The sequence below is a fragment of the Setaria italica genome, chromosome V (genome assembly GCF_000263155.2).
Source record: "Setaria italica strain Yugu1 chromosome V, Setaria_italica_v2.0, whole genome shotgun sequence".
Lineage (NCBI taxonomy): Eukaryota > Viridiplantae > Streptophyta > Magnoliopsida > Poales > Poaceae > Setaria > Setaria italica.
In genome coordinates this window covers 29,701,797-29,768,868 of record NC_028454.1, presented here as the reverse complement: position 1 = coordinate 29,768,868, position 67,072 = coordinate 29,701,797, and the positions used below count along the sequence as shown (strand labels likewise).

Sequence of the window (67,072 nt, the reverse complement as noted above, 5' to 3'; positions counted from 1 at the left end):
TTTTGTAATTAAACTATATTTAATACTCCTAATTAGTATCCAAACATCCGATGTGACAGGTACTAAAGTTTAGCATGGTGTTCCCAAACACCCCCCATAGTATATCAGCTCCCAGGATTAGTATGATACACGCACTAACCACAAAATGATATTAGGAGGAGTACTTCGAACGATACACCTTAGTATCGAACGGAGTTTGAGCTGGCTCAAAATATTAGATCTTAGGTGTATTTCCCTCCATGTGAGGACCAACGAGTAGCAGCGGAACATTTTTTTTCTTTATCTAAAAAAAGATCGTTGATAATAATTTGAAACCAAAACTACATGAATGCAATTTACAATTGTTTATCTCGTGAACATATTTGGTTTACACTGCTAGCAAAAGAATGCGGTAATTCTTTGGTTTGGACTATATCTCGACCAAGAGGTTAACAGCAAAGCATATATCTCCTACCATTTATTTCCACCTCAATGTTTAGATACACAAAACTCCCCTAATACTCATACAAGTTTTTGTACTGTGACATACTCATCGACGAAGACCGAAGTTCGAGACGATCAGATCTTCTTGACTATAATTGGCGCACCATGCTGAGGATGCAGCGTAATGACAGTGTACGGTGCATGCGTGTAAGAAGGTGACAATTGGAACTCAAAGCGCTGAAGGATCATGCTCAGGGCCATCTTGGCCTCAAGCAGCGCAAAGTTCTGGCCGATGCAGATCCTTGGCCCCCACCCGAATGGGAAGAACGCCGGCTGGTCGTCCTTAGTCGCCTTTGAGATTCCCTCAGCGAATCTCTCCGGCTTGAACTCATGAGCGTCCGTCCCCCACACATCGGGGTTGTGGTGAACTACGATTATTGGAAGCTCGAGGATCACCCCTGCAGGGTATGTGATGCCTCCAATCTGCATGTCTTTGAACGTTCTTCGGTTTAGCGTGACTGCCGGCGGGTACAACCTGAGCACCTCATATAGTATCATCGTCACCTGGATAACAAAGAGAACCATCGTTAGCAGTTGATGTGTAAAGGTTTTGAGGCAAACTTGCACGAATTTTATGCTAATTTATTATTTTTCACCACACATACCGTTTTGAGTCGACTCAGGCTGTCCAAATTGGGCTTGTCGTCCTTGCCGAACACCCTGAGGATCTCCTCCCTCGCTCTGTCTTGCCACTCGGGGTGCATGCCAAGGATGACGAGAGTCCACGTGAGCAGCACCGACGTGGTTTCCATCCCCGCGAAGTAGAAGAGCTTGCACTCCTCAATCATGTCCTCCGTGCTCATCCTCAGGCTGCCTTTCCCGCTATCCATGTTGGACTGCAGCAACAGGCCGAGCAAGTCGTTGCCGCTGGCTTCACCGTTCTCGATTGCGCGCTCCCTCTTCTCGATCATGCCTCTTAGAATCCCTTCGATCTCCCCGTTGATCTCCTTCATCCTCCGGTTGTTCTGTGTCGGCAAGAACCTGCAGCAGAGGCTATATAGCTAAGCAATGGTACGGTGCTTATCAGCTTATGTTTCTTCAAAGGATCAGAAGGTGCTTACAGGAAGCCTGGGATGTACATATACTGGAAGGCCTTGATTATTCGCTCTGCTTGCTCTGCCTGAAGCTGGAAGATCCTCCGCCCTTCCATGAAGCTGCTGCCGAACGCCGTGCGGGAGATCACGTCTCCGGTGAGGTTCTGAAACTCCGGCCAGATATCCACTTCGTATGACCCGTCAGAACCAGCGAGTTTATTCTCCCAGCGATCTATCAGCTCGGTGCAGCACGTCGAGAAAGCCGGCAGCATGCGCTGAAAACTAACTTCAGTAAGCGCGCATCTATATGCTTGAGGCTGTTCAAAACTGAAAGTGAATGCCTGTAGAGTTGCAGCAGGACTATTTTGATACCTTGAGCTTTTCGAGATGGAATGCAGGGTTCAGGATCCTTCTGTGTTTTGCCCATTTCTCGCCGTCATGACTCGCAAGCCCAAGCGCTAGCAACTTCCCCAGACGCTTGTTAGTGAACTTCTCGAAGTGACCAAACTTGTTTGATAGGATGTCTCGGACTAACTCTGCCTCCGTGATGATCACCCTGGGGATTGGGCCAAACCAGGTGATGCAAACGTTGCCTGCAGTTAAGCATTTGTGCAGTTAAAGCTACGATTCAGTTCAAACGAATTGATACGGTTTCTTATGGTTTAACATACTATATCAAGGTTCAAATTCTGAACTCATGCTGGCATTTTCTAAAAATTATTTCAGAAATAAATGTGACTGTTGATATCAAGATCCCGCATATACAATTTTTTCGGATGTGCTAATATATAAGGGTAGTTTTATATACGTGCATTCATGGGTATGAATGTGTACACCTAAGATCTGCATTTGTACTGTGTTCAGAGTTCAGAATTTCGGCCAAAAACCGGCGATTTTCAATCCTACCAGTCATGACCGGTAATGTTTCGGATGGAATTCATTCGAGTTTTCAATTTTAGTCAACTTTTGGTACAATTACAAAAATTTCGGCCGAAAACCGGCCTACCGGTCTTACTGGCGCCCTCCGAGTTTTTTTTTGAGAAAACGAAAGCTGGAACACTGTGTTTTAGAAAAAGAAAAGCAATTCGATCTTTGAATAGAAACTTTCAATTGCGTAAGGAATAATTGAGAAATTTAGGGAAATTAGCATGACGGCTGCTGCCTGAACTTGTTTAATAACTGAAGGAGATAGTGACGGACAGTTGTGGAGCTCTGGAGAAAAAGGAAAGTTGCTATCTGGTGGTCAATAATTCGCAGCACTAGCCAAGCAACGTCAACCACAATAATCACATCGGAAGCCAAACTTATTCAACGAATTCTTATATGCAACTAGGTTCGTCTCAAAGATTTTATGCTAGTACTGATTATTGAACAACTGATGGACGTGAACAAACGAGAAGATTATGGGAGACTCTCGACATACCGTGCTCCTTGACAGTGTCGAAGAGATGCGGCATGATGCGGGGAACAACGTCATGGCACTGCGGCATGGGCCTGGACCGCGCCTCATCGTTGAGCCGGGCGTTCTCCTGGAGGTCGCCCGCCGGGAAGCGGTACTCAGTGCCGCTGAGCCCCTGCGCCCGGAGCGCCCGGTCGAGCCGCCGCGGCCGCAGCCAGTATCTCTCGGCGGCCCGGTAGGCCCCCCACACGACGAGCAGGGCGAGGAGCCCCTGGAGAAGGCTCCACGGCGATGGCGAAGCTGCTGCAGCTGCTACGACGATGTCGTCCATCCTTTCCTTTCCGGGGATATGCGTCCTTCGGGCTGCGGCAACCACAAGTCCGATCCACAACTTCATAGTGAGGAAGATGACCAGCGAGCGCGGTATAAGTAGCGGCAGGCCGTACCTGGAACTCCTATCGTCCCGGGCCGAGTCGGCGGCCGGTGATTGGCGCGCTGCGTTGGCATCACATATTTTTCCTAGCTTTTTTCTTAATCTGTAGACTGCAGTTGATGTCTAAGTTTTCTTGGCGGCCACGGTTGGTTTGTGGAATAAGGTGCACCACAATAAAACACCAGCTGAAAAAGCGACTTGCTGAGTGCATTGCATCTGCAAAGTGTGGCGCAAGGTCGCCGAGAAGACCAACAAGGCCAATCGCTTTAATTAAGATGTTGAGTACTCCCTCCGTTTCTAAAATGTAGGTTGTTTAGCTTTTCTAGATACATAGATTTTGCTATGCATCTAAATATAGAGTTATGTCTATATACGTAGCAAAATCTACATATTTAGAAAAGCCAAAACGACCTACATTTTGGAATGGAGGGAGTATATATGTTTAGTTCAAGCTGCTTTTTTATTTATGAAACTCTACTTGTATATGAAGAAATGAAAAAAGAAATTTAATTAGAGGAACACTACGGGAAACAGTAAAGTTGCCGAGTGTTTTCTATTCGCCGAGTGCTTTATCTCGGGCACTCGGCAAACGAGGTGTTTGCCGAGTGTCAATCCGAAAACACTCGGCAAAAATCCTATTTACCGAGTGTCAAAAAAAAACACTCGGCAAACTCCCAACCGATGCTCGGCAAACAATTGACACTCGGCAACTCTTAACCACGTGACCGGCACGTGCGGCATCTGTTAAGGGGGTGTGCCGGACGTTAGTCCTTTGCCGAGTGTCCGTTGCAGACACTCGGCAAAGTTACACGTTTGTCGAGTGCCGCCATCGACACTCGGCAAAGACTGAATAGTTGCCGAGTATTTTTTGAAACACTCGGCAAACATGAATAGTTGCCGAGTGTTTTTTGCGACACTCGACAAAACCAAAACAATTTTTCCCTCCTCCACCCTCCACACTTTTTGTACTCCCCACGTATGACATTTGGCACTGCATGTTAGAAAGTGGTCTATTTCTTGACCTGTTTGCTATATTTAATGAATTAATTTTTTTTAGAGTAATTTGTTGATTTAAGTCAAATTTGAACTGCAAGTGATTGGAATAATGGAATAATATGAGTGGAAAAATCATATTCATGTTAATGAGTCCGAATTGAGGTCTCATCTGGGAAATGAAAAGAAATTTCGAACATTTTGTTAAGAAAACACGACCACGAACGTGTGGCCGAATGATTTTTTAATTCTCAAAAATACAAACGAAGTTTGAAAATCATGAGATTTGCCAAGATGCCATGATTTCATATGTGGAGGCTGTGGTAAAAAATTGAGAAGGTTTCGCACAAATTTTGACATATGATACTTAGAAATCGAAGCATCTCCGGAGAGGATTCTTAGAAGTTGGAAGGATCTGGTAAGATTTTGAGTCAAATTAATACTTGAATTTGGCATTGAGTTCAAAAAATTTTTTATAGGCCATAGACAACATAGATTGGTTCATGTCAAATTTTGGGAATTTTTCGGATCCGTTTGATAATTTTATTTATTAATTGCAATTATATAAATTTAATAGATATAAATTTAATATGAGCTATAAATCCATGAAATAATGGAATAATATTAGTAGAAAAATAAAATAGGCATTTTTTAGTGATTTTGACTAGGTTTTTGCAAAGTTTAGGGACAAAAAATTACTAAAACATATTAGTGAAAGTTTACACATGAAATATAAGCGTACTTTGCCGAGTGTCGCATGGAGGCACTCGGCAAAGCAGTGCTTTGCCGAGTGTCAAGTGTTCAACACTCCGCAAACATTTCCATGGGCCCACTCCCCAGGCGAAGGTACCGTTCGAAAATCCGAAAAAAAAGACCTTTGCCGAGTGCCGCATCGAGGCTTCCGGCTTATGCTATGTTTGGGCAAAAATATTATAATCAAGAGGAATTTTTTTAGATCCTAAACTATTTCACTACTACATGCTGTACGAAGAGTTTACAACGTTTGACTGTTATTTTAGAAAATTACAGCTATTATATTCAATAGTAGGTTGCACTAAGCTACAACTTTCCCACTGAGCCTATGGCGCCAGTCTCAGTTGCATGAATGCTTGGAAAACGGGAAGCTTCACATGAGACCAAAGCTGCTAGGTGGGTCCACAACGTGTGTAACAAGTGGCGTCCCAGTGATCAGAAAGATAGTTGTAGTTTTGTACAACATGATAGTAATAGTGGGCCAAATATGTTTGCAATTATATTTTGAATGTTGGAGTATGTGTTGGGTGTCCAAATGGCTAGCAGCTAGGTAGACATGGCACGTTATCTTGACTGATTCATGCGTGGATCACGTGGTGACACCGAACTCGGAACAACCTGTATATAAGTATGTTGAGTTCAGATGGTGCAGTTGCAGTTGCAGGCGCTGCCACTGGAATTTTTTTACTGCAACAGTTTACAGTATATATGCACTTGATGCTCAGCTCGACAAAGATGGACAGCCCTCACAAAGAAAAAAAAAGGAAAGAAGTAGATGGCCGGACAGTGAGCAGTATCTGGATAATGCACGTGACACAACGAGCCAGAGCTCGTGCGTTTCATTAGCGGGCTTTGCTACAGTACTCCGATCACCTCCTAGGAGGAGGTATGAGCTTGAAACAAATCACAACTGTCAATTTTTATAATAAATGAAACCTTGAAATAATTAAAAAAAATAAAATAAAAATTAGATACAACCTAGGAGGAACTATAGGTTTTTCATTAAGAAGAAGAAAATAGGCACCAAAATTCGAATGAGGGAACTCGAACCTGAGTGGTTAGGGTGCACAAACCAATTAAGCTAGGCTCCTCAAGAAAAAAATTAGAAAAAATTTCATGGTAATCATGCATCTCCTCCTCGCGCACAGAGAGAAACAAACGCCGGGCATTTCAGATCGTGGCAATCAAGCAGCTCCTCAAGCACGGAGAAACAAAACACAGTATGCAGTTTCATCTAGAGAATAGATTATGAAGTTTTATCTAGAGTAGTAAGTAATTTGTATCTGTCACGATGCGTGGTGTTTGGTTCGAGAACGATAGGGTGCTTTCAACTACGGAATGGGCGATTACACTCTTTGTTTGGTTCAACTATGGTAACACCATCAGATAATGTGTTTTCTGATTACGAAGGGGAAAGGGTGGTAACAAGCTTGTATAGTGATGGGATTTGATTACAATGTTAATAACCAATTATTGACTGGTACAAACAAACATTGTAATCCAATTGCGTTACATTTTGCCCAACCAAACACCACCCTAATATCACATTGCCTCACGTTTTTAGAAAAAAGAAAGATGTCACGTTGTCACGTCATCTCACGTCTTGGGGAAAACAAAATGTCACGTTGCATCATGGAAAACATGTTACTATGTCACTTTCTCCTGGGGAAAAGAAGATATTTTGATTAATTCTTCATTAGCACCACAAATATTCTTTTTAGAAAATAAAAAAATATCCAAGCTCTGCGATCCGATAACATATATGTAATTATATATAACAAAACAAGTATCCGAAAATGGTGCTGCAGTAGAAACCGGATACAGGAACTGTGTTCCATCACTACGGGAACAGTAAAGTTGCCGAGTATTTTCTATTCGCCGAGTGCTTTCTCGAGCACTTGGCAAACGCTTGCCGAGTGTCAATCCGAAAACACTCGGCAAACATTATACACTCGGCAAAAATCCCACCCGACACTCGGCAAACAACTGACACTCGGCAACTCTTAGCGTCCGTTAGGGGGGTGTGCCGGACGTTAGTCCTTTGCCGGCAAAGTTACACGTTTGCCGAGTGCCGCCGTCGACACTCGGCAAAGACTGAATAGTTGCCGAGTGTTTTAAACACTCGGCAAACATGAATAGTTGCCGAGTGTTTTTTGCGACACTCGGCAAAACAAAACAGTTTTTCCCTCCTCCACCCTCCACACTTTTTGTACTCCCACGTATGACATTTGGCACTGCATGTTAGAAAGTGGTCTATTTCTTGACCTGTTTGCTATATTTAATGAATTAATTTCATTTAGAGTAATTTGTTGATTTAAGTCAAATTTGAACTGCAAGTGATTGGAATAATGGAATAATATGAGTGGAAAAATCATATTCATGTTAATGAGTCTGAATTGAGGTCTCATCCGGGAAATGAAAAGAAATTTCGAACATTTTGTTAAGAAAACACGACCACGAACGTGTGGCCGAATGATTTTTTAATTCTCAAAAATACAAACGAAGTTTGAAAATCACGAGATTTGCCAAGATGCCATGATTTCATATGTGGAGGCTGTGGTAAAAAATTGAGAAGGTTTCGCACAAATTTTGACATATGATACTTAGAAATCGAAGCATCTTCGGAGAGGATTTGTAGAAGTTGGAAGGATCCGGTAAAATTTTGAGTCAAATTAATACTTGAATTTGGCATTGAGTTCAAATTTTTTTTATAGGCCATAGACAATATAGATTGGTTCATGTCAAATTTTGAGAATTTTTCGGATCCATTTGATAATTTTATTTATTAATTGCAATTATATAAATTTAATAGATATAAATTTAATATGAGCTATAAATCCATGAAATAATGGAATAATATTAGTAGAAAAATAAAATAGGCATTGTTTAGTGATTTTTAGGTTTTTGCAAAGTTTACGGACAAAAAATTACTAAAACATATTAGTGAAGGTTTACACGCGTACTTTGTGCTTTGCCGAGTGTCAAGTGTTCAACACTCGGCGAACATTTCCACAGGCCCACTCCGTAGGCGAAGGTACGGTTTGAAAATTTGAAAAAAAAAAAGGCCTTTGCCGAGTGCCGCATCGAGGCTTCCGGTTTATGCTATGTTCGGGCAAAAATATTATAATCAAGAGGAATTTTTTTAGATCCTAAACTATTTCTTTTCAAATACAATAGCTTTTAAAAATGATAGCTCATGCGGGAGCACGGGTTGATGGACTAGTTCTTCTAAGAGACAATTCCCTATTTGACACCAGAAAAACTACTAGTTCTTTTCTTGGCTCTCAAAAAATTTTAATTCCCTATTTGACACAGAGTTCAACTATCGTTCCTTTTATGACACTTTGTTGGATGGGAGATCCACGAGACCCACGTGGTAACTTCATTGATCTCAAAATCTATTGCCATAGCCCACAAATCTTTTAGAGGTTCTAATGGATGGGAGATGCGGTTTGAGTGAGTGAGTGCATAGGTGTAAGTGTGCGCGCGCATGTGTAAGCTTCTATATTTGTGTTTCATGGAGTATAATAAAATTAGAATTTCAATTCGATTTAATATTAGGGAACATTCTATCTTATTAGGGGAATAGAGAAATTTAGGGAGACGAGCTTGATCACTTCTCTCGAGACTTGTCACTAAAACCAAGGACACAGAGACAAGTCGCTTATGGAGCCCTGAAGAAGGATTGAAGTCGCCAATAATTCACATCAGTAGTCAAGCGACGTCAACCTCAATGTTAACGTCGGAAGCAAACAGCTTATTTCACGAAGTCGACAGATATATTTCCGGCAGTACTGAACAATTGATGGACGTGGACAGATGAAAGGTTACGGGGGACTTTCGATATGATCGTACCGTGCTCCTTGACGGTGTTGATGAGAGCAGTGGCAGGCCGCACCGTGAACCTCCGATCCTATCGGCCGGCACGGGTCGAGTCGCCGGCTGGCGATTGGCGCGCTCCGTTGGCATCACATGTTTTCCCTAGTTTTCCTTTAGCCGATGGTTGGTGTGTGTCTATTTTCTTGTCGGCCACGCTTGGTTTGTGGAATAACATGCGCCGTACAAAAAATGCCAGCTGAAGCAAGAGCTGCTGATTGCATCTCTACCAAGTGTGGCGCAAGTTCGCCGAGAAGACCAACAAGGCTAATCGCGTTAATTAAGATGTTCCCCCTAAGAGAGGACACAACGTTTGTTGCTATCGTTTGTTTCTCTAGAGAATGTGGATATAATAGACAGGGTGCATTTGAACAATCTACAAACTTACGTTTGCAGGTACGTATGCCTGTTGTTTTATCTCTAGTGTGTTGCTTGGCTCAAGAAATGTGTTGAAATAATGGGCCTAGCCCATAGTAATTTCAGAATTCCAAATAAATCTCAAAGATCCATATGGACAAGAGGTGTAGTGCTGCAAGTCTTTAGTCCCACATTGCTAGTGAAGGAGAGGGATGACCAACTTAAATATGGAAGTTGTCTCCACTCCTCCAAGCTATGTGTGTGGGAGAGAAGGAGAGCTCCACACGTGCTCGCTCGCCACGCCTTGCCCACGCCTCATTGGGCTGAGGCTGGGCCGGGCGAAGGGCGCGGGCGTGCGGCACTTGCGTGAATGGTCCGCCAAAACCCAGCCCCTCGCCTTGCGGGGCGTGGCTTCCTTTTGCTGTTTTATTTTTTGGTTACTTGGTCCTTAAGTCAGCGAGATATATGGAATCCTAATCGGTTTAGATCACGATTGCGACGTGAGAATTGTGAGCTCTCCTATATATGCAACCTACGGTCTCTACTGAAAACAGATCTATTCGAGCTAGGGTTTTTGCCTCCTCTCGCTGCTACGCCGCCACCGTAGTCTACTCCATCCCGATTGTCGGCGTGCACCGGCGATTGGGAGAGCAGGTCTCCGGAACCGTCGTCTTCAGCGATCCTGCACCGGGAGAGGGCGAATGAGGTTTTTGGGAAGCGCTCTGCATGACTGCTTGATCGCTTCCTCCGCTTCGTCAAGTTCTTCGTCAACTCCTTCACCACGGCTCGTCTACCTCTTCGTCACTCGGGCGTCACTCGCCGTCACGAACAACGTCAGGCTGCTGATCGTCGTCGCCTCCTGTACCTGGTAGTCGTCCAGGAGCCGATCTTCATCAAGAAAGAAACTTACGATTTCTTATCTCAGATTATGTCTTCCATACTAGCTATAATGATCTGTTGCAGTCTGATAGCACTGGATAGTATGGTAGAATATGTGATTCTATTTGCAATGATAGATTTGTATAGATCTTGCGTAGACATGTCTAGTTTAATCTGCTATCTATTCATCATATTCATGATTTATTTCTGGATTAAATTAAAACTAAAAGTGCTTATATATCCAACAAAATGTATATGGATGGTGATTAACAACAACACTCTGAGCCTATATAGCTGAACAAGGGAATACCCAAATTCATATAGGACACAAAAACCTTTGCCCAAGCTTGGGCCCTAGCACTTTCGGGCGGGCTTGGGCTTGGGCTTGGCTTCACCTGATTAGAAGTTTTTGGCCAACATTGTATTAGGCACCTTTTCATCAGAGATCATAAGATTGTACATCTGTTTTTGGCTTCCAAAACTTGCAGCATTCGAGATTCTAGAACACTACTACAGTGAACCTATCTAGTGACAGCTCATAAAACCATATTTGGTCTTGGAAAATCAAAAATGATGTTGACAGCCAGTTTATAACTAACAACTGGCTCTGATATATGTGGGACTCAAAAATTGGCCCTAGAAAACGGTTGTTGCTGATGGTTCCCAATTCCAACAATGAATGGAGGCTGATTTGTACTGACAACTCGTGAGTAGATTGGAATGTACATAGGTTGTTTCTTCTATAGTTGGTTCACCAAGGTAACCGATGGTAGACCTCTCCCCTATGTCGTTCTTATAATTTTCTTACTATTAGCTTCCAATGAACCCTTGTTTGTCATAGAGATGTGTATCCCCTTGCACTGCATTACTATGGAAATTTTCTTACTAAAAATTTTCTTCCTATGGAAATTAATATTAAGGAAACTAGGTAGCCATACAAAATGGGGAAGATGGGTGAGCCCAAACCCGAAAAGGCGAAGCACCGCACGCCGGCAGTCCCCGTCGAGCATGACGCGGAGGTTGATGGGGGAGACGGCGCACATCCCGCCCTCGTCGACCACCATGGAGCAGAAGACTTCCGGTACGGAGGGGAAGACGATGGAGCCGAAGGATGGGAAGAATGCCGATACCGAGGGGGAGAAGTAGAGGACAGTGGAAGAGGAAGGGGACGACGAGGAGGACTTTGAGGATGCGCTCTTCGACGAGCAACTGCGGGAACAGGAGCGCGCCTTCACCGCAGGACGGTATGACCAGGTAACACAACATTCCTCACTCTTATCTGGTGCTTCCTCTTCTCCCTCAGTGGATTGCGTGCAAGCTGCCTGACGTTTTGCGGGTGTGGCTGGGCCACGAGTTAGAGGGCACATGGGGGAGAGGCTGTGAAAGAAACCAGGACCTTGTTGCTAGACCTCGTCGACGGAGACTAACGCTGGCACCAAGACCCTCACATTTAGTAAAGCTAGATAAGATCCTGGATGTAGGAGTTGAGGAGGAATAAGATGAGCCAGAGGTTGTGTCTGACAGAAGAAGAACGGGAAGCGTGAGTTTTGCCAATTTGAAAGAACAGAGTTACAGAAGGTCACCAGACCCGCTGCTTGGGCTAAGAAAGATAGGGAATGGATCCCGCTTCTGGCCATTAGCAGATAAGGAAAGCTCGGAGGATGAGCTTGAGGGTGACATTTCTGTTGAAAATGGAGATAAGAAATCCCATTTAACCATAGAGGGGTGTGAGATATCAATGGTGCATAGAGAAACACTCCCAAGTAGTAGGAAAATGGAGATGGGCTACAAATTCACAATATCACATAAGTCTAAAGAGAAGGACAATAGTAAAATAAGGACTACTGAGAGGAAGATCAAACCATGAAAAGGACCGTTGCTAAAAAGAGATCAATCACTGAAACTGTCACTATGGGACATGTTGGTGAAAGATCTCAGGGCATCTATTGTACCAAAATAAAACATGCGTCTGGAGTCATTCTTGGATGATGAATCGAAAGCCTTGGCAATTGGCGAAGCTTCTGTTGAAGGTAGCCCAATAGCAAAGGAAGCAAGGGATTTTGAATTTCAAAATGAACAGACATTTAAGCTTCAAGGACCAATAACCTGGGTTGGACATACTGGTTTTGTCCATGTGGGAGCTCATTCTGTTTTCCAATGCATTGATAGCTTGGGACATCTTCTTAAAAATGGAGGGAAACCCAAGGGTCAGGGGGGTTATGGATGTCCCAAAATACAAGGTGGCGCTTCGAGTGAAGGGAGAATGGGAAGGCAGGAAGGCAGGGGAAATAAAGATGCCGTCACCTAGCGTCTGCCCAATTCCTAGAACAACTTTTCATCTAGTGAAAGGAAGAGGGAGAAGGGAGAACTTGCAGAAGGGGACGACAAGATGACAAGTGGATACATTGCAAGAGGAGCAGCAAGAATCAGGGGAGGACATGGCGGTCGTACATTTCGTGAACGCCCACTGGATGGGGGGGGCACGAGAAGGATGTGGTGGTGGAGGACACATGGGAGGTGGACAGAGAGTGGAGAAGGTGATCAAGAGTAGTGGTGGGAAGGAGGAAGAAGATCTTGGAAGAGGCTTCACATCAAGAACACAGAACTATACTCGGAGGGATAGAGATTGGCAGCGCCCAGGTTATGGAGATTGGAGAGGTGCGCTGATGCAAGGTGGTTCAAGGGACTTCATGAGGGGCCGTGGTGGAGGGTGTAGATGGCAAGAATGACCATAGGGACCTACTGTACAGAAGGAAGATGGCAGGGGAAAGATGGGAGTAAGATTTGATCAAGAAGCCCATACAAAGGAGAAGCTGACAACAAATGACAGTGAATAAAAGAGCAGGACTGGAGATAGGGAGGAGATGAATATAACTATGACTGAAGAAGAGGGAGAGGAAGAAAAGAAAGAGGAGGATGCAATGATGGGGATCAAATGCTCAAGGTGCACAAAGAAGGGTCATGTGACAGCAAGATGTACCAATGTAGTGTACTGTGTCATCTATGACAGTAATGATCAAGTCAATCACAGATGCCTAGTGCTCAAGCAGCCAAGACTAGTATCTCATGCAGTGGGATATACAGTCCATGAGTTGGGATTTTACCATATACCACACCCACTTTTGCCTAGGGCAAAGAAGGAATCCAAGATGGCTTTGATAAGAGTTGGAGAAGGACAACTAACAAAAGAGCAGGTTGTCAACCAAGTTCAAAGACTTCACCCTGGAAAATGGAAGTGGGAGTCAGAGGATCATGAAGATAACACTTTCATCACCGAGTTTCCTTCAAGGATTGAACTACAAAGAGCTATTGCTTTTGGGGGGTGCAGATGTGAAGGAGGAAGGAATGTAGACAGGGATCAGACTTCAGTTTGAAACTTGGCATGAAAGGAGGAAGGGTTTTTACTTCCTAAGGTGTGGGTGAGAGTTTTTGGAATGAGGAAATCTCTAAGAGAGTACATGAACTTATCGGTTGTAGGGTCAATGTTAGGCTCTACACAGATAGTAGATATGGAAATGATAAGGGAGAATGATTTTGGGAGGATAAATGTGGCAGTTCTCAACCCTTTACTCTTCCCCTCATATTTGGATGTGGTAATTGGGGATCATTACTTTGAACTAGATTTTGAAGTAGAAAAGATGGGGACTAATGAGAAAGGAGAGAAGGTCGTTTTTGAGTGGAAGGGGGATGCAGAAGGAGAAGGGGATGATGAAGCAAGTGAAGAGGATCCCATGCAGGAGGATCTGGAGACAGATAGGGAAACAAAAAGAAGAAAGAACAACAGAGAGGATAGTGAGAAAGAAAGCAAAGAAAGCAAAAATGAAGGAAGTCAGTAGACAGATCAAGAGATGAATAACTTGGACTCACTAAAGAAGAAGGTGCAGAACATGAGTGAGGATGAGTTCAGGATGTTTCTCAATGAAAAAGGCTAATGAGATAATGGATAAAGTGGTGGATAGGACACTGGATGACATGGTAGCCACTATTATGGAAGAGGAGAATGAGAATATGAGAACAGCCAGTAATGGGGAGGAGAAAGGTGGAGGAAATGAAGTTTAGTGTGGCGGATCCACCTTGGATTAGCTTGATTAAACATGGTTAAGTCACCTAACACGCGATACACATGCCTTAGCCAAGTTAACACGAAGTGCCGTCGGATTTCATCCGATTTAACCACTTGAACAGGACCGAGTTAGCAAACTCACACGAAGGTGAGCGGTTCCAGAGAATACAACAAGTCCACTGAGTTAAACCAATTGACCATTTTAGTTCAACAACAAACAACATCAGAGTTTTACAAGGTTCAAACGAAACAGACAGAAGACAAAACGAGCGGAAGCTACTTCGTCGGGGTCGGACGTCCTTGGTGAGGCCTGCCAAGACGTCAGTGATCCCTCTCCTCGCCGTCCGAGGAGGGATCCCACTCAACTGTCCAACCCGGAGGGAGTTGGGGCGGCCAAGTGCCAACAGAAGAAGGGTCAGGAGCAGCAACTTCACCTAAAAAAGAAGAGCCACAACAAGGCTGAGCTACTAAGCTCAACAAGACTTAACCGACCAGGAGTAACTACTCCACCACTTCTAGACATGCAAGGCTCTTTGGCTGAGGGGTTTGTTTGCCAAGAAGCACTAAGTAGATCCTTATTTTCAAGTTTTAGCTCAGATTCTAGGTTCATTAACCAGTCTAAGTGGGCACTTACTCTAAGCAAACATAGAACCAACCAAGGGTGTATATATATCATCAAGACCATGTCATCATCATATTCCTTTATTACTCAGTGTAGCATAGTGATCAAGCAGTCTCAAATTGTGAGAGGCAGACGAATCGATTCGAGTTCTTTAACCATGCATGGTGAACCTAACCTCACGACATCCGCGCACCACCGAGGGTCGCTTCCTGTGTCGGCCTTCCCCATCAATTCCCTAACCCGTGTCGGGCCCATTTCCTTTGGTGCAATGTTCCACAGACCCAGCCTCTGCCGTTCTGTGACCACACTTGCCACCACGTGCGGCCGCAGGGGAACTCCGTTCCAAGGACAATGGGGCGACCGCTCACGTCTAGGTTCAATCCGGTACTCGGCTTCCTCATCCCATAATAAGTATGAGGTTAGTACTTTCAAACACTTGATCACGAACACCACCACTGTCGGGCCTTAACAAGTTCCATAGACAGACGGGGCGATCAGCCGACCACCAAAGAGTTAACCAAAACCCTGCCCCGTGCATCATCCTTATAGTTGTAACAGAAAGGAAACAACCAATTCCTACAACTCGCGAGTGACAGGAAATCACTCGGCTTTTACCGCTTCCTATTTAAGCATGACAACTACTCGGTCCAACAGCTAGTGTTCAGATCAGGGAACTAAGTCATGCATCTACGGTTTTTCAAGCAACTCCTATACGTAAATGCACAAACAAGATGAAGAAGACATGCGCAAGTTTGGGAAAAACTGGGTTCATGCTCCGGGGCTTGCCTTCAAACGAGGAGGAAGGGAAGGGGTCTTCTGCGGGGGCGGCTTCGGCTTCTGGAAGCGAGAGCTCTGCCGCAACTTCGTCCTCTGGCGCCGGGAGTAACTCATAGAAGCCGTCGGCGAGATGCAACGCTACACGAAATGCAATGCAGGGGGTCAGCATTTAGACGGTTATTTCAACAGCAACACTTGCAAGTTCTAGCTCAGAAACTTTGTAGCATAGCTACGGAAAGAGTGAGGAAGTTCACTTGAGTTGGAGAAGAACAAGGCAAAAGGGTCGGATGGGAAGAAGCTTATGATCTGACCCTTAGACTAGAGGAATAGATGTGCTGGGGGTCCTCAGACTTAATGCCGAGAAGTTCCCGTTTTTACACATATACCCTCGGGTTAAGGAAAAAGATACAGCCGAGCCCTCGGGCGAGGCGGAGAAAGGGTTGGCGAAACAGATAGGGTCGGGCGAGACGGAACAGGGGTCGGGCGGATAGGAGGGGTCGGACGAGGCGGAAAAAGAGTCGGCAGCTTACCTTCGTCTTACAGGTGAAGCTTGGGGGTCGGAAAAGAGCAGCCCTGGGGCGAAGGAACTGGAGCACTAAGGCTTGGGCAGGCGACGATGTCCGGCGTTGCTCCGGCGGCGACGGGGCTTCTTGTGGACTACAGGCAAGCTCTTGCGCAGCGCGGAGGAGCAAGCGGCTGGGCGGATTGGAAGGGCGGGCGTGAAGCGGAGAGGAGAGTTCCGCAGGGACTTAGGCTGTAGCGCTTTGAGCACAAGCAGAGGAACGGCAGCAAGGCAGCGATGGCGAAGGGGACTCCGGCGGAGCTCTGGCATTCCCTTTTATAGCTGCGCGGAAGAGAGAGGGTTGGAGCGGCGCGAAGACCGGGAAGAAGCGATCAAGTGCTCTGCCAGGGCGGAGATTGAGCAGCGGGGCGGTGGAGCAGGACTTCGGGGATGACACCATCAGCCATTGGGCACCAGAGATGGGTCGGCGCAGGCGCGGTTTTGCCGGTGGTTGAGATTTGGCGGAGGCGGGCGTTGTCGTGCGGTGGATCTGATGGAAGTGACCGGGGGAACGACGCTAGAAGCGAGGGCGCACAGGTGAGAAGACAGGCGGGCTGCGGTCGCGCGGGCGAGCGCGAAGCAACAGACTGTCGGGCGCATCTCTGACAAGGCAGGAAAGGAGTTGTCGCGGCCGTGGTCTGGGTTGGCGGAGGGGGAATCACCGCATAGCGTATCTGGGGTGGCGCGACGGTGGAGATGCGGCAGAAAAGACGGGAGGCGTCGGGCTCTGCAGTCGGGGTCCGGCGAGGTGGTGATGAGCGCGAGCCGCGAGGTACTGCAGAAAGGGTAGCAGAGGAGCTTCCACTGCGATTGGGGAAAGGGGCGCGAGAATCCATCCGGTCGTGGCCGGCGACGAGGCGGAGCGGCGGGTGTCGGAGAAGTTGAGCCACGCGGCGGAGAAGCTCTGAGGCGGGCATGCTACTCGAGTGCGTCTGTCGCGGGAGATCTGGGAGAAAGATTTTGTGGGTCCACCGGTCAGTCTCGGTTGGTCCACTGCTCAGATTGAGAGAGATACTGTGGGAAGACTTAAAAGGATCCGGCGGTATGGGTTTGGGGTCGGCAGGGTCGGAACGGGAAACCAGCGGAGAGGGGTCGGATCTCAGGGGTCGGGACTGGACTGGGGGTTGAGCACTTCAACTCGGGGAGCTGAGGTAGGGGGATGGGGGACTCGCATTAAGATTAACTCAAGAGATTTGGGGTCGGTCGTCACATTTAGAAGGTGGCTGCAATTTCTGAGATGCTGATCACACAAACTAGGGCTAGTCCAAGGTTGCCTCACTCAGGGGATGAAAACATTTTATCAAAGACAGAGAACATGGCAGCTAGAAAGAATCTGTAACATACTGAAGGTAACCTTTGTACTAACTGTTGCCTTTCTATTCCTATTTCTGTGGCTGTTTGCAATATTAAACAATTGTGGGTTAACTTGGGGGAAAGGAAGAAGAGAGAAGATGAAATGGCCAGAGAGATCTTAACCTTAGATAATGTGCCTATTGACCAAGTAGAGGGGGAAGATAAGTATGGCAGAACCACCCAAATTAATTCGACTTAAGTGTGCTAAACATCACCTTAAATGCGATCAGACACTTTAATCAGATTAAGATGGTAGTCTGTCGGGTTTCACCCGATACAACCACGTATTTTAGATCGAAACAAGCATACAAATACTCATACGAAGCCGAGCCCAGAGATTACAATAATCCTGATGAAAACATCATAGAGGTTCATATTTATTTATTACAAACCGAGTTCAATTCATAAAGTGGTTTAGAGTTCAAGTGCAGCGGAAAGAAACGATAATCTAACGACGATACATGACATCATGGTGAAGCCGTCCATGACATCACTCACCATGGTCCTTGCCCGCCGAGGATGTGTCCCACTCAACCGTCCATCCCGAAAGGAGCTGGTACGGTCAAGTCACACTAGCAACCATTTCATCAATTTCATTACCTGAAAACAAAGCCACAAGCAAGACTGAGTATACTAGTACTCCGCAAGGCTTACCCGACAGGTGGTATCTAATCCACCGACTCCTAGACATGCAAGGCTTTTTAGCTAAGGGGATGTTTTTGCCAAAAGCTTCTAAAGTGGGTCCTTGCTTTCAAGTTTTAGCATTAAATTCTAGTTGATTAACTATTCTAGATAAGCATCTATTATAAGCAAGCATGGTAGAACAAGCAATTTAATCAAGCCTCAATATTAAGCATCATCATTGTTCATTTTCTTACTCAATGCAGCATAGTGGTCAAGCAGTCTCAATAACTACAAGAAACAGACGATTCGAATCGAATTTCTTAACCTTGCAAGGTGGACCTAAACACACAACATGCACGTACCGCAATGGGTCCACACATTATCAACGGTTCCCATCGATCTCTAGTGCGTGTCCAGGGTCCACTTCCCTTGGATACAAGGCTCCACCAGTCCCCAGAACGACACCGTGCCATGGCCGCACTTGTACCCACATTATGCACCAAGGAAAATGTTTCCAGAGAAAGCGGGGAAAAAGTCCACACCCCGGTTCACTCAGGTACTAGGCTTACTGATTACCATATTCTCAGCATGTCTTTAGTACGTTCAAAAACTTGACCACGAACACCGACACGTTTCGACCTTAGCAATTTCCTCTATACAGACTGGGCATCAACAAATTCAGGAACATCGCACAAAGCCCCGCCTGTCGACCTTATGATTCCAATATAAGTAAATAGGCAACTCTTATATCTCGCGAGTGACAGGAAATCACTTGACTTTTACCGTGTCCCTATTTAGCATAGCAACTAAGCGACCTAACATGCTAGTATTCAAAACATGGGTACTAGGAGCATGCAACTAGCGTTTCAATACAACTTTGATGGACTTAATGCACACACCTAAGTAACAAGAATATTGTATAAATTTGGAAACGAAGGTTATGCTCTAGGGCTTGCTTTCCTACCCTGAATCAGCCGTGGGCTCTTCCAAACTTTGGTTCAAGCCTTGGTTTGCCTCAATCACGTTTAGCTCACCCTCCTGTTGTCCTTCTTCACATTCCGGGATGAGCTCGTACATTATGTCAGCGAGGTTAGATTCTACACAAGATGCATATTCATAAGATTTATTTTATAATCTTTCGTGATGTAGGTTTTATTTCGTTAACCATAAAAATATGGGGTGTATTTTATTTTGGCCACATTCACCAAGACAAGTTTATAAATATTTCTTTTCTTTTGGCCACATCCACCTAGACAAGTTTATAAACATTTCTTTTCTTTTTGGCCACATTCATCTAGACAAGTTTATAAACATTTCTTTTCTTCACAAACACGATTGGTTGGAAGGAAAACATAGATTTTATTTTGATGGTGATTGTGTACACATATAAAATTCTTTGAAATTTATTATTCAAAAGATAACATGTTGTGCTATTTTGGTACTGTTTAGCAAACTTTTTAGGGATGATCATGCTACTGATGAAGAGTATAAATAATCATTTGTGAGCCTACAAATCCTACTAACAATTATCTTTACTAAATAAACTAGCTTTTAACATGAATAAATATTCAGGAAGCATCTGCTAGTATATGAACATGAGTGATTTATAGGAGCTTTCCCCCTACACAAGAAATCTACTGTAACCATTTGAGAAGGATTTGACAACTACAGAATTTACTACAAATCAAATATGGTTACCCTACAGATACGAAGAATGATTTATAACTAGAGTTCTATCATTAGTTTAGTTCTACAAACTTTACAGAATGGTTTTCAACACTATCATATACTACTATGAATTTATCATGATTTTATGAGTACGGAAACTATTTATTCCACAATAAGGCGATTAAACAACATGCATTTTGATAAGCAACAAAAACACATATTTCACAAGAACAAGTATTTTTACTAGTCAGATATGAGCATCAGGAAGCTAACAAAATTTATTTTGCATTTTTAACATTTTTCTATGATTTTATATGGATTTTCAAAGTTTCAGCCATTTCTATGCATTTTATTCAAATGTAAACTTTCTCTTTTACATAATGACCCTTAGATCTTTTCAAGATTTACAACTATGCTCCTGCATTTTGCACTAAGGATCCTGGAACTAAAATCTAGATTGCAATTGGGTCCTTGGCCGGCCGGCGGCTAGGGGAGCGCGATTCCAACGATGTGGGGCCACGAGGTCAGGGGCTAGGGTCACGAGGTCGACGAGGGACTCACCAGCGACCGGTTTGGTGTAGGACTCGAGGTCGGAGGAGGGCCGGTGACGACTCGCAGCGGAGCAGTTGAGGCGCAGCTGCTTCAGCTCCAGCGACGGTGGCGGCGCTGGTGGAGTTTTGTGGGGCTGGGGAGGTGGAGTGATGGTAGGGGAAGGCGCTCATGCACTTGGGTAGCAACGGAGATGGCCGAGAGGGGGTTCTTGCCGTGCGGCCGCAATGCCGGAACGGCGGTGGTGCGGGCGACCGCGAGGCATGGGCACGGGGCCCTTTTATAGGCGGCAAAGGGGAAGGGGAGGGGCGAGGCGTTGAGGCAGACCTCACAGCTCACTGGCGTGGTGGGGTGGTGGCCGGGTGCGCAGGGAGTGGCCAAGCGACCGTGGCATGCGCCGGCGCTCGTGACGTGGCATGAACGGCAGTTGGCTGACGTGGATTTGCCGTGCGGGGAGTGAGATTGTGCGCGCGGTGAGTGGGCGCTGCTGCTGCGTGTGCCTGTGCTGTCACCTCGCCGCCAGCCATTAGCTTGGCACGGCGCGGAGGCAGGAATTGTGCATTGCGTGGCGACGGCGAGCATGTCGCAAGCGCGGTGACCGCGCCTAGGGCGCGTGGCGTGCGAAGGGGCCTATCTTCACTGCAAATTTTCTCACAAATTTTGAACTACGCGTTTGAATCTCCAGATATAAATGTTGGAGTTCAAAGTATAGGCTACAAATTTTATAAAGGCTGGCATAGGAAAAATTTGATGGATTTGGAGATAAACTTGGGAGAAGTTTGGTGGAACGCCAGTCAAAACTGGATTTGAAAATGATTTGATTTTTGGCCAAGCTTCTACTCAATTTTTGAATACCTTCCACTCAAAATCAAGTACCAATTATGAAAGTTGCTCCATTTGAAGAGATCTATCACTTTTATATTGGCCAAACATTGAGTTCTTATATAAAATTTATTTTTATTTTCTCCCTAAGTGCATCATTACAAGGGTGTTTAACACTTAAACATTCTGATTTTTCTTTCATTTATTCTCAATTTCTCTTGATTTGGCTCTTAATTACTTGATATGTCACAATAAGCAGAGTGAGAAATCTTTAGAAAGTGATGAAGAAGAGGGGGATTTAAAAGAAATAGAAAGCAAGGCTATTCAGTATCTTTGTGCGGAACTTCTAGAGGAAGTTTTTGATGATGATAGTATTCAACTAGAGGGTAATACTGAATCAGGAAAATACAAGTCTTGTGCTAAGTCACAAAGAAGAAAGACTTGTAAAGTAAAACTTCCTATATATAATTACAAAATTTTTTCCAAATGAAAGGAATCTTCTGAAATAGCAGAGGTCTTAGTGACTTGGCTAAAATAAGATTTCTAGCTGATACTGTTAAAGAGCAGAACTTAGCTTTTATTGCTGTTTTAGAAACAGGAAGAAGGAATTTTACCCAAACCACGCTAAATAATTATTGTGGGGGTAGAAACTTCATTTGGCATTGGACAGAGCCCCATGGGAGATCTAGGGGCATTCTTTTAGGAATAGACCTAGAGTAACTTGATATTGGGAGCATTGATGAAGGTGACTTTTTTGTTAAGTTTAGATTAAGGACCAGGAAAGATAACTTCCATTTTGTGTTGGTTACTATTTATGGAGCAGCACAAGCCGAGTATAAGGAAGCTTTTCTCATAGAACTAGTTCAATCTTGTAGCAAAGAAAACTTGCCAATAGTGTTGCGAGGGGATTTTAACATCATCAGGAATCCAAGTGAAAACAATAATGATAGGTACGATGGCAAATGGTCTTTTCTCCTTAATGCTATCATAGATAGTTTAAATGTAAGAGAGATTGAGATGTCGGGGAGGAAATACACTTGGGCTAATTCTTTAAAAATGCCAACGTATGAGAGATTGGACAGAGTGTTGGTTAGCACAGAATGGGAACAACAATTTCCATTAGCCACGGTGTAGGCCTTAAGTAGGGAGATTTCAGACCATACACCGTTACTCCTAAAGACGGGTCGGGATAATGGGAACAAGAGGCAGCCATTGTTTAAATTTGAATTGGGGTGGCTCTTGAGGGAGGATTTTTATGATCTTGTGTGTGATATCTGGAACAAAGAAAGAAAGGGATCCACCCCTATGCAAAAATGGTAGAACAAGATTAGGAGACTAAGACAGTTCCTGAGAGGGTGGGCAAAAAACATGAATGGGGAATATAAAAAAGAAAAACATGAGCTCCTTAGAAGAGCTAATGAGTTAGATAAAAGGCAGAATCATAGCTGCTAAGTCAGCAAGAATGTGATTTAAAGCAATGTATTCATGATAGGCTAGTACAACTTCTGAGAGAAGAAGAAATCAAATGGTATCAAAGAGAAAATTACTAGAATGTTAAAGGGAGATAATAACACAAAATATTTCCATATGATAGCCAATGGAAAGCATCGGAAAACTAGAATTTTCCGACTTGAGTAGGAAGAGGGAATAATTGAAGGGGACGACAATCTTAAAAAATACATAACAAAATATTACAAAAGTTTGTTTGGATCCCAATCGACAAACAATTATTCTATGAACGAATCCTTGACATAGGATATTCCTCAAGTGACAAGGGAAGAAAAATGAGGTTTTGATAGACAAGTTTATAGAAAAAAAAGAGGTGAGAGATGCCATTTTCCAAATGAAACACAATAAAGCTTCGGGACCTGATGGATTCCCAGTTGAGTTTTACCAAGTTTTTTGGAACCTTATTAAAAATGACCTAATGGCCATGTTTGATGAGTTCCACAAAGGCAAACTCCCTCACACAGCTTAAATTTTGGAATTATAACTCTAATTCAAAAACTCAAAGAAGTTAAAATGATCCAGCAATATAGGCCAATTTGTATGCTGAATGTTAGCTTCAAAATCTTTACAAAGGTGATTGCTAACAGACTCACCTTGGTGGCTAATAAAGTTATTAGTCCATCACAGATAGCCTTTTTTTGCTTGGGAGATATATAATGGAGGGAGTGGTCATCTTACATGAAACAATGCATGAATTGCATAGAAAAAAATAGGATGGGATTATTCTCAAACTGGATTTTGAGAAAGCCTATGATAAGGTTAACTAGTCATTCCTTCAACAGGCTCTAGGAATGAAAGGTTTCTCGGCTAGATGGTGCAGTTGGATTGAAACCATAGTTAGTGGAGGAAGTGTAGGGGTTAAAGTGAATGATGATATAGGACACTTCTTTCAAAAAAAAGGATTGAAGTAGGGGGATCCTCTATCCCCGGTTCTGTTTAATGTTGTAGTTGATATGTTAACAGTTCTAATTTTAAGGGCTACAGAAAAGGAGCAAATAAAGGGCCTAGTGCCCCATCTGGTTGATGGAGGATTATCTATCCTCGAATATGTAGATGATACAATTCTTTTCATAGAAAATAAAATAGAACAGGCTAAAAACTTGAAGTTGGTACTATGTACCTTTGAAAAGCTCTCAGGCCTTAAAATTAACTTCCATAAGAGTGAATTATACTGCTTTGGAGAAGCAAAAGATAAGGTGAGGGAATATGTTCAAATTTTTGGGTGTAAGGAAGGATCCCTACCTTTTAAATATCTTGGAATCCCAATGAACCAACATAGAATCTCAAACAAGGACTGGAGAATGATTGAAGAGAGATTTCAGAAAAAATTGGCAAGTTGGAAGAGTAAACTCCTGTCAGTAGGTGGCAGGTTAGTGCTGATAAACTTGGTTATCTCTAGCTTACCAATGTTTATGATGTCCTTTTTCAGAATGCCTAATGTTCTCAAGAGAATGGACTACTACAGATCTAGATTTTTTTGGCAATGTGATGAGCATAAGAAGACATATAGATTAGCCAAATGGAGCATATTGTATGCACCAAAAGATGTGGGAGTGCTGAGCATTTCTAACCTCGAAGTCCAAAATAAATGCTTGTTAAGCAAGTGGTTATTTAAACTTTTAAATGAGGATGGAGTATGGCAAAGGTTACTAAGAAGGAAATATTTAACCAATTACTCGTAATACAAGTATAAAAAAAAGGAAGATTCACATTTCTGGGCTGATCTCATGGAGATTAAAGATTAATTCCTGTCAATGGGAAGGTTTGAAATTCACAATAGGAAACAAACTAGATCTGGGATGATAGGTGGGTTGGAAATGCACCTTTGAAAGAAAGATTCCCATCTTTGTACAATATAGCTAGAAGAAAAAAATGATACAATTGCCAAAATGTGTAGTTCTGTACCTCTGAACATCTCTTTTAGAAGAGCTTTGACAGGTGACAAACTAACAGATTGGCTACATTTAGTGGCCGAGGTGGCAGTGTATAATTTAGATGAATAGAATGATAGGTTCCTTTGGAATCTGAATAAATACAATTAATTTAATTCACAGTAAAGTCAATGTACAAAGAAATTATGAAACAAGAAGGATCACCTCCTTTGTGTGTAGCCTGGAAGTTAAAAATACCACTCAAGACCAAGGTGTTCTTATGGTATTTAAAAAAGGGAGTTATCCTAACAAAGGATAATATTGCTAAAAGGAATTGTCAAGGAAGTAATAAGTGCTCCTTTTGTGATTCTGAGGAGACAGTGCAACATTTATTTTTTGAGTGCCATATGGCTAGATGCATTTGGAATGCAGTGTATTTCTCTTTTGGAATTCAACCACCTACTAGTGTGCCTAACATGCTGGGTTCTTGGATTAGAGGGTATCCTCTAAAATATAGCAAGCAGATACTTGTAGGAGCTTTGGCTCTTTGCTGGGCAATTTGGTTGAGTAGAAATGATGTGGTTTTTAAAGGAACCATCCCTAATTCATTTTTGCAGGTAATTTTCAAGGGACTTTCTGGACAAGGGTATGGTCAATGCTATCTAAAGAGGAGGAGAAAATTGCTTGAAGAATAATTGTCGAAGGTTGGAAGCTACTGTCCTAGAAGTCTTTAATAAATATGGTTGGAATTTTAGAAGAAGACTTCCTGCATAAAGGGAATACCTCAGTTGGTTTCTGTTCTGCCTGATGAAGAAGTTGTTGATGGACTAAGTTAATGCTCAGTAAGTCTGGGAGAAGAATCAAGACGACTCAGACTTAACTGGTGATCGTCATGTTCAACATGGAGTCCATCTCCAGTTGGTGTCTTGAGGGTTCAAACTCTATCTGATTTCGCTAGGTCTGAGTAAGAAGCTTTCTTCCAGCTTGTGTCGGATGAGCAACAGAAGGTTCACTCTGTTTTCAGTTTGTGTCGGAAGGTTCGCTTAGTCTGTGCCGTAGGAGTTTGCTCCAGTTAGAGTCTTTTTGATGTTTGAAGCTTAAAGCTTTGTCATCAGTCTATGTGCTGTGAGTTATGTAAGTAGTGGTCTGTTTTGGCTGTAGACATCCACTTGTGGATGATCGAGACCGGATGTTTTTTCCTTAATCTAAAAGAATTAGAGTAAGAAAACTAAAATAGTGATACTATAATCAAACTAAAAATTTTCTTAGTATGGAAATTAATAGTAAGAAAACTATGGCCTGACCAGACTAAAATATATGATGGTGTAACGGACACTAATGTAGTATTCAAGAACGGAGGCAGTGCAATGGAAATTATTAGTAAGAAAACTATGACCCAACCAAACTAAAAATGCAGTGCAAGGGGATAGTGACATGTATCAAATAAATATGTTACAATCACATAACAATTATTACTGCATTTTGTGTATTAGAGTAGTGTAGAAACTACTACCTCCATTTTTGATTATATGACATTTAGGGCAAGCTAACTAATTACCTAATGCTAAACATCATACATTTATATGAATGGAGGGAGTATTATAATTTGAAGTTTACACATTAGAGTTAGATATAGCAACAATCCTTTTTTTCTCTAGACATGCACATGCTATTGAAAATGCTATCCTACTAGGTCTGGGTCCAAATACATTTCTTTTATACAAGTGCTATCACGGTTTTATAACTCCATGAATTATATGAAAGTGCAGCTTATCTTAATTTTGATAATGTAGTGTTGGTGATTTGGTAATTAATATATAATTATAAATAAAAATAAATAAATGTTATGCAAGAAATTACTGTCAAGAGGTATCAACATTGTACATATCATTGCCATTGTACTCCCTTCGTTTCAAATTGTAGGTGTATCAACATTGTACATATGATTGCCTATGTACTCCCTCCGTTTCAAATAGTAGGTTGTTTTGGCTTTTGTAGGTGCATAGTTTTTGCAATGGATCTAGATATAGTGTATGTCTAGATGCATAATAATATCTATGAATCTAGAAAGACCAAAATGATCTACAATTTGAAATAGAGGGAGTACCTTGCCTCGATCCATGGATTTTCAAGGACCGGGTCGTTTGGCCTTTTTTCAAGAGATGGAATTAAAAAAGATTTCAGATGCTAAATGAAAATCATAGATGTATATAGCCATATCTTATTACAAAATTGCATCAATTACAACAAAGCTAGCATATATCACACAAACGCCTATAATAGCAACGGAGTGAAAACAAGTCTTAGGAAATTCAAATCCTACTTAAACTGCCATCCATATGCTTGGCGAAGATTTCCAAAGTAGTTGTTTCCAACTAGCAACATTTTTCGCAAACTGCATTCCTATCCTCCTCTTTCTACAACGGTGCCCAAAATCTGGTCTAGTAAGTATCTCCGAAGAGTATTTGCATAAGAGAGTGTACATTTCTTTTAATCAAAGACAAATATCATTTTGGCTGAGCCATATTTCCCAACAAAAAGGGCACCCACCCCAACCAAAATTTGCCTTTTGATATTAATATATCTATCCCATTCAATCCAGAGCCAAATAAATTGGGTATACTATTTGGCATATTTAGGCCAAATGAATTTGAATTATTCTCTAAGGGTTATCTAGCCACATGACAATAAAAGAAACCGTGCTGAAATATTTCATGATTATTAGTTTATTACAAAAGCAACATTGTTCACTTCATCGCCATCTTTTGTTTACTATTATCATCTTTCGCGAGTATAAATCTCTTATGTAAAAACCATAAAAAAACAATTTGATATTCAAGGGGAGCATGGGCTTCCATATACTATGCTTGGGCGGGATGGTTCATTATTTAAGCATATATTACATTGTCTTAACTGTGAATTGCACACTCTCATGCAAACCATTTATATGAATTTATCTGGTTGGACCGTAATTTCCACTGTAGCAATCCTAGCCCATTTCTCCTCCCATTGTAACACTGATGCAATGGATGCCATGGTCTGACTTTGCCTGGCGGGTCAAGAAATCCTATCTGATTGCACGGGAACGAAACGAAGCAACAAGGAAGCATAGTCACCACATGGTGGTTGTCCTTCCTGCGCCGCACGTTAGTATAGTAGCTTTTGACCAACCCGATCTCCCAATATCTTCACTCCCAAGTTCCTTCGGAGCGAGGTACGGCCTGCCGCATGGCTGACCAGAATGCCCACGACCTTAACCATACACAAGAACCTTAAATAAATGGACACAGGGTACTGAGAAATTCTATATAAGAGGAGCAACCTGACGCCAAGTTCCATACCCAGGTCAAAGTCCCACCGCTCACACTCAGTCACCACTCACCACTCACCACTCTGCCTTCTCCAGCTTCACTTGAGAGCTGAGGAAAAATGGTTCTTGCAGCGCTGGCAAGTGAAGTCGCCTCAACGCCATGGAGCTTCCTCATCTACGGTCTCCTGGGCGCTCTGCTCCTGTGGCAGGCCGCCCGGCTGCTCGAGCGGCTGTGGTTGGGGCCGCGGCGCCTCGAGCGGGCGCTGCGCGCGCAGGGCCTCCGCGGCACGCCGTACCGCTTCCTCACCGGCGACCTCAAGGAGTACGCCCGGTTCAACAAGGCGGCCTGGTCCAGGCCCTTGCCGCTGCGGTGCCACGACATTGCCGGCCATGTCGCGCCGTTCATCCACGGCGCCGTCCGGGAGCACGGCAAGATGTGCTTCACGTGGTTCGGCCCGATGCCCAGGGTGACCATCAGCGACCCGGACCTGGCAAGGGACGTGATGTCCAACAAGTTCGGCCACTTCGAAAAGCCCAAGTTCCCGGCGCTGTCCAAGCTGTTCGCCGAAGGAGTGGCCAACTACGAGGGCGAGAAATGGGTGAAGCACAGGAGGATCCTCAACCCTGCGTTCCATCTTGAGAAGCTCAAGGTATATAAAACTGCGATCCTTTTTATAATTCCTTATTTCAATCGAGTTTGTGATTGACCCTTGGAGTGTGTACAACTGTACAACCTTGCAGCTCATGCTGCCGGCATTTTCTGCGTGCTGTGAAGAACTTGTCAGCCGATGGGCGCAGTCGCTTGGTCCTGACGGCTCGTTTGAGCTGGATGTTGACCCAGAACTTCAGACCCTCACCGGAGATGTCATCTCTCGCACCGCGTTCGGCAGCAGCTACCTTGAAGGAAGGAAGATTTTCCAGCTGCAGGCCGAGCAAGCAGAGCGCCTCATGTCCATCATGCAGAAGTTTGCCATTCCGGGATACATGTAGGTTTTGAATTTTTTATAACAAACACTATCATGCAGAAATCACTTTGTACATTTTTCCCCCTGTATCTTGTTACTGCTGTTCATAAATCATAAGTAGTGAGTGCGTTCTTATGCTATCTTCAGGTCCTTGCCTACCCAAAACAACCGAAGGATGCGCCAAATCAAGAACGAGATCGAAACAATTCTCCGAGGCCTGATTGGTAAAAGGATGCAAGCCATGAAAGAAGGTGAAGCCACCAAAGATGACTTGCTGGGCTTACTGCTGGAGTCAAACACGAGAGACACATACGAGAATGGCCAGTCCAGCCTTGGAATGACGATGGAGGACGTCATGGAGGAGTGCAAGTTGTTCTACTTCGCAGGGATGGAGACGACATCAGTGCTGCTGACATGGACAATGATCCTACTGAGCATGCACCCGGAGTGGCAAGACCGCGCAAGGGAGGAAGTCCTGAGCCTGTTTGGGAAGAACAGACCGGGATACGACGGCCTGAGCCGCCTCAAAATCGTGAGTCCGGCCTTGTCGAAATTTCATGGTCGATTTTGTCATTTCTGCAATCACACTAATTTCTTCCTGATTCATTCCGCAGGTGGCCATGATTCTGCACGAGGTCCTCCGGTTGTACCCGCCGGCGATCGCGTTCAGCAGGAAGACATACAAGGAGATGGAGATCGGAGACGCCACGTACCCTGCCGGCGTGATCTTGGAGCTGCCCGTGCTGTTCATTCACCACGACCCCGACATCTGGGGAAGTGACGTGCACGAGTTCAGGCCGGAAAGGTTCGCGGAGGGGATCGCCAAGGCGTCCAAGGATAGGCTGGCGTTCTTCCCGTTCGGCTGGGGGCCGCGGATTTGCATCGGCCAGAACTTCGCGCTGCTCGAGGCTAAGATGGCACTGAGTATGATCCTTCAGAGCTTTGAGTTTGAGCTCGCTCCGTCGTATACTCATGCGCCCCATACGGTGATAATGCTGCGCCCGATGCATGGTGCCCAGATCAAGCTCAGAGCAATATGATCGTCCGAGGATTTGCCTATGGCTGTTGGTTTAACGGGCTTTGGGCCTTCATGTGAGCAGTGAGCCCAAGAGTGTTGTGTAGCATTGGGCCTTTAGCGTTTTCATGTGTTTTGTTCACTTGAAAAATAATCGGTGTTCTGTCGCGTCAATTCTGTTTACAGGTTGCATCTTAGGCCCCCTTGCAAAAGGAAAAGGGAAAAAAGAAAAATTGCATCAGTGTGCAAATTCTTTTAACGTTGTTCCTATCAAGTCATGCAAGATGAATCCAAGAACTTAACTCTGGCAGCACTCTAGCGCATCTGAGTAACTGTTCTCTACTGCTCGTATCTTGCACCTTGTCATCAATCCCAGGAGTTGGATCATTGGAATTTCTCAACCAAGCAATATATGCCCTTCTTTCTTTTCATTTCTCATTATTCATTAGGGCTGCTCTGTCGCTCCCAACTGGCACGCTCAGCTACGTGCGTTATGGAATAAACTTTTTATTATAGCCCCAAAACTAATATTTTAATAATAACGTTCTTCTAAATTATATTTTTGAGAACTAGCTTTTTTATCATCCTAAGCACTTTAGCGCAACAAATACATCAAGTCATGCCACCTGCAATGGCGTGATCTAACCAACAGACTATCGCGTATCGTGTGCATCGACGTGGTCTGAGCTTAGTCACATCGTGTGCAATTGAGCTGCTATTGTCGTGTGCAATTGAGCTACTACAGTCATGACACGGAGTTTGGCAGCAGATATAGAGCTCCGACAGAGGTGGAGGAAGAAGAAGAAGAAGAGAGAGAACTACGAAGAACAAGGAGAGGATAAGGCTCACCTTCAACGGCTACGCGATTGAACTTCCGTATGTGGATGAATTCGTGCGTGTAAGACACTGTAAGTTGATTGAGCTTGAAAACGATTGAACACGTCTGGGTACTGTACCGAGGCGCGCGAAAGTTGGAAGCAAATTGTACGATAGGTGGTTAAATTGATATCGGGACAGTGGGGAATTTGGATTGTTATAGACAGCTGTGATTCAATCATTCAATAAGCTTGTAAAAGATGAAGATTAGTTTCCCTCCGTCTAAAATGATGCTTAGGAAGTAATCGATCGGGAATGGTGCCGTTGTACTCTCTCTCTGTTTTTTTTGGGTCTGGTGAAATAACAGTCTTCTAGTGTAGAATTATACATGTTGTATTTGTTTGCTGGGAGAGACAACATACAAATTCTTCGTTGATTACATCGTTAAACATCCTATAGATCTCAGCCGTCTGAATTTTTGGCAGTATCTTAGCCGTCGGGGCTAAACTCCACCAGCGGCGAAGTTTGGGAAGAGGTCACCAGGATCAAAGGAATGGTCATGAGCGGCTGCTGTTCCGGTGGCAGTGGCGGCACAGACGGCAAGCGGAGAGCGAAGCGGGCCGCCACCGCCACCGGCTCCATTGCTGCAAATCCATTGCCACTAGTCTCGCCGATCTCTTTCCCCTTACGTACACGCATGCCCCCAAACCAATGGCCACGTAACATGTGTAGTTCTCTCTTATCTATCTGTAACTGACTCTGGCCGGGTTAACGATTCCGGGTTAACGATTTTGATCGGGCTGTGCGTGGAGCAGCGTATAACAGCAAGACCTGCTTTTTTGAGAATAAAAATTGCAGGACCTTGTTCAGTGAAGCAAGCGTTCACGGACACGGAGGCGCCGCTGGGCCAGGACGATACGCAAGCGCTTCGGTCATCCGTCCCATCCATTTGGCCCTGCCTGCCCGTGACGCAATGCATGACGGCTTCGCAGGCTCGCAGCAGCTCAATTATTTCCCAGCACTTGGTACTGTACGGGGGAGCATGGAGTACCAGAGAACGGTAAAACACAGTTGTTGTTCTCAGGAGTATTATATATTTTTACCACCGTCACGGTAGGCTGTAACAAGCCTGTGCTTGGGCCACACGTTTTGTTGGACCAGCTCAGCTGAACGCCTGCCTTCCATGGCCGCTGTCACGGAACAATTTGACGTGCCGGGGCCCATCACGACGATCGAAACTACTCCGGCTGTCGCATGTGCCGCCGATCAGCCGATGTGATGTGGGCACCTTGGGCCCCTCGCCCTCCTTTTCGTAACGGAGACCTTCCCGATCGTGTCCATATGCGAATCCCTTCTAGAAGACTAGAACGTGCCGCCGTATGTTCCACGGCTTTGCTACGCTTTCTTTTTTTTTTTACTTTGATTTTCTGTAGTGGAAAAGAATGTCATTCCGCTGGATGTGTTGTGTCATAAACTTGTTGAATAGCCCAACCATTTATACATATAACTAGATATCGAGCAGGAAATAGTCTCCTTTATCACTTCCATGAACAATTTGGTTGTCCGTTCACCTCCTAAGAATTTATTTCGGGAGCTCTTTTACAGTGGTTTAAAAGAATCCATCAGTTCTATGTACTTCCTTTATTTCCACCATCTAATCTGAAAAACAATTAAAAAATAAATTTAATGATCCCACCAATTTGGTACTCCTTAGTACTTCTTTTTAGGTACTTCGTGGTACTTTTTTTTCCACTGTTAGGTTCTTGAGATGGATGGCTCTTATTTTTTCCAACCATTCTAAAATTTCTCTTTGTTTTGGTCCTACTTTTCATTTGGTCATTTATCTTTGGTGGGTTGAGCGCATAAAAACGGATCGGATCCACTCACCGAACTTCACATTGCTTTGCTCGTCTGCCTAGCCCCCATAAAACCAAAAACCCAATAGTTCGCTAATTGGATCGAAGAAATCGTGAACCAGTGATCCTACCGCGGTCGAATCGACTAAAAGATCCATAATGCAATTGAATTGGTTGATTTTTCATGGAACTGTGAACCAATGAACTAATTTTTCGTTCTCTCGGCCTGGCTTTTCGTTTTATACCTGACCCAACAAACAACTAGATAGCGATCTAGCTTACGTCTCCCTCACCTTATCTCTTCACTCACAACCTCTATTGCCCTCTCTCCGTTTTCCTTACCGTCGTTCCCACCCACGCAAATCTCGTTCGAGCTCGTGCCCCTGCTTCCATCCCCGCTCAATTGGCCTCTCCCACGGTCCCCTCCATCCCTTCTTGCTACCATCCCCACCACAAGAAATTTAGTGATTAGTGACGAAATCGAAATGCGTCATAAACATATTTTGTTCATTTTCCATAAAATCATCATAATAGATCAGTAGATTTCTTTTAGTGCTTGTTCTCAGTAGATCCGAGCTTTGATAGGGTATCTGCAGCAACATTGTTATCATGGATGATATGGTGGAACTACAAACTAGAGAATTTGTTCTCTAGCTTGCGTACTTCTAGAAAGTACACATTCATGTTCTCCTTATGGCGGTCCCACTCCTCGTTGACTTGATTGATCACCACTAGTGAGTCGTTGTAGACCAACAATCGCTTTATTCCTAGCAAGACTGCCAGGCAGAGCCCGTGCAGAAGCACCTCATATTCAGCTTCGTTGTTGGACACTTCCCAGAAGATTTACAGGACGTACTTGAGTTGTTCGCCTTTGGGAGATATCAAGAGTACTCCTGCACCGTCGCCCTCGAGCTTGAGTGATCCATCGAAATACATGACCCAATGCTCTGGACGCTTCGCTGGCATTGGTAGTTGATTCTCCCACCACTCTAACATGAAATCGATTAGGGCCTGGGACTTGACTACAGTCCTCAACTTGAATTCTAGGGACAATGCTTCTAGTTCTACCGCCTACTTAGATATTCTTCATGATGCATCCCGATTGTGGAGAATTTCTCTGAGAGGGAAATCTGTGATGACGGAGATGTTGTGCTCCTCGAAGTAATGTCATAACTTCCGCAAGGAGAGCAGTATTGCGTACAACAGCTTCTAGACCAGTGGAGATAGAGAGGAAGAAGAAATCTTTATTGAATTAGCCTAGCCCTTCTAGAAACTCACTCTTAGGGGGTGTTTGCCTCCCACATGCTAAAATTTAGCACATGTCACATCAGATGTTTGATACTAATTAGGAGTATTAAATATAGGCTAATTACAAAACTAATTGAACAAATGGAGTCTAATTCATGAGACGAATCTATTAAGCCTAATTAGTTCATGATTTGACAATGTGGTGCTACAGTAACCATTTGCTAATGATGGATTAATTTTCGTTTCGTGAATCAGCCTAGGAATTCTGCAATTAGTTTTATAATTAACTCATGTTTAATTCTCCTAATTAGCATCCGAATATCCGACATAACACGTGCTAAAGTTTAGCATCTGGTATCAAACCTGCCGTATTTTATTTCGAACCCACGGAAAGTCGGATACTCCCAAGTAAAATACGGAGAAGGCGGCAAAGCGCATACGTGTCGGCCGAATCCACCAGTATTTAAGCAGAGGACACGATCCTCGCCCTGATCACACATCGCCTCATCCGTCCTCTGCTTTTCTGCTTCTCTTCACTTCAACCGGCGCAAAAGCCACCACTTCTGCAAGATGCTGTGGGAGGCCTCCCCGTGGGCGCTGGCCGGCGCGGCGGCGGCCGTGGCGCTGCTGTGGCTGGTGGCCTGGACGGTGGAGTGGGCCTGGTGGATACCGCGGCGGCTCGACCGGGCCCTGCGGGCCCAGGGGCTCAAGGGCACCGCGTACCGCCTCTTCACCGGCGACCTGAGGGAGAGCGCCCGGATCAACCGGGAGGCTCGCGCGAAGCCGCTGCCTCTGGGCTCCCACGAAATCGCCGCCCGCGTGCAGCCCTTGCTCTACAGAGCCACCAAGGAATACGGTAATTTCGCATGAACTCCAATCACCTCTCTCTCCCCCAATTTTATTCCTTTCGTTTCATTTTTTGAATCGAGACAGACAGTTAATATATTGGGGCTCGTTGATGTAGTACCGGGATGTTTATGTACAGGATAGCATTTGGAGCAAGAATTTTAATATGAGTGCAAGTACCAAAAGAGAAACAGTTACCTGCTAGTCTTTCTACTATTTTTCAGACTATACTTGTGATGATTTTCATCAAAATTCCAATGCAGGGAAAGTGTCGTTCACTTGGTTCGGCCCAGTACCCAGGGTGATGATACCAGACCCGGAGTTAGTCAAAGAGGTTTTGTCTAACAAGTTTGGCCACTTCGGTAAACCAAGGAGTACCCGTATTGGGAAGTTGCTAGCCAATGGGGTTGTAAACCATGAAGGCGAGAAGTGGGCAAAGCACAGGAGAATTCTCAATCCTGCATTTCATCATGAGAAAATAAAGGTAATTGCTTACTCTCTTTTTTTCTCTGTAGATGGCTTTCCCTTTTCACATTTCAAATCACAGTATGTTGTTTATCGGATAACGCCTTCTCTAAGTAGTCTATAGTGTCATTGATGTCTTATTTGCAGAGGATGCTGCCTGTATTTTCTACGTGTTGCGACGAAACCATTACTAGATGGGAGAATTCAATGCCTTTTGAGGGATCTTCAGAGATAGACGTCTGGCCAGAGTTCCAGAATCTTACGGGAGATGTTATCTCAAAAACCGCATTTGGTAGCAGCTATCAGGAGGGGAGGAAAATTTTCCAGCTGCAAGGAGAGCTAGCTGAACGCCTTGTACAGTCTTTCCAAACAATATTTATCCCAGGCTATTGGTCTGTTCTTCTTTTCCCCTAAACTGCAGCAAGCTTTTATTTATTTGAAGTTGCACATCCGAGCATTTGAAAGCTGCTTACATGTTTCTTCATATGAATATTTTAGTAATTACTCATGTCCATGCAATGTTTATCACTTTATATTAAGGATGAGGTACATAATGATGTTTCTTTATACAAGAATATTTTAAGAAATATTAACGTTTCTACCACTCCTAAATTGCTCAAGTTCCATAGGAAAGAAAAGACAACAAAAGAACTGCATAACAGAATTCTCCTTTATTTTTCATGTTCAAATTTTACAGTAGCAACCGAGAAATTGTCATTACATAATACTTTTGAACATATGCAGGTTTTTGCCCACCAAAAATAACAGAAGGATGAGAGAAATTGATCGGGAGATCCGCACAATTCTGCATGAGATAATTGGGAAAAGAGAGAAGGCCATGAAAAATGGCGAAACAAATAACGATGACTTGCTGGGCTTATTACTGGAGTCTAACATGAAGCAATCAAATGGGAATGCAAAGTTGGGATTGACAACAGAAGATGTGATTGAGGAATGCAAGCTATTTTACTTTGCCGGTATGGAGACAACATCAGTCCTGCTTACTTGGACTCTCATTGTGCTAAGCATGCACCCGGAATGGCAAGAGCGGGCAAGAGAAGAAGTACTGAGCCACTTTGGAAGAGCCAAACCAGATTTTGATAGCTTGAGCCGCCTGAAGACTGTAAGTACAATCAATGTTGCCCTCTATTTTATCGTAAAAATATAAAATTGTAGATGATTTAAGAGATTACTGATATCCATTTCATTCTTTATCGAAAGGAGATTAAGGGATTTATTATACGTGTTCTGAGATGTTTATTTTCCTTCTATCTGATGCTAGCTAATAAACTTCAGAAATTATGATAGAGAACTACAGTTTTTTTCTCGAACAACTGAGGAGAGCTGCGCGTCATTTCATTAAGAGAGTACGGTTTTACTTCTAGAAAGTAGAAAATAAATCTTAAATATGAATGATGCATTGTTACCGTGAATCCATGACAGAATCCGTGAATATGCTAGCATGCTGTGGTAAGAAATCAGATCGGTGTTAAACTGGAACCTTTTAGGAGGAGAAGTGGACAAAGCATGTTTCCATACTTTATAACTGAAGCAACAATAATCCTGCTTGTGCCATGTATGCGCAGGTAACCATGATTTTGTACGAGGTCCTTAGGTTGTACCCGCCGGCAACCTTTCTAACAAGAAGAACATACAAGGAGATGGAGCTCGGCGGCATCAGATACCCTGCAGGAGTGAACCTTCTGCTGCCCATTCTCTTCATTCACCATGATCCGGACATTTGGGGAAAAGACGCGAGCGAGTTCAATCCTGCAAGGTTCTCTGACGGCATCTCCAACGCTACCAAACACCAGGGCGCGTTCTTCCCGTTCGGAGGGGGTCCCCGGATCTGCATCGGCCAGAACTTCGCGTTGCTGGAAGCCAAGATGGCGCTGTGCACCATCCTCCAGCGCTTCTCCTTCGAGCTCTCGCCATCCTACACCCATGCGCCGTACACCGTGATCACCCTGCACCCTCAGCACGGTGCTCCGATCAGACTGAAGAAGCTCTGATCATGACTTTCATGCTGGCTGATAGCATCTGTATACTGCGCGCTACCTATATAGCCAATTTTGCATGATCGATGTATGTAGCTCAGATTTTGACCTTTGAAATGAATAAAGGGAGAGACTGTACATGAATTTAGAAATTTGGTACTTGTTTCAGTCAAAACTGTTCCAACAATTATAGTTCTCTTTCGTATGTTGTTGCTAATGGGTGTGAAAGAATTCAGAGGTGCTGGAAGCGTGCAGTTCGTCTCTGCCGCCTGCGTGTTTATGTAGGGACTAGATAAGATTTACAACAGACTTGATACACAAGATACAGGAATATCTACTCAGCAACAACCTTCCTTTGTTATCCTTTTGGTACAAGATATGTTTTGTTTAATATCCCCCACAATCACAACTTCCCTAAGTTGAGATTGTACTTGAAGTTCTCCGGTTGTCGAACACTCAATGCCTTGGTGAAACCATCCGCAACCTGGTCACCTAAGGAATGAAGTCAATCTCCAGAAGCTTGTTATTCACCTGTTCCCTGACAAACACTCAATGCCTTGGTGAAACCATCTGCAACCTGGTCACCTGAAGGAATGAAGTCAATCTCCAGAAGCTTGTTATTCACCTGTTCCTGACAAAGTGAAAATCTACTTCTATGTGCTTCGTCCTACCATGAAAAACAGGATTAGATGCAAGATATTTAGCTCCCATATTATCACACCATAATCTAGCTATTAGTGGACTAGCAATTCGTAATTCCTGTAACAATATTTGTATCCACATTATTTCAGCCCAACGCCTTATACTCAGACTCAGTTTCGACCTTGACACCGTGGCTTGTTTTTTGGCATTCCATGACACAAGATTAGTTCCCAAAAATATTGCAAAACCTCCTGTTGATTTCCTATCATCCAGGCAGCCAGCCCAATCGGCATCTGAGTAGGCACTCACTAATAGAGATGTCGACTTGCTAATTTTTAATCCAAGCTTGACACATGACTTGAGATATCTCAATATTCTCTTTACTGCTGCCCAATGTATGGTAGTTGGTGAATGCAGAAATTGACATACTTTGTTTACAGGGAATGCAATATCAGGCCTTGTTAATGTTGGGTACTGAGAGCACCCACTCCACTTCTATATTGTGTTGCATCCTCAGGGCCTAGTGGAGATCCTTCATGAATAGAGAGTTTTTCACTGGTAGATAGAGGTGTACTTTGCAATCTGTCATGCCCACTTCCCTCAATAAATCTGTGACATACTTTTCTTGTGTTAAGATAATGCCATTCTGAGTCTTGTTAACTTCAATTCCAAGGAAGTAATGTAAGTCACCTAAATCTTTCAATGCAAACTCTTTCTGAAGGTCCTGTAACAAAGCTGTAACTGCTTCTTGTTTGAAACTCACCACAATTATATCATCAACATAAATAAGCATGAACATAATTACACTACCTAGATTATAGTAAAATAGGGAGGTATCAGCTTTAGAGCCCTTGAAACCGAGATCATAAAGTTTCTTACTGAGCCTTGAGTACCATGCCCTTGGTGCCTGTTTTAACCCATTGAGCGCCTTGTCTAGCTTGCACACATAGCCAGCTTGAGACCTGTCCTCATACCCGGGAGGTTGCTTCATATACACTTCATCTTCAAGAATGTCATGCAAGAAAGCATTTTGTACATCCAGCTGTCTAAGAGTCCATCCCTGGAGACAACAATAGAGAGAACAACTCTGATAGTAGTTGGTTTAACAACAGGACTAAAGGTATCTTCATAATTAATACCATATCATTGCTTGAAACCTTTTGCAACTGAGCGAGCTTTGGATCTATCTAGGCTACCATCTTGCTTTCTTTTAATCTTGTATACCCATTTGCAGTCAACAACATTTATCCCTTTCTGAGGAGGAACAAGGTGCCAAGTGTTGTTTTTAATCAAGGTAGTGTACTCAATATCTATAGCATTTTTCCCATTAGCATCTTCTAAAGCTTCTGTTAAATTACGTGGTTCACCAGTAGACAGTAAACAACCATATTTGATAGTACCATCAGTATAAATTTTTTCCTTACGAATTCCGCTTTGGAGGCGAGTCTTTGGTCGCTGTGGTTGTGCACCCCCTGCCAAAGACGCCGCAGAAGATCCCCCAGGCACCGGAGCCAAGACAGAATGCCCCGGCAGAAGCTATGGCACGAACGGGCCACCAAGTGGCTGGGACGCGCAGGAGTCAGGCGCCCCAGTCGCCGGGGATGCGTGGAGGGAGGCGCAGAAGAAGGATTGGTGGGAGACAACAGCATGTCACAAGCGAACGGGCGAGCGATCGATGGCGATGCTGGGATGCAGAGATGGGCGGACACCTGGCACCGTCGGACCGGTTCGCTGCACCCCAAGAAGGATCTGGCAGAGCAGTTGCCGCAGGAGCCTGCAGGGTGGATCCTAGGGCAGATTCTCCACCAGGAATGTCCGGCGTATCAGCCTCGTGCTCCGCGCCAGGTGGTGCAGCTCCGTATGCACCATTATTCAATGTAGATTCTGCCTCAATGTCTTCAACAGCTGCACAAGGATCATTAGCAGATGCATCTGGTATATTAGCTGCATGGTATATTAGCTGCATGGTCAGTCAAGTTATCAACCCCTCTATCAAATGTGGAAGGATTTAAAAGATATGGGGACAGGAGACAGATTTCATCTTGGAGTCTTCGGTCAGCATTGGGGTGAATTTTTTTGAATGGAAATAGGAATTCATCAAATGTTACATCCCTGGATATATAGACTCGACGAGAGGCTGGATCAAGGCACTTAAAGCCTTTGTGAAAGGGGCTATACCCCTGTTGACGCTAGATTTTGACACGTATGAAATCGGCGTCAAGAAGGGAAGGAATCAGCTGATACGGCGAGACACGGAGGTCACGATTGGGAATCGGCCGATTGATGCTACAGTTGAGGATCGGTCGATTGGTGCTGCAGTATTTCGGCAGATGGAGTTGGTGGAAATCGGCCGATTGGGAGGCTGAAGCAATTGGGCCAATATGAGACTAAAGTGAACTATGAAGATAAAGAGGAGATCGGCCCATGGAATCGCGATTACCAGCTCTGATACGAATTATGCTTGTAAATATTTGTTTTTCATTTAAAATTAGAGATAGAATCCTAGTCGGTTAAGAGATTGGTTGTAACAGGCTATAAATAGCCGCCTTCATAGATATGTAAACATCATCAAATCAGTACAACAACCTACTATTTCCTCGCACTTTACTTTCAAGCAGGCGACTTCGCCAATACTTTTCTTCTTTTCACGAGTTCGTACGGGTTGGTGGGGCTGTATCAACTTGATCTCCGGCCGATTCTGTAAGTTCGCTTATCGAGTAATATCTAAGCTTTAACTTCGGGTGCATCGCTGTCGTTTCGTTTAGATTTATTCACCAGTTATCGATATTTACTAGAATTCTAGGTTTTACCTGTGGTTCTAGTTTTATCACCAGTTATCCAGCTTGGAATTAGAACTTTCGGCTTTCTTATATCTTGTTACTTAATTTACCGCTTTCCACATAGCCGATTAAGATTTGTTCCTAGTATTGTTACTGTAGCGTTGTTTAGTTTACTCTTAGCAGTTTTCTTTACTATTGCCTGGTAATCGGCTGTATTATAGCCGATTCCTTTATTATAGCAAATCGACCGATTCGCTGATAAGCTTTCTCGAGATCGGAACCTTAGCCGATCGCAACCTCTGGGATCTAACATGTTTCTTTCCTTGCCAATCAACAGGTCAGATTGGTTGGCACGCCGTGCGAACCGCACCAGGGCGATCACCCGAACAGGAGTTAAGCAGATTCTCCCGGGTCGTGTGTCCGACGCTAGAGACTCAATCGGCTAATTTCTAGCGCCAACACACTTTTGGCACGCCCGGTGGGACCAATACAACCGCCACTATGTCGAAAGCTTCCGAAATCTCGGAAGACAACGTCATCGAGGTAACGGAAGCAGATCTCAAGGACGACCAGAATGAAGAGTTGGAGAAGCAGATGGCATACTACCGGAAGACATGCTTACAATCCTTCAGTCATACCAGGAGCGGAGAAACTGTCAGGAAAGCTCCGTTTCCAACTCCCCGCCAGATCACAATCACCGAGGACTCGGGCAAGATGTCCGAGATGGTTCAGCAATCAGTCTACCAAGCTTTCATTGATCAATCCCTGGTGATTTCCAATACGGTATACAATGCCGTCATCAGCTCCTTGGCCAACGGCGTGTCCCAAGGATACCAGGGGCCGGCATACGCCCCACCTTTCACAGCCCCGGCCAGAAGTTCTCCAAGTGTACCCTACTCAGCTCCTCAGCCGATCCAAGCTCATACTGGAGGTTCCAGCGCCCCTTCATCGTCAATGCATCTGGGGCATAATGGCGCACCATATCTCTAGCCACATGCACCCGCCCAATCCATTCAGTTATCCTCCGCACAGTTGTCTTCTCTAAATTCAGTGCCTTGGGGGGCATCATCGGCGACGGCCGTCCAAGATCAATCGGCCGGCCATGGAAGCTCTCCGATCCAGGCACCTTTTCAATCGGCCGTGCGACCGATGATGCCACAATATCAGGTAGTCGCGCCAGAGATGGGTAGGAGGGCAGAATCAACGGAAGCGCTTCGGGGCGCTGCGCCGATTGTACTATATGATGAAACGGCCGGTTCACTGAGACAACCGATGCCGACTACACAGCCGGCCGTGTCGCAACAGGCGCCGCACGCTTTCGTCCACCACCCGGTCGTCCCGCCGCCGATCTACCAACACGTGCTGGTTCCCCAGCCAATAGTTCATCAACAACAAGCAGACTGGACGGCACGCATAGCAGAGGTGATTCAAGAGCAATTCGGCTTAAAGCCGAAGGTGCAAACCTACACATACAGAACGTCATACCCGCCTACCTATGACTTACTGCCGTTTCCCCATCGGTACAAAGTTCCTGATTTTACCACGTTTTCGGGGCTTGATGATACCTCAACTATGGAGCACGTAAATAGATTCATCATCCAATGTGGGGAGGCAGCTGCACAAGACGCTCTACGGGTACGCCTCTTCTCGTCATCCCTGTTCGGGTCGGCCTTCTAATGGTTTACTACACTGCCACCCAACTCCATAATTACATGGGCCGACTTGGAGAAGCAGTTCCACAAATACTTCTATGCGGGGGTACACGAGTTGAAGCTTTCAGACTTAACCAGCCTCAGACAGAGGATGATGAGGCGGTATCCACGTACGTACAGAGGTTCAGGGAAATCAGGAACAAATGCTACACCCTAGTCCTAACCGACGCACAATTGGCCGATATAGCCTTCCAGGGTCTCCTGCACCATATCAAAGAAAAATATGCTTCACAGGAGTTCGAAAGCCTGAGCCAAATCGTACATCGATTGTCTGGTCAGGAAGTACGTCCCTTTGATCCACGGAGAAACTTCCAGAAGAAGGTGGCATACTTGGAAGGGGCTGAGTCCAAAGAAGAAACAGAAGTCGGCCTGGCGGAGTGGGTTAAAGGGAAAAAGCCGATATCATGTCCATTTGGGAAAAAGGAGCTGGAGGCATTCGGTTTCGACACATCAAAGGCCGATAAAATCTTCGATCTCCTCCTTCAGGAAGGACAAATCAAGCTCTCACCATACGATACGATCCCGTCGGCCGAGCAGCTAAAGAAGATGAAATATTGCAAGTGGCATAATGCAACCTCCCACGATACGAACGATGCAAAATCTTCCGACAGCAAATTCAATCGGCCATCGAGTAGGGCAGGCTCAAATTCGAAGTCCCGACAAAGCCAGTAAAGCCGATGAACATCGATCAGCTTCGCTTCCCCACCAACATGGTTGATACAGGAAGGAACTCACTCCAGACAAAGGTGCTAACGTCTGAGTTGGCTAAAAAGAGCGGAGCCGTAGACCCCAGAAATCAAGTAGCGCCCGAAGACATCAAGGGGAAACGATGGATGGAGGATGAAGGCGAGGGATCGGGAGAACCACGCAGGCCCATCACCTCCCAATTTCTGCTCAACAAGTATCAACGGCAACAGGAAAGTTCAAGATTCCGGGAAGAGATGATGCGATGACATGAAGATCACTGGCGATGCCCGTTCTTCATCCACTGCTGGGAGAGTAACCTCAGGTTGCCGTCGGCCGATAATTGCCCCGAGTGCAACGGCCCGTATCGCAACAATCGGCCGTTCAGAAGGTCTCGCTCCAGAGATGGAAGGCCAGAGCCGATCAGCAGAAACTGGCGCGAGCAAGAGGACCGGCGCCCTTCAGTGCGTGATCGGCTGGGGGGCAGAAGTGAACGATATGACCGGTCGGAAGACAGGCGTGAGCGAAACGATAGGCTGGGGGGCATATTCGATCGGCGCGACCAACCGGAAGGCAGGACCAATCGGTACGGCCAACCAGAAGACAGAGTCAACGCTCATGATCAGCTGGAGGAGATGGCTGATGCTTGGGTATCAAACGAGAACCCCTTGGGACGCGAACCAGAATGGGAAGGCGCCAAGCCTTCGACTAAACCTGTAAACCCCAGGTGGTGCCCTGACGGATTGACTAAATCTCAAAAACGAAGAATACAACGTCTCCGCCAATGGGAACAACAGGAAGAAGAGAAACAACAGATGATGGACAAGGAAAACGACAGGCCTCGGGTTTGGCGCCCCAAAAGAAACGACAGGGAAGACGACGACAACCAAGAATCGGCGGCCGATGTCAGCATGGTTTTCATTCTGCCGATGGAATTCATGACTCCCGCTGACCGACATAACATGTCAGCGATAGAAGAACGGATGGCGCAATTGGCTTTGGAGCCAATCACAGGCACATTCGAGAAACCCGAAGACGAAAAACGGCAACACCTCAAGGCATTATTCCTCAAGGGACATGTCAACGGCCGACCCATCACCAGATAACTAGTAGATGGAGGAGCTGCTGTCAACATCATGCCATACGCCATGTTCCGGAAGCTAGAAAAAAGCGATGACGATCTGACCAAGACGGACATGATGCTCAAAGACTTCAAAGGCAACGTGTCTCCCGCCCGCGGCGCACTCTGCGTCGACCTCACCATTGGCAGTAAGACTCTTCCCACCACTTTCTTTATTATCAATGGCAAAGGGTCCTACAACATGCTACTCGGCCAGGACTGGATACACTCAAATTGTTGCATCCCGTCTATGATGCACCAATGCCTCGTACAATGGGTCGGCGACAACATCAAAGTGGTCACTGCCGATTCCGCTTACAGCGTCGCGGCGGCCGATGCGCAGCAATGGAGTTGCGAGAATGTCAAGTGCATATCCGAGAGAATTTGGGACACTGATTTCCTGTAGGTGTCCGATTTTGGTCTACAGCCGATCCGAGCAGTCGGCTCCAAAGATTCAGATTAAATGGATCAATTCGTCCGAGAAGACGGGAAGCTAGGGCACGGGTTCACGTCGGCCGATTCATTAGAGATGATAGATTTAGGCGATGGCACCAAGCCAAGGCCGACGTACATTAGTGCTAATTTGGATCCGGAATACAAATGTAAACTGACAGATTTATTGAAAGAGTTTAAAGATTGCTTTGCTTGGGAATACCATGAAATGCCCGGATTAGACCGATCCATTGTCGAACACCGGTTGCCCATAAAGCCGGGATATCGGCCGTACCAGCAACCTGCACGGCGATGTAATCCTAAAATCCTTCCCGATATAAAGGCCGAAATCACAAGGCTAATTGAAGCAAAATTTATTCGGCAATGTCGTTATGCCGAGTGGATCTCCAACATTGTGCTCGTGTACAAGAAGAACAGGAAGCTACGCGTATGCATCGATTTCAGGAACCTCAATCAGGCCACGCTGATGGACGGATACCTGATGCCGACGGCCGATGTATTAATAGACACCGCCGCGGGTCACAAAGTCATCAGTTTCATGGATGGAAATGCCGGATATAATCAAATACTAATGGCCGAGGAGAACATATCAAAAACGGCTTTTAGGTGCCCGGGTCACCTGGGTTTGTTCGAGTGGGTGGTAATGACTTTCGGTTTGAAGAACGCCGGTGCTACATATCAACGAGCCATGAATTACATATTTCACAAACTTATCGGCGTACTAGTAGAAATTTACATCGACGACGTCGTGGTTAAGTCAAAGGGACACCACGAACATCTGGCCGATTTGCGTCAGGTATTGGAATGCACGAGAAAGCATGGGCTGAAGATGAACCCGAACAAGTGTGCTTTCGGCGTATCCGCCGGACAGTTCTTGGGATTCATGGTTCATGAGCGAGGGATAGAGATCAACCGGAAGACCATAGCGGCCATCAATAAAGTCGTAGCCCCGCAGAATAAAACTGAATTGCAGTCCTTGATCGGCAAGGTCAATTTCATTAGAAGATTCATATCCAACCTATCCGGACGTATCCAGGCCTTCACACCGTTATTGAAATTGAAACCCGACCAAGAGTTCGTGTGGGGAGAAGAGCAACGCAAGGCACTAGAAGACATCAAGAAGTACTTGGTCTCGCCACCGGTGTTGGTCCCACCACAAACTGGTAAGCCGTTCAAGCTGTATCTATCGGCCGATGAGCGAGCTATTGGGTCGGTGCTGGTCCAGGAGTTTGAAGGAAAGGAACGGGTAATATATTATGTTAGTAGAAGACTTCTGGACGCCAAAACAAGATATCCCCCGGTAGAGCGGCTATGCCTATGCCTTTACTTCTCATGCACCAAACTCAGACACTACTTATTATCGGCAGAATGTGTAGTCGTATGCAAAGATGACGTAGTGAAATACATGCTGTCATTGCTGATTCTGAAAGGGCGAATCGGAAAATGGATTTTGGCTTTATCGGAGTTTGATCTACGATACGAATCGGCAAAAGCCATCAAAGGTCAGGTTATGGCCGATTTCGTCGCCCAGCACTGCGGACCAGAAATCGCCGTTGTGGAACCAGTACCGTGGACCTTATATTTTGATGGTTCGTCATGTGGGGCCGGATCGGGAATCGACATCGTTCTCATATCGCCCCGGGGGGCAAGTTATGATTTCTCTCTACCGATAGAAGCATCCGCCACCAATAACCAGGCGGAGTACCGAGCCGTCTTAAAAGGATTACAATTGCTGAGAGAGATTAAGGCCGACGCCGTCGAGATTTTTGGAGATTCCATGCTCATCGTGGACCAATTGACAGGAAGATCCGAGTGCAAGGATGACGTATTAAGAATTTATTATGAAGATTGCCTCCAGCTTCTGAAGGAATTCAAATCCGCGGTTATTGAGCATATCCCCAGGGATTATAACGAAGAGGCCAACAGGCTTGCCCAGCACGCGTCCGGGTATCGGCCGATTCAGGACGCCATGGTTCTGGAACTCGCGGCCGACGACTGGCGAAAAGAGATCGCCGATTATTTAAAAGACCCGTCTAAGAAAGTGGATCGGCGAATACAATTTCAGACCACAAAATATGTGTTACTAGAAAATGACTTGTTCTACCGGACGATTGATGGTGTTCTACTCAAATGTCTAGGGACGGAGGAGGCAAAGACCCTGATGGGAGAAATCCACGAAGGGGTGTGTGGAGCCCACCAATCGGCGCATAAGATGAAATGGATGATTAGGAATAATGGATATTACTAGCCGACAATCCTTGAGGACTGTTTCAAGTATTATAAAGGATGCTAGGATTGTCAAAAATATGGTAATGTGCAACGCGCGCCCGCATCGGCTATGAATCCAATTATCAAGCCGTGGCCGTTCAGAGGTTGGGGAATAGACCTCATCGGACAAATTTATCCTCCGTCAAGTAAAGGACATAAATTCATTTTGGTAGCCACAGATTATTTCACCAAATGGGTAGAGGTGATTCCATTAAAGGCCGTAACATCAGCCGCTATGGTCGATTTCGTGAGGGACCATATTGTCTATCGTTTCGGCATCCCTCAGACTATCACAACTGATCAAGGGACGATGTTCACATCGGGAGAGTTCGAGGAGTTCACAGCCGATATGGGGATCAAGCTGCTAAATTCCTCCCCGTACTATGATCAGGCTAACGGCCAAGCCAAATCTTCCAATAAAGGGATAATTAAGTTGATCAAGAGGAAGATCGAAGAACAACCCAAAAAATGGCACTTATGTCTAACCGAAGCTCTATGGGCATACAGGATGGCTTGCCACGGGGCTACCAAGGTGTCTCCTTATCAATTGGTGTACGGTCATGAGGCGGTATTGCCATGGGAGTTGAGAACAGGATCAAGACGTACGTCGCTTCAAGATCAGCTAACGGCCGATGATTACTCCTCGCTCATGAAAAGGGAACTCGACGATTTGGTGGGTCAACGTTCGAGAGACTTGATCAGTATCGAGGAAAACAAAAAGAAAGTGGCCAGATGGTATGACAAGAAGGTCAAAGTCAAGCAGTTCTCCCAAGGGGATCTGGTATGGAAGTTAGTGTTGCCGATTGGATCAAAAGATCCTAAATTCGGTAAATGGTCTCCCACTTGGGAAGGGCCGTACAGAATCGGCCGATGTGCCCCGGGAAACGCTTACATTCTGGAAACGATCGAAGGAGAAGAATTTACTAGGGCCTTAAACAGGAGGTACTTGAAAAGGTATTACCCCAGTATATGGGTCGGAGCATAAGAATTGATCGCAGGGCATGACAAGGCAGAAAGATCACTCCCTGATTGATCACACAGCCGATACAGGAGAAGAAATCACCTAAAGGAGAAAAATAATCATTCTAATCGACCGATTTATCATTCGGTACGGACGATGAATTACACAACCGACGCAGTACAAGTCGCCCTTAGAACAAAAAAATACTCAACCGCGCTTCTTCTTGAGTTCCCTCTCAATCCGGCCTAATTCTATCAGAAGGCGGATGCTTCGTTCTTCCACATCTTTGATCGCGGCCTCCGCCTCAACTTGGCGAGGAAGAGGATGGCTCCGATCCATCACTGAGCGCGATGTCCCTGCCGCGGCGTTTTCAAGAACAACCGGACGAGGAAGTGGTGGCTCCTGTCAACTTGCGGTCGCCCGTAATCATTGCCGTCGATGAAGTCTCAGATCTGTTGGACGTCGGTAGGAACGTGATCTCTGAGTTCTTCACGGTGTGCCTTGATCAAGTCCTTGTCCTCTTGCAACAATGGTCCGTCAGAGTGCACGAGTTCGATTGCTCGTTCGAGTTCGGGGCTAAGGCGCCTTGGCTGAAAAGGTCAACATATATAATCGCCTAAAAGTTGGGACGATTTAAAGGAATCAAACTGAAAAAGGCGGAGATGGATCTCGTACCTGATTGACAGAAGAAGAGGAGAAAGAAGAAGACGAAGAAGACATAACCACGAACATTCCGATGGAAACGTAATCGGGGAAAAAGGAATCGAGTGGAGCGGGTATTCTCAAGAGCGAAGCTAGGGTCGGTATTTATAAAAAGAGAAAGCGCTGAAGTTTGGTAAGACACGTCCCGTCAGAATAAAAAGGGTAATAAATAGGAGGGCGCCGCGAAGGACGGTCAAAAGACATTGATGTTCTTACAAAACGACCAGTACTTTTACAGATCACCCAGAAGGGCGTTAATGGCCGCAATCGCTCGACGCTTGATCTGATCGGCCGAGTCTAGCACTCGTTGGTCATCCTCCGCCGACCTTGGGACTTCTGACATATGGCGATGGAGTCTGAGGGCCTCGTGAGCCAGATGCTGCCTCTCTTACCTTAAATCGGCGATAACGGAAGGGAGTTCCTGAAGCTTCTTCTCTTCAATGGCTATTTCTTTGGTTACTTGCTCCATCTCCTTGGCAAGTTCCGCCCTTCGACGCTTGAGACGATCTATCGTGTCGACGAGTCCGGGGCGGGAGTTCTCGAGGAAGTGAATCCGATGATGTACCTCCTGGGCCTGATGCTTGTACGAGTCCTCTTCCTCACGAGTCTTGGCCAGCTTGGAGCGATCGGCCATGTGACGTAGAGCCCTGAAGACCGGGATCCGCATCGACTCAATATAAGCGGCCGGTGCCAAGGCTTCTTCTGCTTCCTGTGGGACTCGCCGCTGACGTCACCAAAGAGCTGCCGAATCGGCGAAGCGTCCTCCACCAATCGGCCGATGTCTTCTTGAAGAAGGGACCGTATACTTTCGAGCTTAGCACAGACGTCATCGGGGACGGAGCTCAAAGTGACTTGACGAGAAGCAACTTCCTCGTCATCAGAGAGCGCGACCGCAAATGAGAAGAGGCTGTTATTGGGAGTATCCTGTTCCTGCAAATGATAAATAAAAGAAAAATGAGTCAGCCGATGGTGGTGGTAAATCGGTCAGTACGGGTTAAATGACTTCCTACCTCTTTTAAATGGATCTCTTCCATCTGTGTTTGCGGGATCGTCACTCTCGACTCGGGGACTGGCGCCATTGGCTCATTGGAAGAAGAGGATTCGACAACGATCGGCGCTCTGCTCGGACCGGCCTCTTGAGGGACTTCTCTAGCAGGTGGTTGATCGGATAGCATAGTTAACGTGCCGATGACCTGCGTCAAAGTGGGTAAGATCACCATTCAAATATGAAAGAGTTGAGTTGAGAGGTCATGTTCCCCAACGGGAGGGGGTACTGGTATTTCAACTTCTACTTGGGGCATTGCCGACTGTTGTGGATCTACTGGGGCAGTCTGTGCGGCCTAATATGGGAAATGTCAGTATTGAAATAACAAACAGGAAAATCGGATAGTGAGTTTACCTGAACGGCTTCTACCAACAATGACGCGACAGCCGCTCCAGCTTCTGTTGCAGCCTGGAGGTCAACTTCTTCAGCAACCAGAAGGGTCGGCGCGGCCGAAGTTTCTGCCGATGCAACCGCGGGTGGATTGGCCGATTCTGTGCGGGCTCGCACCCGGCGACTGGTTTTCTTAATGATCTTTTTTGGCGCTTGTTTCGCCCGGCCAGCTATGTCGTCAACAGAGGGGGCGTGATAGCCGATGAGGGGGAATTCCGTGTATGGGTAACAATCCTCTATCGGCCGGCCACTCGGACTACATTTTGGGGGAGCACGACTCTCAGACTGAAAAAATGATAAGAATCAGTATATAAAAAAGAGGGATTTGAAAATCAGCTAAAGAGAGAGCGATACCTCGGCATTCAGGTCGATGTTGTTGGGGTCCAGGAGATTGCAATATATCGCCACAGAAGAACAGAACAGGTACTGTTTCCATTCGGCCCACCATAGCTTGAATTGCTGAACGGCGAAAGGGGCCACTATCCAATCGGTCAAATCTATGGTGCTGGAATCTGGGATCCGATCATACAGCCGACTGTAGTCAAGACCTTTGGTGAGCTCGTCTCTGAATTTTGCTCGGCCGGCGAAGTATGCATAAATCGGCAGTTGACCTAAGCTGAATTGCCGTGCTGCAACAGAGGGGTTGTAAAACTCATAAGTAGGGGTGTCCTTCCTTGAAAAGAAATTCGCCGGTAGGATTCCCGGTTTGATCAACTCATCTGTGATGTCTTCATCAAATTTGCTGGTGGCCGAGTCAAAACAGGAAGGGAGCTCGAAGAGTGGTTCCTCCCTTTGATAAGGGAACCAGCTGGTCGCGTCTTCGCTGAAGCCATTGTAGAAGCATCTGAAGTATTCGGCCACCTTGGTAGCAGAATATGAGCAACCGGAGAAGGCCGATGCCGCTTCACCAAAGGAAGTACACCGGCGCCGTACAGTGGGATTCTCTGCCGATTCGATATTGGGGAACGTCATGTACTCCACTCGCTGCTGGGAGATCTTGATCATATACAGATTAAGCCACAAGTTGATGAACCACCAGGGTCCACCTGGGTTTCCAATCGGCTCTCCTTTGGATAGCTTGACGCCGATCTGGTGCAGCATATGGTAAACTGATCCCAATAGGTGCTTTCCAAGAGGAATGGAGGCCCCTATTGATAGCGCCTCGGCCAGAGCCTGTGTGTTAGTGGATGGACCGGCTGCCCTCCCGCAAAAAAGGTGTTTCTCTAACCACATCATCAAGAAGGCTGCATGCTCTCATTCTTGGACTGTCCCGGCCCTCCTGTTGCACTTGATGAATCCTTTCCACCCGCCGATTCCTTTCGTCTCCAGCCGATGGGACATTTTGGCCAGATAACGAAAAGAGGTATCAGGGGAGGAAATGTCAAGGCCGGTCAACATGACTACATCGGCCAAGGTGGGAGTCATAGGCCCATGTCCGAAGAGGAATGCGTTGAGAGCATCGGACCAAAAATAGGAGGCTGCTATTACTAAGGGCTCGTTCCTTTCCATTTGGGATAAAGACAGATCAATGCACTGGCCGATTTTGTGCTCGTCCCATTGGAATCTCTTGGAGGCGGCTATCCATTGGTCCCGTTCCCTCCAGCCGGAGGTTTCATTCGGCCATGATCTGAAAGTGCCTGACCAGTGATCTAAGTCCATGGTTGATTGCTTGAATGGAATTCTATGGGTTTCCAAATTGATCAAGTCAGTTGGATCTGGGTTTCCCATGGGACCAAGGCAGATAAGACCGGGGGTTTCGGTAAGGCGAATGGTAATCTGGTGCCTAACCGCCTAAAAAAGGAAAAAAGGGGGCGGAAGTAAGAATAGATCTAAGGTAAAAGCATCGGCATAAAGGAGCGGAAAGGAAAGTTTCAGTAGAAACCTCTGGTATGAAGCTCATCGTGGTCGGCGGGATTGCCGGTGGAGTTACAGATGCCGAAGCTGTCGTCGATGAAGCTCCCGCTCCCGTCGATGGAGCTCCTGCTCCTGCCAATGGAGCTGCCGCTATTGCTGCTGGGGCTGCTGCTGATGGAGCTGTCTGTGGGACCTCGGATGTTGGTGGAGTGCCTGAAGGTGTCGCCATCGGGAAGGTGGGACGGAATGTAGATGGAAGAACTCGCCGGAGGGAGAGCTCAGAGGCTAAAGAAATGCCGGAAGAAGAAGGAGGTCGGTGCGCCGAAGAAGGAAGACGTGGGCTCGTGAAGAAGAAGTACGGGACGTGCTGATATTTAAGGGTGGTCTGAGAAGGGGTAAAAGCGGGATTTTTACCGTGCCGGCGTTTCGATTTTTTCGGGAGGAGTGGTTGTCGTGGGCGCCCGTTTCGAAAAGATTGCAATCATCAGGCTGAAGACCGCGAAACGGAAGGATATTTTCAATGCGTTTGTTTCGGAAGGGAAGTTGAAAGGAATTTCGAAGTAAAGATTAAGTTTTACTCCGAAACTGGGGGGCATGTGTTGACACTAGATTTTGACACATATGAAATCAGCGTCAAGAAGGGAAGGAATCAGCTGATACGGCGAGACACGGAGGTCACGATTGGGAATCGGCCGATTGATGCTACAGTTGAGGATCGGCCGATTGGTGTTGCAGTATTTCGGCGGATGGAGTTGGTGGAAATCGGCCGATTGGGAGGCTGAAGCAATTGGGCCAATATGAGACTAAAGTGAACTATGAAGATAAAGAGGAGATCGGCCCATGGAAGCGCGATGACCAGCTCTGATACGAATTATGCTTGTAAATATTCGTTTTCGTTTAAAATTAGAGATAGAATCCTAGTCGGTTAAGAGATTGGTTGTAACAGGCTATAAATAGCCGCCTTCATAGATCTGTAAACATCATCAAATCAATACAACAACCTACTATTTCCTCGCACTTTACTTTCAAGCAGGCGACTTCGCCAATACTTTTCTTCTTTTCACGAGTTTGTACGGGTTGGCGGGGCTGTATCAACTTGATCTCCGGCCGATTCTGTAAGTTCCGCTGATCGAGTAATATCTAAGCTTTAACTTTGGGCGCATCGCTGTCTTTTCATTTAGATTTATTCACCAGTTATCGATATTTACTAGAATTCTAGGTTTTACCTGTGGTTCTAGTTTTATCACCAGTTATCCAGCTTGGAATTAGAACTTTCGGCTTTCTTATATCTTGTTACTTAATTTACCGCTTTCCACATAGCCGATTAAGATCTGTTCCTAGTATTGTTACTGTAGCGTTGTTTAGTTTACTCTTAGCAGTTTTCTTTACTAACGTTGCCTAGTAATCGGCTGTATTATAACCGATTCCTTTATTACAGCAAATCGGCCGATTCGCTGATAAGCTTTCTCGAGATCGGAACCTTAGCCGATCGCAACCTCTAGGATCTAACACGTTTCTTTCCTTGCCAATCAACTGGTCAGATTGGCTGGCACGCCGTGCGAACCGTACCAGGGCGATCACCCGAACAGGAGTTAAGCAGATTCTCACGGGTCGTGTGTCCGACGCTAGAGACTCAATCGGCTAATTTCTAGCGCCAACAACCCCCAAAAGGTGCATTTCTTAGATCGAAACTGGAGTTTGTGATTGTTGTAGGGGCATAGGTTGGGCCAACACGCTCATCCGAATATACATAGAGAAGTATAATCTGGTTGTTGATGAAAGAGATGTTCTAAGGGTGTCTCGTAAGAGATAGCACGGCTAGGTGTTCTGTTAATTAAATAAGTAGCAGAAAGAAACGTATCAACCCAAAATTTTAGTGGCATGGAAGCATAAGCGAGAAGAGCAAGCCTAACCTCGACACTGTGTCGATGCTTGCGTTCAACTGACCCATTCTATAGATAGGCATATGGACATGAGAGATGGTGTGTGATGCTGACTTTAGAGAAGATGGTGTGCAACCTTTGATACTCGCCATGCTAATCCGTCTACATAGTGATAATTTTTCGGTTAAAGAGCCTTTCAACAAGATTTTGGAACTCATGAAACTTCTCAAAGACTTCAGATTTAAATTTAAGAAGATATATCTAGGTGAACTTACTATAATCATCAATAAAACTCACATAGTACTTGTGTCCACCCAAAGAGCTAGGGGCAGGACCCCAAACATCAGAAAAAATAAGTTCCAAAGGATGAGATGAAACACTATGAGATTTCAAATAAGGTAATTGATGACTCTTTGCTTTCTGACAAGCATCACACACTGAATGTTTATTCAACTCAATTGCAATAGGAAGATTAAAATGACTAATGACTTTCTCCACAATCGGGGAAGCCGGATGCCCTAGGCGACTATGCCATGTTTCAAGAGATGGTTTGACGACTCCATAGGCTTGTTTTATTGGACGCGTGGAAGGAAGGGGATAAAGCTCTTGGATGCAGCTTCCTCTAAGCAAAATTTTCTTCGTTGCCTGATCCTTGACCAAAAAGAAATCAGGGTGAAATTTTAGAAAAGCTGAGTTGTCAGAAGTTAAGCGATGAACAGATACAAGGTTTTTATTGGCCTTAGGAACATATAGAACATATTTTAGATGAAGATCACGACTAGGGGTTGTAACAATTGAATGACCAATGCGACTAATTTCCATACCTACCCCACTTGCAACGTGGATCTGATCGTGGCCCTTATATTTGTCATGCACTGACAACTTCTCTAGATTGCTGGTGATGTTATATGTAGCACCTGAATCCATGTACCAGTTTGTATCTACTCCATAGGATGTAGTGGTTGCTCTGCATACCTTTCATCTGGTACAAAATTTTCATCAAATCTATACCAACAGTCGATTACCGTATGACCCTTCTTCAGGCACAGCTGGCACTTGGGTCTGCTGTTGCCGTTGGTGTTGCTGCGAGCGTTGTTGGAGCCGTTGTTCTAATGAGGTGGGTTGGCACTGTTGCCATGCCCTCATCCACGATTCTTGCTACTGCTGCAACTGCATATGCCGCCGCCACATCCACACTGGCCGCCGCGCCCCCCGGCTTGCTGCGTTCACCGAGGAATGCGAGTCTCCATGCAGCAGATCTTTCCTCTGCTCGAACGCTAGCAGTTGGGAGTACACCTCTCCAACGCTAAGTGGTTCCACCCTAGAGACAAGGGTAGAAACAATGAAGTTGTAGTTGTAGTCGAGGTCGGAGAGGATGTAGGAGATCAGCTTGTCATCGTCGATCGTCTTGCCGGGGTGTGCCATCTCATCAGCAAGAGAGCGCATCTTGCCGACATACTCGGCCATGGAGAGCTCGCCTTTCTTCATTGTGGCGAGAGCAATCCTGGTGTTGACAGAGCGCACCCTTATCATCGAGGTGAACATGCCCTCAATGATGCTCCAGGTCTTAGCCGCCGTTTTGCAGGCAGCAACTTGAGATAGGATGCTGCTTGTCATGGATGACAGCAGGCACCCAAGAACTTGTTGATCGGTGACAGCCCACTCCACATAGGCTGGATTCCGGACTTCAACTTCCTTGTCACCTTGCTTCTCCTTCACCAAGGGTGTGGGGGGCTTGATTGCGAGACGTGCGCCCCACACCACCACGAGGATCTGCGGCTTCCATAGCGCATGATTGGTTTTGATCAGCTTCTCGGAGATGGCTTGACCAACTAGGGGATTGATGATGGGAGCGAAGGATGAAGAGCTTGACATTGTGGAGGATAGATTGGATCGGTTTAGGATTTTTGATTGGCTCTAAATAAGAATTCAGAGGTGCTGGAAGCGTGCAGTTCGTCTCTGCCGCCTGCGTGTTTATACAGGGACAGCAAAAGCCGCTGCCGTAGCTTACAATCTTGAGGATCATGTCAGGAGGTTGTTGCCAATTCTAGATAAGATTTACAACAGACTTGATACACAAGATACAGGAATATCTACTCGGCAACAACCTTCTATGTCAATAGCAATCAGATAAGCAACCCAAACCAAACATCTAGAGCTAAAAATAAGCAACTACAATAAGCAACTTTAAGGGTGCATTTGGTTGGGCTGTGGCTTTTGGAAAAGCTGCTGTGAGCTGTGGGCTGTGGAAAAGCAGCTGTGAGAAAGCAGCTGTGGGAAAAGCAGAAGACCGTTTGGTTAGAGGAGCTGTGAAAACTGTAGGCTGTGTAAGAAATACCTGTAATGCCCCTAAAGTTCTGTGAGTGTGTTTATATGCAAATTGCTCATAACAAAATAATGCGTTCACTAGTTCAAATGTAAACCACTATTTTAGGAAGAAACAAAAAATAAATTTTATATGTTTTTCATCCATTAAAGTAATTGGTCCACATAAATAGAACTATATCCATCAAAAAGTTCTATACAAGGATGCCAGCCCTCAACATTACTCTCCTCCTCTCGCACTAACCAAAGCATCAGCTATCCTAGTGCGAATGGTATTCATGGTATCCTCATTCTCCACATCGTCACTATCATCTCCTTGTGTTTGTCTCATACCACATGTATGTTGTACCAAGTAATCCTCATCATCATCACATCTCTTGAACTCCTTATCACACAAATTGCTATCACGAATAAAATTATGCAATGCAAGACAAGCCATAATGATATGTTTCTGAGTACGAGGTGAGAAACTTGGCATGTCCTTCAAAATACGCCACTTCTGCTTTAAGACTCCAAAAGACCTTTCAATGACATTACGAAGAGATGAATGCAAAAAATTGAACATCTCGTACTTTCCTTGAGGAGGCCCCGAACGATGTTGAAATTCTGGTATATGGTATGTGCTTCCTTTGAAAGGCGCAAGATACCCAATTTGGTTTGGGTAACCTGAGTCCACGAGATAATACTTTCCTACAAAATCAAGTTAGTAAGGTACATAATAATACAAATATTGCTAATTTGTTGAAAGAATCATGTATACCTTTAGGAGGCATGGGAAATGAAGGAAAATTTGCCAATGCATGATTAAGGATACGTGTGTCATGTGCAGAACCCGGCCACCCGGCAACCGCAAAGGTGAACCTCATATCAAAGTCACAAATAGCTAGCACATTTTGAGATGTATATCCATGACTGTATGTGTGGTTAACCACTTCGTCCACTTGTACTACCACTTTGACATGTGAACCATCTATTGCTCCAATTGCGCCTTTAAAGTATGGCCAAAAACGGTCCTCTCTCACCCTTTCATGCTCCGTAGAAAAAGTAGGATCCCTCGGCTTAATATTGTCCTTAGCTAACTTGCGCAAACATTTCAACACTTCGTGAAACTTCATGTGAACTGTCCAAAGTGACCGTGTGAAACGATTTTCAGCTTGTGAAAAAGATTGTGGTCCTCCGACGATCCACAAGAACATTGCCAATGACTCAATAGACGAAACATTGTTGGTTGAGGTCAATCCGTAAGTAGAGACTAGCAAATTATGAAGTTTATCGAAAATCTCGGTTCTCATCCGAAACATCTTATAAAAATATCTCGGACGTGACATACACCTCATTGTTGGAGGTATGCCCTAGAGGCAATCATAGAGATGATGATATTCCATTTGTATCCATGATTTGTATATTGTGTTCATTGAATATCCATTAAAGGCTACTTGAATTGATTTGCAATTATGTGAATTGTATGTGAAACTCTTTACTTGTATGGTTATTCTAAAGTTGTCCCTAGTCGGAGTTCATGTGAGGACACACATGAATATTAGACTAGCACATGTATTAGTTGATGACTATGTTTCACAAGTCATGGACATGGAGATGTTGAACTAATAATGTGGACACATGTTGAGACATGTGTTAGGACTGACCCAACACGAGAAGTAGTTCTCTCTTTAAACAACATATACGCTTTGTCCTTAGACCTGAGATTGTCGCATGTATTCTAGATGTGGATCGACCTACTTAGGGGCTATCAAACGCTACGCCGTAACAGGGTAGTTATAAAGGTAGCTTTCGGGTTTGTCAAGAAGCATGCTATGAGACATGGTCAATCAAGAAGGGATTTGCCCCTCTCTGATTGAGAGTGATATCTCTGGGCCCCTCGAGTGATCGGATCCGAAAATGCATGGCCATGCTACGTACGGTTAAGAGTTAACCTACAAAGGGATTCCGAATCACAGGATCGAGAAAGAGCGGTCGGCTTGAAGCTAGACCAAATATCGTGAGGCAAAGGGAATAGCATGTATATTATGTTGTGATGGTTCGTCTGATATGATCTTCGTGTGCGTATAGGAGTTGACACGTCTTGCTAGAGGCCGCTACCGACTATTGGGCCGAGTAGGAGTACTCGGGCCATGTCTATACGTATCCGAACCCAAAGGGTCGCACACTTAAGGGGCTGGAAGCCCAATTCGGATTTGATCCGAGTTGGATTAGGTTTAGGAGTACTAATGGGCCTCGGATCCAGAGGCCCATCAGGAACCCCTATAAATAGAGGGGTGGGGGCGCCCTAGGGTTTCACACCTTTTGGCTGAACACACTTGCCGCGCCTCCCACGCCCTCGCCTGTTGCAACTCGCGGATCTAGCAATCCGGCTTGCGACGCTTCCTCCCTGCACGTGTGGATACCTTGGAGGTGTTGCGCCTGCAGCACTTGGACGAGCCGCCGACGAGCCGCCGACGAGCCGCGACGAGCCACGGTACCAGAGGCGGTCTTGCTGTGCACGTAGACGAGCTGCTGAGGAGCTGCTGGACGTGATCGACTACGTACGACTACGTTGATCGACTACGTACGACTACGTGATCGTCTTCACTGCACCGACGCATATCTACATCTTCCGCACCAGTAGTGCGTCGAGTGGTAATCCCGTGATCCTTATACGACAGTTCTTCCTGGTTATACGCGGTAGAAATTTTGATTTGCGCTAGCGTAGCCTACCTCGTATCCCAACAGTGTTATCAAGAGCCTTAGCTGCTTAGTTTTGGATTCGGGATGTGTGCATATGGAGATATGCGAGTTCTCTGTTTGATCTATGTCCTGGTTTCGTGCCCTTGCTGCAATGGTAGTGTAACGACATACTCCTACCGGTCGGTTTCCGCCATCGGAGTTAAGTGATACACGTAAATCCAGTTGCAGTGAGGGAAGATCAATATGATTGGTCAAATCGAGATCCAGGGTCATACGCCAGGCGCATTAGATGTGCAATAGTAGATGTGATCTACTGCCGGGGTCGGGATTTTGCCGTATGCGCATGCTTCGGTAAATCAGCCGTAACTTTTTGGTACGATCTCGGATCGGGGCGATTTCTATACGAAAATTGATCTACAGAAAAAGTTACACGTGAATTTCAACCGCTTTGCCGTTTTCGGCGAAATTAGATTTGCCAAATTCGGCTTGGAAGATGGAGTTTCGGGCCTCCCAAGTTTGGAACGTTAGGACGCCTAACTCTCTTTTGCAGGATGTATGTATATATCTTGTGATCAGTATGGCCCCCTTGTGTATGTGATGCATGTGTGTAACTAATTCGTGACCTGCGTGTCGCGCGTACGGCAACACGGCAGGAGCCATATGTGTTGTCACTTTATTGTAATTAATGGTCTGCGTACCAATCTGTGATGATCCAAGCAACTATGTAATCTTCATTACTAGATTCTTTACTAGCTATTAGGCGTAATAGCATGCTCTAGTTCTTGGAGGACTCATCACCAGGAGGATGGCGCACATGGAACATGGAGATGGAGATCACCATGGTGAACAGGTTCTATGGAGATGGAGATCACCATAAGAAAAAACGGGCCATACTGTGTCACAACTATGTGAATGCTATTCTGTTTATGTTTTACTTTCTGCATGCTGTGATGTTAGAAGTAGAACGATCCCTCACAAAGTTTAAGTTAGTATGCCCTCCCAACTAAAACTTGCACCGTCCCATGTCTTGTACAATTAGTGGTGGGTCTATGAAATTAGGGTGCCACTAGTTTTACTTGACTAGACGGGTTTGTGTCGGACACTCACACGCATAAGGGTTGGTTTGCTTAACGAGGTCATCTTAACGGTTAAGGACCTTGGGGCATAAAGGTTGGGCGCCGAGACATAGAGATGTCACCCAACAACAGGAGTCATATGTGATATGATTAGCAAAAGTTGCTTACCGATCTACCTCGTTTGCTAGCGGTGATGCTAAAGCTCACTAGTAGACTTGTTAGTTGTGGATCCTGAATCACTAAGTTTCAATAGAGGGATATTGATTTTAGTGGGAGTAGATTTTGTTAAAATAGTTTAACGTAATTTGCTCTATCTTGGATACGTTTGTCTTAGTGTATTTTGCATTACTTTTGTTGTAGATTAAATGGCACCTAGCAACACCACCACATCGTTTGCTTTGCGTTCGGTCCTTGAGAAGGACAAGTTGAATGGAACAAACTACTCGGATTGGATCCGCAACCTGAGAATTGTTCTCAGGGCTGAGAAAAAGGAAGATGTTCTAGACAACCCACTACCAGAAGAACCTGCTGAGGATGCACCCGCTGCTGCTAAGAATGCTTACAAGAAAGCATGTGATGCTAACCTTGAAGTAAGCTGCCTTATGCTTGCTTGCATGGAACCCGAGCTGCAGATGCAGTTCGAAACAAACCATGAGGCGCACGATATGATCGTGGCGCTTAGAGACATGTTCCAAACACAGGCCAGGACTGAAAGGTTCAATGTGTCTAAGGCCTTTGTTGAGAGCAAGCTAGCAGAAGGCGCAGCAGTAGGACCACACGTAATCAAGATGGTTGGTTACACTCAACGGTTGGAGAAGCTAGGCTTCCCACTGGGCCAAGAGTTGGCCACTGATTTCATTCTTTCGTCTCTTCCTCCTAGCTATGGGAACTTCATCTCGAACTACCATATGCATGGGACGGAGAAGGGTCTGAATGAGCTGTGTGGTATGCTCAAGACAGCAGAGGCTGACATTAAGAAAAGCGCTAGTACCAGCCATGTGATGGCGATACAGAACAAGCCCAGCTTTAAGAAGAAGGGCAATTCTTGGAAGAAGAAGGGCAAGGCTGGAACGTCCAAGCCAAACCCACCGCCCAAGGTTAAAGCTGGACCTGGACCTGCTCCAGATAAAGAGTGCTTTTACTGTCATGAACTTGGTCACTGGAAGAGAAACTGCAAGCAGTACCTAGCTTCCTTGAAGAACGGCGGAAGTAAGAGTACTTCTACCTCAGGTACGCTTGTTGTTAATGTTATAGACAACATATTTCTCGCTGATACAGTTATTAATTCTTGGGTATTTGATACCGGATCGGTTGCTCATATTTGCAATTCGATGCAGGGAATGATAAGAAGTAGAAGCGTGGAAAGAGGAGAAGTTGATTTCCGCGTGGGCAATAATGCAAGAGTTGCTGCTTTGACCGTCGGGACGATGCAACTCCACCTCCCGTCAGGATTTATTATGGAGTTGAATAATTGTTATTTTGTTCCTAGTTTAAGTCGAAACATTTTGTCTCCTTCATGCTTGATGAAGGATGGTTATTCATTTGCGAGTGAAAACAATGGTTGTGTGATCTCTAAGAATAATATGTTTATGGCTTTTGCACCCATTGTGAATGGATTATTTGTTTTAAATCTTGATGGTTCACCTGTCTGTAATGTAAGTGCTAAAAGGCCCCGGCCTAATGATTTGAGTCCTACCTACTTGTGGCATTGTCGTTTGGGTCATATAAGTGAAAAGCGCATGAAGAAGCTCCATTCTGATGGACTTCTAACTTCGTTTGATTTTGAATCATACGAGACATGTGAGGCTTGCTTGCTGGGCAAGATGACCAAGACGCCTTTCACAGGATTTCCTGAGAGAGCAGTAGACTTGTTGGAACTCGTACATAGTGATGTATGCGGACCAATGAGCACGACGGCTAGAGGAGGATTCCAATACTTCATAACTTTCACTGATGATTTTAGTAGATATGGCTATGTCTACTTGATGAGGCACAAGTCTGAAACCTTTGAAAAGTTCAAGGAATTTCAGAATGAAGTTGAAAATCAGCGTGGCAAGAAAATTAAGGCCTTACGATCTGATCGTGGAGGCGAGTATTTGAGCCACGAGTTTAGCAATCATCTAAAGAGTTGCGGAATTGTTCCACAACTTACGCCGCCTGGAACACCTCAGAGAAACGGTGTGTCCGAGCGACGTAATCGAACTTTGTTAGACATGGTTCGATCAATGATGAGCCAGTCGGACCTACCGTTGTCATTTTGGGGATACGCTCTAGAAACAGCAGCTTTCACACTAAATAGGGTACCATCTAAATCCGTAGTTAAGACACCATATGAGATATGGACTGGAAAGGTTCCTAGTTTATCTTTTCTAAAGATTTGGGGATGTGAAGTGTTTGTCAAGCGACTTCAGTCGGACAAGATCACACCCAAGTCGGATAAATGCATTTTCGTGGGATATCCAAAGGAAACTTTGGGATATTATTTCTACAACCGATCAGAAGGCAAAGTGTTTGTCGCTCGGAACGGGGTTTTCCTAGAGAAAGAGTTTCTCAAAGGAGAAAAGAGTGGAAAGACAGTGCATCTTGAAGAAGTTCAAGATGAGCCAATCGGGCAAGAATCAATGAGTGATGCTAACGTAGCAGAACAAGTTGAGATACCCATGGCAAGAGAAGCACCGCCACAACCACGAAGGTCGGCAAGGCTCCGCGAAATGCGAGAAATATTATTGTTGGACAATGATGAGCCTGCGACATATGCAGAAGCAATGATGGACCCAGACTCCGAAAAATGGCAGAGTGCCATGCAATCCGAAATAGAGTCCATGGGAGACAATCAAGTTTGGAACTTGGTTGACCCGCCTGATGGTGTTAAAGCCATAGAGTGCAAGTGGATCTATAAGAAGAAAAAGGACATGGATGGAAATGTTCACATCTATAAAGCACGACTTGTCGCAAAAGGTTTTCGACAAGTTCAAGGAGTTGACTACGACGAGACCTTCTCGCCCGTAGTGATGCTTAAGTCCATTCGGATTATTCTAGCTATAGCTGCATATTTCGATTATGAGATATGGCAGATGGATGTCAAGACAGCTTTCCTGAATGGAAACCTAGCTGAGGACGTGTATATGATACAGCCCGAGGGTTTTGTCGATCCGAAAAATGCTGGAAAGGTATGCAAGCTTCAGAGATCCATTTATGGATTGAAGCAAGCATCTAGGAGTTGGAACATTCGTTTTGATGAAGTGGTCAAAGGGTTTGACTTCACCAAGAACGAAGAAGAGTCTTGTGTTTACAAGAAGGTTAGTGGGAGCTCTGTAGTATTTCTGATCTTATATGTGGATGACATATTACTGATTGGAAATAACATTCCTATGCTTGAGTCCGTAAAGACTTCACTGAAAAATAGTTTTTCAATGAAGGACTTAGGGGAAGCGGCATATATTCTGGGCATTAAGATCTATAGAGATAGATCGAGAAGGCTTATAGGTTTAAGCCAAGATACTTACATTGACAAAGTGTTGAAGCGGTTCAGCATGGAAGAGGCAAAGAAAGGGTTCTTGCCTATGTCACATGGCATACATCTCAGCAAGACTCAGTGTCCTTCGACTGCTGATGAGCGGGATCGCATGAGTAGAGTGCCATATGCCTCGGCTATTGGATCTATCATGTATGCAATGATAAGTACTCGCCCAGATGTTTCATATGCGCTAAGTATGACAAGTAGACACCAATCTGATCCAGGTGAGAGTCACTGGACAGCGGTGAAAAACATTCTTAAGTACTTGAGAAGGACTAAAGATATGTTCCTCGTCTATGGAGGTCAGGAGGAGCTCGTTGTAACAGGTTACACCGATGCTAGTTTCCAAACTGACAGAGATGATTCAAAGTCACAATCAGGATTTGTGTTCACGCTAAATGGTGGTGCTGTTAGTTGGAAGAGTTCCAAGCAGGAGACGGTGGCCGATTCTACGACAGAAGCCGAGTACATCGCGGCTTCGGAAGCCGCGAAGGAAGGTGTTTGGATAAGGAATTTCCTCATTGAGCTTGGTGTGTTCCCAAATGCGTCCAGCCCATTGAATCTCTACTATGATAACAATGGGGCAATTGCGCAAGCAAAGGAGCCAAGGAACCACCAGAAGAACAAACACGTAATGCGGCGATTTCATCTCATTCGAGACTTCGTTAACCGGGGTGAGATCAAGATATGCAAAATACACACGGATCTGAACATTTCTGATCCGTTGACAAAACCACTCCCGCAGGCTAAGCATGATGCGCATGTAAGAGCTATGGGTATTAGGTACCTTCTAGATTGACTCTAGTGCAAGTGGGAGACTGTTGGAGGTATGCCCTAGAGGCAATCATAGAGATGATGATATTCCATTTGTATCCATGATTTGTATATTGTGTTCATTGAATATCCATTAAAGGCTACTTGAATTGATTTGCAATTATGTGAATTGTATGTGAAACTCTTTACTTGTATGGTTATTCTAAAGTTGTCCCTAGTCGGAGTTCATGTGAGGACACACATGAATATTAGACTAGCACATGTATTAGTTGATGACTATGTTTCACAAGTCATGGACATGGAGATGTTGAACTAATAATGTGGACACATGTTGAGACATGTGTTAGGACTGACCCAACACGAGAAGTAGTTCTCTCTTTAAACAACATATACGCTTTGTCCTTAGACCTGAGATTGTCGCATGTATTCTAGATGTGGATTGATCTACTTAGGGGCTATCAAACGCTACGCCGTAACAGGGTAGTTATAAAGGTAGCTTTCGGGTTTGTCAAGAAGCATGCTATGAGACATGGTCAATCAAGATGGGATTTGCCCCTCTCTGATTGAGAGTGATATCTCTGGGCCCCTCGAGTGATCGGATCCGAAAATGCATGGCCATGCTACGTACGGTTAAGAGTTAACCTACAAAGGGATTCCGAATCACAGGATCGAGAAAGAGCGGTCGGCTTGAAGCTAGACCAAATATCGTGAGGCAAAGGGAATAGCATGTATATTATGTTGTGATGGTTCGTCTGATATGATCTTCGTGTGCGTATAGGAGTTGACACGTCTTGCTAGAGGCCGCTACCGACTATTGGGCCGAGTAGGAGTACTCGGGCCATGTCTATACGTATCCGAACCCAAAGGGTCGCACACTTAAGGGGCTGGAAGCCCAATTCGGATTTGATCCGAGTTGGATTAGGTTTAGGAGTACTAATGGGCCTCGGATCCAGAGGCCCATCAGGAACCCCTATAAATAGAGGGGTGGGGGCGCCCTAGGGTTTCACACCTTTTGGCTGAACACACTTGCCGCGCCTCCCACGCCCTCGCCTGTTGCAACTCGCGGATCTAGCAATCCGGCTTGCGACGCTTCCTCCCTGCACGTGTGGATACCTTGGAGGTGTTGCGCCTGCAGCACTTGGATGAGCCGCCGACGAGCCGCCGACGAGCCACGACGAGCCGACGACGAGCCACGGCACCGGAGGCGATCTTGCTGTGCACGTGGACGAGCTGCTGAGGAGCTGCTGGACGTGATCGACTACGTACGACTACGTTGATCGACTACGTACGACTACGTGATCGTCTTCACTGCATCGACGCAAATCTACATCTTCCGCACCAGTAGTGCGTCGAGTGGTAATCCCGTGATCCTTATACGGCAGTTCTTCCTGGTTATACGCGGTAGAAATTTTTGATTTGCGCTAGTGTAGCCTACCTCGTATCCCAACACTCATCACCCATTGAATTCCAGTTTCTGACGTTTCCCTGTATTCAGCTTTGTGCAAATACCGCTCAGTATACAAGTTGCCCATTTCTCCAATAGCACCAGCATGCTGTGCAAGTTCAGCTAGCAGTAGTAGTCCTTTTTGCCCTCCTTTAGCCACATCTCCCAATCTATCATCCATCTACATGAGACATTAGTACATTAATAATTAAATACAACAAATATCTTGACAATACTAAATGAAAAAGCTCAACATAATACACTAATAGATAAATAATGTTTCAATATAGGGTAACAAATTATGGTTCAACATAGGGAAATTGTTATCACATATGACAATAAATAATTTGACAAACAGGCAAACAAATCAGTGGCGCTTCATCATCTCCTTTTCTAGCTCCCTCTCAATCAAATCCAGTCTGCCTTTAGCTGTTTCTAGAGAGCTAAAGAGCTCCCTAAATTCAGGTTTAACAATTAGGGAAGCGGCTGTGTGCATTAGAGCAGTTCCTTCTTGCACCCCACATTCTTTCACCATCTTCATAGTCTCTGTAATGGTAGGAACTAGGTTAGTTGGAGGAGCTGATGATGCTTCAACACTTGTGGAGATCCTCTCTGCAGCATTTTCTATCTTCAAACAAGTGGACTTGTACAAACGAAAGAATGGGCTCTTCTCATCCTTCTCTTCAACACCAATAGAGGTACCCTTGCGTTTCCTTTTTCCTAGGTTCACTGTCATATCCTTCTGCGTAGGTTTCACTACCTCATCCACATTATCATCACTTGCCTCATCGGATGATATATCTCCAGGACAGGATGCAGAAGACCCAGTTACATGTGCCTTGCCAAACAAGATATGCAGGTCATCGAGAAACTTGGGTCCTTGTTTTCGAAACTTAATATGGTGGCATTTGATTCCTTTCTCACGATTGTTGCATCTCTACAATTAGAAAAAAATTAGCAAGGCACACCATAAGAAAGAATGGGAAGAATATAATTATCAAGAAACATAGTTCTTACAGCAAGGTGTTCGTCCCACCATTCGTCTGAGCAGTCAACAGTTTGTTTTGCCTCATCCCATCCAAGACCAGTTGCACAATTCTTGAACTCCATAAACGTGACATACTCCTTTTTCAGAAGATCTAACTTGTTCTTCAATTGTTTTTTTGTTCTCGTATCACCGGATTTTTCTGCAAACTTGGAAACAACGTTCTTCCAACCGGTAGTAGTGAAAATTCCCATCGGCCTATTCCCTGCTTCAATCTCTTCTTTGCAAGCATCAATCAAATGCCTTAAAAAAGTATCACCCCAATCCGCCTTATCACCCATTCTTCAACCAATCAAAGAAAACTCATAAGAACTAAGCTAAGTCATAACTATGAAGCCAACTATCCAACTATTAAACTAATGGGAAATAAATAAGCATAGATTTCAAAGTACAAACGTTCATCCATTATATAGTTTTGAATTATCATTTTGCATTTAACCATACTGATAGTAGAGAAGTGCTTTATCTCATAAGCAGGCTATAGTGGATGTTGATAGGTAAGTCAAATACCAGTACAATTGATTGTTCATACCTCAAGAAATTCCTTTTCGCAGGTAGCTTCCTATT

General features: G+C 45.1%; 3 protein-coding genes and 1 long non-coding RNA gene across 4 annotated transcripts; 2 read left to right on the top strand and 2 right to left on the bottom strand.

The window, feature by feature from the left end:
* Positions 1 to 307: 307 nt before the first annotated feature.
* Positions 308 to 3,322, bottom strand: LOC101759216 (cytochrome P450 72A13). Its single transcript, XM_004969176.3, has 5 exons — positions 2,941 to 3,322; positions 1,890 to 2,110; positions 1,545 to 1,792; positions 1,089 to 1,464; positions 308 to 987 (listed from the first exon to the last, which is right to left on the bottom strand). The coding sequence occupies exons 1-5, from the start codon at positions 3,311 to 3,313 to the stop codon at positions 559 to 561; spliced, it is 1,647 nt and encodes a 548-aa protein (XP_004969233.1). The 5' UTR covers positions 3,314 to 3,322; the 3' UTR covers positions 308 to 558.
* A 24,734-nt stretch (positions 3,323 to 28,056) lies between these two features.
* Positions 28,057 to 30,249, top strand: LOC101758805 (cytochrome P450 CYP72A219). The gene is made up of 4 exons (XM_004969175.3): positions 28,057 to 28,587; positions 28,679 to 28,923; positions 29,050 to 29,434; positions 29,517 to 30,249. The coding sequence occupies exons 1-4, from the start codon at positions 28,057 to 28,059 to the stop codon at positions 29,940 to 29,942; spliced, it is 1,587 nt and encodes a 528-aa protein (XP_004969232.1). The 3' UTR covers positions 29,943 to 30,249.
* Positions 30,250 to 34,327: 4,078 nt separating this feature from the next.
* Positions 34,328 to 37,350, top strand: LOC101758395 (cytochrome P450 72A15). The gene is made up of 5 exons (XM_004969174.4): positions 34,328 to 34,693; positions 34,947 to 35,167; positions 35,296 to 35,540; positions 35,893 to 36,271; positions 36,735 to 37,350. Exons 1-5 carry the CDS (start codon positions 34,408 to 34,410, stop codon positions 37,158 to 37,160), a joined length of 1,557 nt encoding a protein of 518 aa, XP_004969231.1. The 5' UTR covers positions 34,328 to 34,407; the 3' UTR covers positions 37,161 to 37,350.
* Positions 37,351 to 66,434: 29,084 nt separating this feature from the next.
* Positions 66,435 to 67,072, bottom strand: LOC111257181. The gene is made up of 2 exons (XR_002677562.1): positions 67,038 to 67,072; positions 66,435 to 66,787 (listed from the first exon to the last, which is right to left on the bottom strand). It is a non-coding gene; the product is annotated as an uncharacterized LOC111257181 (long non-coding RNA).

Coding starts and splice junctions, on each gene's coding strand:
- LOC101758395 (XM_004969174.4), top strand. CDS start 34,408: ATGCTGTGGGAGGCCTCCCCGTGGGCGCTGGCCGGCGCGGCGGCGGCC. Junction 35,541..35,892: donor ATATTTATCCCAGGCTATTG/GTCTGTTCTTCT, acceptor GAACATATGCAG/GTTTTTGCCCACCAAAAATA. Junction 36,272..36,734: donor GCTTGAGCCGCCTGAAGACT/GTAAGTACAATC, acceptor ATGTATGCGCAG/GTAACCATGATTTTGTACGA.
- LOC101758805 (XM_004969175.3), top strand. CDS start 28,057: ATGGTTCTTGCAGCGCTGGCAAGTGAAGTCGCCTCAACGCCATGGAGC. Junction 28,588..28,678: donor TCCATCTTGAGAAGCTCAAG/GTATATAAAACT, acceptor ACAACCTTGCAG/CTCATGCTGCCGGCATTTTC. Junction 29,435..29,516: donor GCCTGAGCCGCCTCAAAATC/GTGAGTCCGGCC, acceptor TTCATTCCGCAG/GTGGCCATGATTCTGCACGA.
- LOC101759216 (XM_004969176.3), bottom strand. CDS start 3,313: ATGAAGTTGTGGATCGGACTTGTGGTTGCCGCAGCCCGAAGGACGCAT. Junction 1,793..1,889: donor TCCATCTCGAAAAGCTCAAG/GTATCAAAATAG, acceptor GTTAGTTTTCAG/CGCATGCTGCCGGCTTTCTC. Junction 988..1,088: donor GCCTGAGTCGACTCAAAACG/GTATGTGTGGTG, acceptor TTTGTTATCCAG/GTGACGATGATACTATATGA.